This window comes from Carassius gibelio, chromosome A4, assembly GCF_023724105.1.
Source record: "Carassius gibelio isolate Cgi1373 ecotype wild population from Czech Republic chromosome A4, carGib1.2-hapl.c, whole genome shotgun sequence".
NCBI lineage: Eukaryota > Metazoa > Chordata > Actinopteri > Cypriniformes > Cyprinidae > Carassius > Carassius gibelio.
The window spans coordinates 10,184,309-10,255,719 of NC_068374.1; the positions used below are offsets into that span (position 1 = coordinate 10,184,309).

Below are 71,411 nucleotides of genomic sequence, written 5' to 3' on the forward strand. Positions count from 1 at the left end.
ATACATACATACATATATATATATATATATATATATATATATATATATATATATATATATATATATATATACATACATACATACATACATACATATATATATATATATTTGCACCCTGTGTATGTGTGGTTGATTGGATTTTTCTTACAACACCCCTTTCAGATTAGCTAACTTGGGACAGTTTTTATTATTTATTATTACTTATCATGTGAAATTGTTTGGCGCTAGAGAGAACATGACAAATGTTATTTATAGATGGAAAAATAAAATGTGTTTGTCACTGAAATAAAAAAGAACTGTAAAATATAAAACTAAAATAAAAAAGAACTGTAAAATATAAAACTAAGAAGGTAAGTGTCAGCTACAGCCATAGACTCTAAAAAAATATGGACGTAGTGTCCGTGACGTCACCCATAGACTCCGGTTTTAAAAGCTCAAAGTGTGCAGAGAAAAATAAAAAATAAATAAATCAAAGTTTGCAGAGCAGGCCATCGCCATCTTGGCAGCGCGTGACCGCGCGACGGATAATCGAAAATGGGCCAAAAGGCGGGAGCTGATTGCTGAGGCCACGCCCACCTAGCGCGACGGCATTGTCAGCAGCGGCAATCCACCTGTCAATCAAGTGGCCACGCCCTTAATTATGCAGAACTTTAAGTCTTAATATAATTTAAACGGATGAGTTTTTACAAAATTTACCCCCCTCACAGTTGTCATGAAGGGCAAAATTATTAAGACCAAAATCATTTTTTGAACCAGGCTGTAAACGTTTTTTTTTTTGCTGTAAAGTTGGGCATTTTAACATGGGAAGTCTATGGGACTCACTCCCTTTTGCAGCCAGCCTCAAGCGCCCAGTCGATGAATTGCAGTTTTTGTCACTTAATTGGCTTCACGAGAGAGAGCGCGAGGTTGCTGCTCGGCTACAGCAGGCATGACACTGCAACGGTACGTGCATGCGCATTTGCGCGTGTATTCGCGGGCGCGCTCTCTGCTTCGCGGTTAAAAAGTCCGTTGGTCTCTGCAGTCGATCTTTGGGCTTACTGGTAAGTAATTATTATACTGTTAAAAAACATTTAACTGTACAATACAAATTGTAATGAGATACTAAGAGTGTTGGTTTGCTAGTAGACGTTAGAAGCATGACTGAAATGACGTTATGGTATGTTAGCTGACTCTATTAAATAAGCTAATGGAGCTAAAGTTAAGCTAGGTAAAGCGCAAGATGCCATTTTAGGACACTGAAGTTGTATGTTGAACCGACATGTGCAGATTTATTTAGATATGTTTTTTGTACACTGCAAACAGGCATACATTCTGGATTAATTATAATAATAACAATCTAATAAACGTTTAAAGAACTATATATTCTTAGATTATCACCACTTTTTATAGTAACGTTAATCTGAATGTTTTTACACTAGCCTGATTGTTAGATACTTTCTATGGCTATTTTATGGCTTAAGTTATTATTCTGATTTGTGGAGTGATAAAGAGAGATAATAATTATATTATATTCTAAAATACCATTTGTAAAAATCAATGACTATAACATGAAAAAATGAAACAAGAGTTAAACCTGGTTCAGTAAATGCAAGTTAGCATTGCATGTTAGTCTCATCAAATTTTCAGAAAACTCGTAATATAACAAATTATTATCTCAATGCAAGTAACTGTTAATATTTAATTTATTAATTTGGGAAATTTCATTGTGATATCTATTAGTTAAAGTTAAGTTTACTAGTCTTGTTAATTGCTGTAGCAACATGCCATTTATTGGGCACATATAAACAGGTTTTCTTGCAGATCATTTAATATGTGCCATATGCATGTAATAATAAATAATTCATAACTGTAATGGATGCTGCACGTTAAATAAGCCTAAGTAACTAAAAGTAAAATATAGATGCTGATTGTTAATGTTAACTAATAGGCTAATCTACCTTTGTTCTTGTGTCCCCACCTCTGTCTCTCTTTGTACAGATTAGATCCACAGGAAAATTTCTGAAGGGGTGAACTGAAGAAAAAGGTGACATGGACTATTACAAGCATAGCAATTTAAGGAGGAAGGCTAGGAAAAGAGTGGATAATTTAATGCAAAAAATAGTCACTCTGCCATCTGGTAAAGAAGGCGAGAGCATTAACCAGCATCTTGAAAGTCACATTGATGAGCCTGAGCTTAATAGGGAAGGATGTCAACAAGACATGCAAGAACCCCCCGATAGCCTGATTGAAGAGATTGTGCTCAATAGGGAAGGATCTCTTGATATGGAAGACAGCATTGGCTGTAATGGTTCTAGCAGTGTGAAGAGCGACCATGAAATTTTATTGGGCAGCTTAGGTGACTGGGCAGTTAGATTTGGGGTGTCTTTGGTGGCTCTGTCAGCCTTACTGTCAATTCTTAGGATATACTTTCCCTTCCTGCCAAAGGATGGAAGGTCACTGCTTAAAACAAAGACAGACTACAAATTGGAGATGCTTGCTGGTGGCTCATTTCACTATTTTGGTATAGTGAATGTCGTCCAAAGAAAGTTCACCAGGTTATTATCCTCTTTTCCAGAAGGCTATGAATTTCTTTTACAGCTAAATTTTGATGGATTACCTCTTTTTAAAAGCTCATCCATTCAGTTTTGGCCCATTCTGGGTAAATTACCAAGACTCTCCAAAAAGCCTTTTGTGATAGCATTGTTTTGTGGGACGGCAAAGCCCAAAACACTGTCTGACTATCTAAAACATTTAGTTCAAGAGTTGAAAAGCATCAGTACTGGCTTTGTTTGTCAGGGCAAAACATTTCTCTTGAAAGTTTGTTCTGTTATTTGTGACGCACCAGCAAGGGCATTTATCAAAGGTATCAAGTCCCACACTGGATATTATGGCTGTGATAAGTGCTTACAAAGAGGAATATACACAAATCACCGTATGACATTTCCTGAGCTCACTGCTGCATGTAGAACAGATGAATCCTTTAGATTAGAAGCAAATGAAGATCACCACCTTACTCATTGTCCTCTGGTAGATACTGGAGTTGATATGGTTGCTGGTTTTCCCCATGATTACATGCACTTAGTGTGTTTGGGTGTTATGAGGAGACTTCTTGAACTGTGGGTTGGCACTGCTGGCTCTTTGCGCACCAGAATTTCGTCTTTGCAAGCATCCTTAATCTCTGATAAACTTTTGGCATTAGCACATCATATTCCATCTGAATTTGCAAGGAAACCTCGGGCACTCAGTGAGAGACTGAGGTGGAAAGAAACAGAACTGCGCCAATTTTTGCTGTTCACTGGTCCTATAGTTTTGAAAGGTGTCTTGTTGTCTCAAGTGTATGATAACTTCATGCTTCTTTCTGTTGCTATCTATATTTTGGTTAGCCCGCAGTATTGTTTACAATTGAACCACTTGGCTCATCATTTTCTTGTCTCATTTGTGGAGCATTATGGCTTGCTATATGGTAAAGACCAAGTAGTGTACAACATTCATGGGTTAGTGCATCTTGCTGGTGATGTGAAGGTACATGGCCATTTAGATGGTATCTCTGGCTTCCCTTATGAGAATTTATTGGGTGAACTTAAGAGAATGATAAGGAAAGCTCACAATCCTCTACCACAGGTTATACGCAGGTTATCTGAACATGAACAGAGGGGCTGTGATTTTGATTCACCCATTGAGCAGGAACCCTTTTTAAAATCTCCACATCACGATGGGCCAGTACCAGAGGGCCTTTTGGAAAATATCAGTCAGTTCAAGCAGTTGATAGCCGATGGTGTCACTCTAAAAACATCAAGTAAAGATGACTGCATTGTCATTGACGGGAACGTTGTTTCTGTGCAAAACATAGTTAGTCATGAAGACAAAGTGTATGCCATGTACCAGGAGTATAGAGTCAAAGAAGCACTTTACAGTTACCCACTCGACTCAAGGGAACTGGGAATATACATCGTCTCTCATTTGTCTCCTGTGATGCACTGTGTAGAGATGGTTAAGCCTGTGCAAAAGTGTGTGCGGTTGCCCTTGGGAGACAAGTTTGCAGTGTTCCCTCTTCCTCACACAAATTAATCTGAAGCACTTGTCTAGTCTTTGTACAAAGTGTATTATAGTTGATCGTTGTAGCATCCTTTTATTTATAATATCTTTAGAGTTTTACTGGCTAATCAGTTTACTTTTTTATCAGGAGATGTTTCTCATTGTTATTTTTGAATCTACTAATGAAGTGGAAGTAGTCCCTGACATTTGGGTGAAAAATAACACCTGTTTGTGGCCACCGTACAAACGTGAAGAAACTGTAAAAGCAGTGAAATCACAGGAACCACCTGGAGCACGTTGGATTCCCTACAAAGTACGCATCATATTAAGCAAAGGTAGAAAGAAGACAATATTTTACTTACACTTTCTGTATATGAAGAGTTCAGTAATTTCACTTAAATGACAATGAAAATTACCTATTAATTGTCATTTAAGTGAAATTACTGAACTTAAATATATGAGCTTGATAAAAATGATCATTCTAGAAGAAAATTTCAGATGGCATTTAGAGGCTTTTGCATCTGAACTCTTCATAAAGAATTTAGAGGGCTTTTGTTTTCAATTTTTTTTTTTTTAAAGTTACATATGAAGAAGCAAGACTCAAACTGCCAGAGGCTGAACGATTCACAGATTTGACAGATTCAGAAGACTCTCCACTCAAACGTAGACGGAGAAGAATGTAAGTTAAAAAGAGGGAGGAATAGAGCCATAATGGAATTGACTGAGCAAAACTCATTTTACAGCCTTCCATAATTTTTTGTTTCTTATTTAACCTTAAATGCAGGAAGAAGAATGTAGTCCTTGAAGAGGAAGACAGTGAAAGTGAGAGGCAGCAAGCATCCACACTACCCAGCCCTCCCAAAATGGCTTCTGCAAAGAAGCGGCCTTATTCACTCTCCCTGCTTTCACAGTGTAAGAGCGCTAATGTAAATTTTAGTGTCATATTTTCATTGTTGGCGTGGTTTGAATTTTAACACAGATTCTCCTACAGCGTCTCCTACAGCCGTCAACGTAGGATGCTCAGGCAATGAAAGGACTGCTGTCAGTGAATGTGAGTCTAACATTTTTCATGACTAGACTGGAGTAAACAAATGTAAATCAATTCATCTAACAAAATGACATGCCTTGTAATTCACCATCCTGCAAATAAAATACAACCAACCCTTTACACTGAATGTCATTCAAATGCAATTTTGAAACTACCTGAAAACCCAGAGATGTGCCCAAAAATTACAATTGAATGATCAAGATAAATTAATCATAAGATGATGACACCCTGAGCCCCCGCCAAACACGTAGACTGCTATTCTATGGGACACACTGCAATCAGGCCAATACATTTTGAGAGATATTGTCTTTGTGCAAATCAAGTTTTGTTAGAACAGACAGAAACTCAGGCACTGCACTGCTCTGTAAAATTGAAAACACTTCCAAACATGTGTTCCTCAGTGTCATATCCAGAAATTCCTGTTATTTTTCTCTGTAGTGTGCTCCGAAAGAAGGTGCAACATAACACCTACCCCACTGTCAAGAATTAGAGAGGATGTTGATTGTGAGTAGACATACAGAATTGATTGTATCTTTCTCTTACATTCCTTACTTCTGGCAGCTTACTCCTCTTTCTGTTACTATAGCTCTCAGTGGAGGAAACATCACACCATCCCAGGTCAGAACTGACCATTCCGGCATATGTGAGTAAATGTTGCATTCAGTTGAAGTTGACGATATAAACATTCAAAAGCTATTTGCATCAAAAACACTAAGTTGATAATGAAAATGTATGTGAAGAGCCTTCTACAGCTTTACCTGGAATCTACCTGAAAGTTATGTTTTCATGTAAAACCCAGCAGAGTAAATTTTGTTTACCATTCACATGTGAAAGACTGAATTAAGGGATTAATTAACTGTTTGTGTCTAAACTAGTTCAGATATATACTTTATTACAGTAGATGTGACTTGAAGAAATTAACAATTAAATTTGAGATTTTGTTTGGCCCCTTTCACTTATAGCCAGAAATGTTTAGGATAGAAATGAAGAAATCATCTCAGAAATGCTAATCATCTTTACAAAATCTATCTCCAAATATTTGTAAAATAATAATAATATTTATTGTTATATTTCCCCTGTAAAAGCCATACCTGAAGTAGTTTTGGTGTCATATGACAATCAAACAATGTCAGAGAACAATATATCACAAATAAAAGACCTGAAAAAAACTGGGTTCTACTTGTAAATTCAGACTAATAAATTAAATCAAAGTTTCTCCTGAACAGCATGTATGCTATCTTGAATAGCTGGTGGTGTTTGACCACATGGTTCAAAATGAAGTAGACTTGCATGGATAAATCTCCATGACAGATTTGTTCTTAAAACTAAAATGTGCATTTATTCATGATTTCATTGTAGTTATCTACAGACAGAAATGAGCCTTTTGAAAGTGTTGTACATTTTGAAATGTGAACTTTGAGGTTTTGGTCTCTTGTTTGCAGTGATTAATAGAAGAACCACAGCTACACCAACTCATGCCCAAAATGCAGACTTCAGTGAATGTGAGAGAAACTACACTTGCTTGGCCATCCTAAATTTCGTGAGCGTAGCGTTTGCTATTAGACAGTCTTTAAAGCATCCAATGAAAATGTACAGAGCCTTTCCAGAGTTGGACTAATGCAATTACAATGCCATGTTTTTTTTAGAAATAACTTTCCATTAAAGGAAAGTAAGAAATATCTTTGTGTATGCTGTCAATTATAATTCTTAAAAAGAAAGAAAATTGGAATCAGCAGGTCAGACCTTTAAAAAATTATAAGCCAGGAAAAATGCAATCGATGAATCTTCTATTAAAAGACTTAGGAGTTGTATTTTTCCACATCATTAAGTGAAATGAAATTGGCAGGCTAGAAACATAAAGTTATAGTTTTTTTTAATGCATATACTTCAACTAAATAGACTGTATCTTCTGATCACTGTTTTAGCTGTGATACGAACCATCCTGACCAATCAAGAAGTCATCAAAGATCAGATGGGCATTTTGGTGAAGCTAGTTCATCAGTTAAAGGGGACTGCAGAAGAGAGCCCATCTCTACCACCGGAAACCCTTCCGGTTGCAACCCTTCAAGAGCTTCTGGTTTTGGAGGGAAAGCTGCTTGATCAAGAATTCAAGAAAACTCTGGTAATGTATATTGGTACAATACCATTATAAGAGATTATGTATAAGGTAATTCAATCCAATACGATTATCTCTCTCACAAAGAACCATAAATGGTTAACTATCCTTCATTGGAAAAATCTCTTTACTAGAATCCCCATTTGCACTGGCTTCTCTGACTGTGGTTCCATTCAACTGTACATTATAAAACACTGACTATTAAATAAACTCTAAATTAAAATTAAATAGATAAACCAGATAAACAGTGCTCAGTGTTTCCCACAGAATTACAGTATTACTGTGGTGAGGGCTTATTTGTACAATTAGAAAAACAAAATAGGCAACAAAGTGGCTCAATCTAAAATGACTATGATACGATATCAAGAGTCAGTGGGTTTTTTTATGCACTGAAATGTGGTCAGATGTTTGGCTTGGATGCTTCCATTCCAGGTGGAACATATTTTGTCTCTTACAGAGATTGATTCTACTTGAACTGTCTATCTCCTCTGTCATCTAAATCAAATTAGCTACATGTGACACTTAATGCTTGCTGTCTTTTCCCCTTGTTTAACAGACGATTACCTTGGCACAAAGAGGAGGTACAGCCGTTAAGGACACTGTTTGGAGAATGATGGGATACCTCTTGACCAATGAACTTGCCAGACAGATGAATTGGAAAGGAGCCAATGGCAAGGCAGCCTTCAAGAACCTTATTCTAAGAGGGATAATCAATGGTGAGTCGCAGTGGTGTAGGTGTTGTTGCCTCTGTTTTCATTGAGATCTGTGCATTTGTTGGAATTTGCTGCTTACCTCACCCACAAACATGCATACACCTCTGGCCCTGTTTCAGAAAGCAAGTTCTTAACTCTGAGCCTGTATTGTTATACTCTAGATTTCAGAATGTGACTGGTGGGGAAAAGTTTGTCAGAAGTGACGTAATTCAGCTGCATCACTTTACAGCAGGGGTATTCAATTAGAATACAAAGGTCAAGTTAGAGAAATATCCCAAAAGGTCCGGAACATCAAAATGACTAACTTGCATTATCATTCAGAATCAGTACCCATATAGTTGTATCAGCATATGTTTTTAGTCAACAACTGACAATATTTCAGCAATATTCAGTTTTTACATCAAACTGGAGGGATAACAATAAAGAACTACTCCAATAATAAAGCTTTCTCAGACTGTTGTTGGATATAGGTTATCCTGGCCATAAAATGTGTACAAAAACTTAAATATTGCTCAACATTTAGCATGACTTTATTATATAAATTGGCCTTCTAACTCCCCACACCCAATCCAGTGTCCCTGTGTCATATGTACATTTGCACTCACTAAATAAATACTTAACTCTTACTTTACTTTATTTTGCTCAATCCTGTAATTTAGTTTGCCTGAGACCAGCACCAGAGTAATCCTAAAAGTCAGAGTATTATTTTTCAGAGCCCTATTTTTTTCAGCTCACATATTCTCACCCTATCAAGCCTGTCCTGAACGTTGACTGGAAAATGCATATGACATATCTGAGCTTGACAGTGGCATCATATGTATTGTATGTATGTTATATTGACTTTCAGTGTCACATTGCTTTAAAATTATGTGCTAGAATCACTGACTATATATACATTATTACTAATGTCTTGTTTCAACTGATGTCAAAAGTTATAAATTCTTGTCCTCCTGATAATATTTTACTATAACTTACTCAACCAACTATCTCATTATAGAGGCTGTACGAAGAAACCGACTTACAGCAACAACAACAGATCAAGAAACTGAACTGTGGATTAAAAGGTGGCTCCATCTTGCTGGAGACAGAGATGGAGGACGCCGTGCCAGGCAGCGAACTGATAACTGATGTAACCGAGACAGTCTACTTGTTGAGAACAATGCTATAGTTCAGCATACTTTCAGCTACATTAATTGTTGTGACAAATTTAAAGTTTAATTTGTTTTGTTAACTTTGTTCAATGTGGCTTAGTTTTATTCTGTTTTCAGCCATTATAATGGGTGTTTTTTGCATTGGAGCAACCATCAAAAAATATATTTAACGCTAGGCAGAGGTGCTGTCATTTCGTGAACACAAGTTGATTGTGACAGAGGACATTAGACACTATTTTTTCCCAAAACTTACAAGGGGGAATGCAAACGTTGTTCCACAGGAGCTCACGGACTGCAGATGTGCCCACAGGCATTTTTTGTTTATTGGCCCATTCAGAAAATCTAACATTTTCTATTTAGCTAACTGTTCATTCATTTTAATAAATGGAAATGAATAACAAAAGCAGTCATTGTTTGTTACTAGAACTGCTCTATTACAAGGTGGATTGAGTATCAGAAAGAGGTTTGAGTGTTGTGAGATGGTAATGCAAAATAGTTATTGGTCCTTACCTGATTGTGTTCCTGTGTGGACCTGTGTGTCCTGGTCTATACATAATTGATGTCCATTTTCTAGGTTCTGAGCTGATTTCCCCTGACACATGGCTGGTACATAACTGACACACGGCTCATGTAAGTTAAGGGTGTGATTAATTCCTCTGGCCCATACCTGGCCCGCAGCATAGGTGACGGGATGGTATGGCCCTGATCTGGCACACATCTGGCCCTTTAGATGCCTGACATCTGGCACATTTAAGGGGAAGCTGTGATTAAGTCTTTGGGCCCATACCTGGCCCGCATCTGGCCGGTAACATAGGTGAGAATATGGTATGGCTCTGATCTGGCACACATCTGGCACATTGAAGGTGAAGTGATTTATTCCTTTGACCCATGTAAGGTGAACATTATGGTACATTTTATTTGGCCCAGATTTGGTCCACATCACACCAGACATCTGGCCCATATAGGGTGAAACTGTGGCCGAGTTAAGGCAGCCACACTCACCCTGAGTCAACGCCGTAAGTCAAGGCCAAATGTGGGCCATAACAGAATTTCAGATGTGGCCCATATAAGGTGGATTTGTGGCTGAGTTAAGGCAGCCACACTCACCCTGAGTCAACGCCGTCAGTCAAGGCCAAATGTGGGCCATAAGAAAGATGCAAATATGGGCCAAATTTGGGCTGAATATTTATTGCTATCTGGGTTAGGCTATGTGCGCACTAGGCAAGCATATTAAAATGCGCAAAAAAGTTTTTTACTCGTCTGGACATCGCTAAGACTATTAAAATTCAGCACATTAGCGCAAATATATGCTATGATATTAAAAAGTTGATTCGGTTATCCTATAATTGGTCTATTCTGTGCTACACTCATAGCGCTATAGCAGATGCGGCTTTAACATAACACAGACTGGTGCGCAAATAACAGCCTGTAACTGCTATCTACCAAGCAAACATAATTTCACTTGCACGTTTAAGTAATAGACAGTAAATTAGAATAAACGCATAAAAATAGATAATAAACACAAAGACACATAAAAACTTACGTGTGACAGCCTAGCTGGTCAGATAAATCTCCGTTGACAGCTTGGTTTGATGATAATTTTTATTATTTTTTTGGCGCTTTTGAATGAAGTCCGTAGTACGGATGTGGACCGTATCTGCAAGACGACAGTCAAGCGAGACCCAACGTTCACTTGGCACTTTTGGCGCTGTCGTAAAACGGACCTAAAACGGAGCGCAAACGGACCAGTGCTGTAACGGACCTTATAGCATCACAAAATGTTGCTGTATAGTTTTTAAACACTGATAATATTGCTCAGCTTAAAGACAATGCATTTATCTCATGCTCTAGATAATAAAATAAAAAAAAAAAAAATATGCAGACAGCTTGAAACGGTTTATTCCACGGAGTTCTTCACACAGTTTGAGATAAGTATTTCGGATGTGGTCCACATCAGGTAGTCTCTGACAGTCTATGGTCAAAACAGTGTTGGCTCAAATCCGTTTTGCAGATAGGGGCCAGAGCAGTTTTTAGCCCTTTTTTAAATGCAGTCGGCTCAGATATGTATCACAGATTCGGGCCACACCAGTGTAGCCTATGTGAAAACAGTATCGGCTCAGATTCATATTGCAGATCTGGACCAAATCAGAGTCAGACACAGCTAATGTCTTTCGGTTACCAATGGGAAAAGTGATCTGGGCCAGATCTGTAAAATGATATAAATACTGAACTGATGGCAGTTAGAATGTTTAAGCTGAAACCTCTATCTGGCACGGATCTGGTTCACAATCAGAAAACGTCTCTAAGATAGAAACGGAGGCAAGGGGCTTAAAACGGATCCGGGCCAAATGTAATTGCTATCTGGGATGTATTAAAACTGTATATATTTGCTTAGCGGTTTTGCAAAATGAGTAAGTTCCACTTTATGTCGTCTTTTTTTTTTTTTTAAGGTGTAACTGTGGAAAGTGCAGTTTATGACACATTTTCAGTTGTTTCACACTTTTTTGTTATGTATATAATTCCACATGTGTTAATTCATAGTTTTGATGCCTTCAGTGTGAATCTACAATTTTCATGAAAATAAAGAAAACTCTTTGAATTCGAAGGTGTGTCCAATCTTTTGGTCTCTCTCTCTCTCTCTCTCTCTCTCTCTCTCTCTCTATATATATATATATATATATATATATATAAAATAGAAAACAGGTATTTTAAATTACACTATAACTGTAAATTAGTATTACACTGTATTTTGATCAAATAAATGCAAACTTTGTGAGCATTAGAACTATAATCTCTCTCTCTCTCTCTCTCTCTCTATATATATATATTGATGAGTAGTATACAGATCTTGATTGAAGATTGAAGATAGAAGAAGCACAAAATCACTTTTACAGACTTCTCCTGGTGGAATGACCTCCCCAACTCAATCTGAGCAGCTCAGTCCTTCGCCATCTTCAAGATTCGGCTTAAAACCCATCTCTGTCTTTAACACTCACTATTCTAATTCTATTCTTTAAAAAAGTGCCCCATTTAGACTTAAACGCTATTAATTTACTTGTTTTCTCCAAATAAATAAATAACACTTACTGTTCTATTCTTTTTGCATTCTATCTATTTTCCTTTTATTTATTATACAATTAACAAAAGCAAAAAGGCATCTAACACTAGCTTTCTCTATTCTATCTGTTTTCTTTTTATTATATAATTTTAAAAAAACTTGCTACGTGAACTGCGTTTAAGCTAACTGAGACTTGTTATAGCACTTATATATCATTGCTGTTTTGTTACATTTGATTGCTTCCATTGTCCTCATTTGTGAGTCGCTTTGGATAAAAGTGTCTGCTAAACAACTAAATGTAAATGGATATAAATACAAACACATGCATGTATGTATTTAAGAAATAACCTTTTAATATAATGCACTTTAACTAAATAAAGATTAAATTTGATTTATTGCCTGTTATATTCTGAGGAGAAACTGAGATTGAACAAGATGATATTGACATGATAATTCAGTTGATTAAACAGTTAAATATTTTTGCTGTCTTTTCGATTGCTCCAGTACTGTATTACATTTGTTTTTAAATTAAAATTATATGTTTTTAGAAAAAAAAAGACTTTTATTTTGCTCTGGCGGTGTGACGTCATAAGGCTGCGCGCTCTCACGCGTCTGTGATTCGGCTGAAGAAAGGTGTGTGATTTTAATAGTTTAAAGTGTTTCAATCGACTAAACTCATTTAGAGTCGTATATTATTACACTGTGAAAACAAGTCTTAACCCGTGTCACATTGTTATGCTTTAACTAGTGTTATTAATGATGGTTAATGCTTGTAAAGTGTTCCCGAACAGAAGTAAGAGTGCGTCTCATTTCGCTCCCTATATAGTGAATCAGTTCATTTTAAACAAGACCTCGGTTACTGGTTAGTAGTGTTGGAGAAAACCGTAATGAATCAATTGAATCGCAAAATGATTCAGTGATTCGACCGAATCATCGCGTGCTGACGTCATCTGCTGTTTAAAACAGAGTAAATGCGATGAAAACAAACACAAACCTGTTTAATGATAACTTTTACTAACCAACTGAAAATGTTTTCCTGAAAGTGAAATCTATTACATATAATCTACACATCATTCAATACTAAATATACATCTTAATACACATGTAAACCAAATTCTGTCCTTTTATTAATTTGATTGCTAATGTTGTTTTTAATGTCATACATTTAAAGTCCATTAACTCTGACTCCCTTAGCAGTGTGCTGACTACTGAACTAGAGCTGATTATTTGTGTTAATTATTCTCATCTTAATCACAGATAAACTGAGGTCCATGTGAAACTTTTATAAAGATGGAGTTTATTAAAGAGGAAAGAGAAGACGTGAAGATTGAAGACACATTCAGAGTCAAACATGAAGAGACTGAGGAACAAACAGGTTAGTTTTTATTCTCAAAGCTGAACTCAGTTGATCATTATTAAAATGTCCAGCTCTACAGAACACATTAAACTCTAGTGTTGATATTTCCAGTTATTAATAAAAGTAGTCTTAATAGAAGGCTATTATATTATTAACAAAAAAAAAAAACTATTTCTGTGAAAGCAACAGTTAGTTTCCTAATTGTGAAAAATTATGTGATGGTGAATCGCTCCATCAAGATCAAGATAAGTGGAGATTTGTTGTTGTTTTTTGGCTTGTGACTTGATCTTTTGAATGTAATACAAAACTGCTATTACAAAACTGAACTTAGTTGAGAGGACACTGTGTTTCTAATGTTTTAGACCTAAATGTCTGTAAGAAACCAGTTCTGCTGGGTCTAAGTCTTGTGGTCCTCTAACATGATTTTTGATGAGATGTTTGATAACTGCCAGCTTAAAGATACAACTGCAATCAAAATTATTAGAGACTAATATTGTAGAAATGCAAGCTTTTCTAAGGATCTAGAATTTCATAAAATTGCATCTATAACAGTTTACTTGCATATAGGGCTGTGCGATATGAAAAAAAAAAAACCTATCATGATTTTATTTATCAATTTTGCGATTTCAATTTTAATCACTATTTTGACACACACAGACATGCTTTACAGTCATTAATGCAATCAGTATAAATTTGAAACATATTTCCAAAAGAAAACCAATGAGAGCTTTATCAAAAAGTTGTAACATGTCTCTAGAACAGACTCGAGTCAAAATAATCACTAAGTAAAGATGTCAAAGAAAATCTAGACATATGGCAAAATATTATAATAAAGAAATAAAATAAAACCCGTGTTCAGGGAGATGTTTTTTTTTTTTTTTTTTGCCATGCATCGGTCATAAATGTCACTGTAGTGGTGCCTCAGGTGTTATATCTTTTACCTTTACCTTTGTTTGATTTAAAAATCACCTGCTGTAGCAGACTGACAAAAAGTGTTTCATTCATCCAATTAAAACATTTTAGGGTAAAGATACACATCTATTTTTTTTTTACTTGAGACAATAAGTTATTTATTTTTCATTGGCTCAAGTAAAAAAATATAGATGTGAATCATTACCCCAATTTTTTTTTTTTAATTGGATGAATGAAACACTTTGCATCTTTGTTTTATTCGCACAAACATTATTTGATTTTAACATTTTGGAAAATGTATTTATGTAGCATACTTTTATTTAGTCTCACTGGTAAAGACCTTTTTTTTTGTTTAAAAGCAAATTTAAAAACTAAAATACTGAATGCTGATTAAGAAACATGTTATTGAATGTGTGTTGTTTGGATTGTAGAACTATGCAGTTATTGCCTTTAATGTCACATGGTTACACTTAATCTTTTAATTTAAGGCCAGTTCTTTGTAGTTTCAACCCAATTCAAAAACAAAAGCTAAATGTTGATGTCTGTACCATCTGTGTTTGTATTCAATGTAGGCTACTATACTGTGCAGTTACTGCTGTTAATTTCAGATGATTACAGTTATTGTTTTCAATAGCCAAAAGCAAGGTTGGCCTATTAAATACCAAATATCTTGTTTATGCACACTTTCCTTCTTTCTTGTTTGTTGCTTAAAAGATTAAAAAAAAATCGGAAATCGGTATCGGAATTGGCCATTTTGCTTGTAAAAAATCGGTATCGGAATCGGCCATGAAAAATCATGATCGGTGCATCCCTAATAGGGAACAGATTTGAGAAACTATCAAAAATGCGGGGCGTGGTCACATTAGAAGATAATGAAGGCAGACGTGAAAATGGATTACTTTAACACAGAATATTTGTTTTCGGTGGCACTTGTTTAGTTTAAAAGCAGACATGTCAAGCTTTCTATAGATATCTCTGTCACGTCTCTTCGTTGAGTATTCACGTTACAGTTACAGTTCATTTTAATGACACGTGTCTAAATGAAGATCAGCGCAGACAAAGGCTGCAGACAGCACACCTTGTTTGTTATCTTTATTTTATAAATGCACAAAGTTCTGTTGTTATTATGTCTGTATTCAAAAAAATGTTTGACCCTTTACAGATTTAATTGATCTATTGATCTTATCTGTACGATCAAAACTGAAAGTGTAATTTAAGTTCTTTTCGTGGTTATCAGGAGAAAATGCCTCATAACGCGTATCTGTGTTAATCGACTCCAGAGGGTTAAACTCAACCTTGTGAAGACAGAATGAGTTGTGGTCTTTGCCAACCCAGCACTTCATCACAACTTCTCTATACACAGGGTTCCCACCCTTCTTGAAAGTATTTGAAAGTGCTTGAATTTCAGACATATGGATTTAAGGCCTGGAAAGTACTTTAAAACTAACATAGGTCCTTGAAAGTGCTTGAATTAAATTTGAAATCAGTTTTGTTTGTGCTATTTTTAAAATTGTCCAATATGTGCTTCTGTCAAAAACAGAACTAAACAGGGGAGGTTATCTGTTTAATCTCTGACGCGATCGTGCGCAGCACCACAAAGTTGATTCTGTGCTTGCTTGATCTAATATTTTTTTTTTTTTTTTAGGGCCGGGACTTTAACGCGTTAATTGAGATGAATTAATTAGACAAAAAATAACGCATTAACTATGATTAATTAATTACAGAAAAAAATTCCCGCATTTTTAATAACTTATTTTTGCACCGCGGAACGTTTCTCACTAGATGAGTTTCGGCGGACCGACATAGTTGCCATGTCCGCTTATAATACGCGACTTTGTGCTTTTTTTTTTTTTTTTTTTGTAAGTCGCATTAAAACAGCACGGGTTGCGGGTTGCGTTTTTTTGGGCTTATTAAAGAATATATGGTTGCTTGTTAGGAAAGTCTGACAAGCAACTTCGTTTTCTTTACATCTATGGTGTACATTGATACTGATACATTGATTAACACTGTCTGCTTACAGATATAGCCAAATCAGTGCAATCATATATAAGTGCTGTGGCGTAACATTCGTCAAAACATTCCGCTGAATCCGCCCCCTTATCCCCTCATTGGAGTAAAATCACTTTCAACGTGCGGGCGGCGCGCTCTATGATCTACAGAAAACATGTATTTCAGTTTCTACAAACAATGCCTCCAACGAAGTGGAGAATTTTATTTTATTAAGCTAAATATGTTACAGCTCCCCTTAATGCTCTTGTCTTTCCCTTCTTGTCTTTTTGTCCTTTTCCTTCTCTCCAATCCAATTCAGCCTCACAGGTGATCGGAGATGAGGAAAGTGCATTCTCTCCGCTTTGTTGCAGTTCCCTGATTTTTTTTTATTTATCCTTTTTTTCCTAATCAGTTTATCCTTTTCTAATAAAGCAGTGGTTTTAGTTTAATATGTTGCAGGCTCATTTATTGTTAATAAATTATGATGCGGAAAATAAATAATCAAATAATATTGGGCTTGTTTTTGAAGATCCATTTGCTTTGCTTATTTGTCTCGCGAGAGTTGGCAACTGTGCGGACCGATTATACTGGAGCACCAACTAGCGTTCGCATATCACCGCAGCACATGGAGCCTCAAGTATCACCTCAACGCAAAACATATAGCAGCTAGCGTGGACTTTACACTTTATGTTGAACTATGTATTATTTTGTTGGTGCAACAGTTTATATTGAACTCTTTATTGTTTTGGCCAAGGTTATTGAGAGTTGGACTTAGTATGTTATGGCCTCTGAAGCAACAGAGAGATGTTTTCTAATAGTCAGGGTTTCCAATGTTCTGAATGTAATTGACAGTATTGTGTTTTACTTAAAAAAACTCTTTACAGAAGGTTCCAGCACCAATAAGCTTCCTGAATTTCTGAAATGTACTATTTCTAAATATGCTATTGCTACACTTCATGGCAAAAATTGCACTGGTCTGCTAGACTTGGTTGAACAAAAATAAACAATATTTTGTTGCTTATGTAATCAGTCATTATTCAATGGTACACTATAAATCCATGTGAAAAAAAAATACTTCTCACTGTTCTCAGGTCAAATATTTATATGCGATTAAAATGCGATTAATTTAGATTAATTAATTACAAAGCCTCTAATTAATTAGATTATTTTTTTTAATCGAGTCCCGGCCCTAGTTTTTTTAAATGTTGTAAATTTAAGTAGCAAATGAGAATAGCTAAAAAAAATCAATGCATATATATTTTGAGACAATAGGTCTTCTTTATGATTTTCAGTTTTGTTTATGATAATTAAAGCAACTGTTTTTAAATAACGAAAGAATATGTCAATTTATGGTATTTGGTGTAAAATGCGCCCCCGCTGTAGCGACTAAAGGCTCCATGATTAACGTGATAATTAATAGACTGCTGATTTTTCCATTTGCTGACATGATATGGTTAGATTCAGTTGCTTAATACCATATTATGTTGGGTGTCCTTGGAGATAATCACCACGTTTAGAATGAAACCATTATATTTAAAAACATGATATTAATAATGTGTACGCGCCGCGCGCTTCACATGGATGATTATATATCTATAGCATGTGGGCGTGGTCGCGTAAGAGTTGGTGAAGGGAGACGTGAAAGACTGGACATCGTGTTGGTTTCATATGGATTACTTTATTACTTAATATTTGTTGTCAATAAGACTTGCTTAGTTTAAAAGTATTTCTCTAGAAATATCTCTCATATCTCCTTGTGGAGTATTTGTTGAGTTTCAGTTCATTTTAATGATGCATTTCTAAATGAAGATCACGCAGACCAAGGCTGCAGACAGCACACTATGTTTGTTTTCTTTATTTTATAAATGCACAAAGTTTTCTTATTATGTGTGTATACAAATAAAAGTAGACCCTTTACAGATTCCATTGATGTATTGCTCTTACCTGTACGATCAAAACTGAAAGTGCAATTTAAGTTCTTTTTGGCAATATACCACAAAACGCTTAAATGCATAGACTGAACAAAAAAATATTTTTATTTTTAAAATGTGCAGAAAATAGTACAAACTCTGCTAAAGTGATTGTTTTGAACAAGTATTAACTTAAACATTAAATAAATAAATAAATGAATGAATTTTTAGGGTTAGTTCTCCCAAAAATTATTTGGGACATTGACATTACATTTAGCTGACGCTTTTATCCAAAGCGACTTACAATTGCTGTATATATGTCAGAGGTCACACGCCTCTGGAGCCCGGGTCTCTCACACCAAAGGCATGTGTCTTATCCACTGTGCCAACACCACCCCATTATGTCATTAATAACTCACCCTCATGTCGTTCCAAACCAGTAAGACCTCCTTTTATCTTCTGAACACAGTTTAAGATATTTTAGATTTAGTCCTAAAGCTCTCAGTCCCTCTATTGAAGCTGTGTGTACGGTCTACTGTCCATGTCCAGAAAGGTTAGAAAAACATCATCAAAGTAGTCCATGTGACATCAGAGGGTCCGTTAGAATATTTTGAAGCATCGAAAATACATTTTGGTCCAAAAATAGCACAAACTATGACTTTATTCAGCATTGTATTCTCTTCCGTGTCTGTTGTGAGAGAGTTCAAAACAAAGCAGTTTGTGATATCCGGTTTGTGAACGAATCATTCGATGTAACCGGATCTTCTTGAAACAGTTCACCAAATCGAACTGAATCGTTTTAAACAGTTCGCGTCTCCAATACGCATTAATCCACAAATTACTTAAGCTGTTAACTTTTTTAATGTGGCTGATACTCCCTTTGAGTTAAAGCAAACCAATATCCCGGAGTAATGAAGAGAGTGAAGAGAGAACTGAAGATGAACACCGAGCCTAGCCAGATAATGAACGAAAGATTGATTCGTTCTCTAGTCAAAATCCGGTTGCATCGGTTTTCAGATCACCAGTATTGATTGGAAGTTCGGTTCTTTTCCGCGAACTGGTTCTTCCGGACAGTTCGATTCAATAAACCGGTTGAAGAAAACGGTTCACCGGTTCTTTTGCGCTCAAAGTAATGACGTCATTTGCGATGATTGCCCTTGATTCAAGCCTTCGGTTTACCTGGGCTGTGTGTCGGTCTGCTTCACGCTGAATCACACATGCGCAGTATCATCAGCTCTTCGGTTCACGAATCGGACGCGCCTGACAGAAACGGTTCTTGACTCGACAACGAGTCAGTCTATTGTTCGTTATCTGGCTCGGCTCGGTGTTCATCTTCAGTTCTCTCTTCACAGCAGTTCAGTCAGTGTACTGTTTGAGTACATGAATTACTCGGAGATATTGGTTTGTTTGAACTCAGAGGGAGTGTCAGCCACATTAAAAAAGTTAACAGCTTAAGTCATTTGTGGATTAATACTTATTGGAGACGTGAACCGGTTTAAACGATTAAATTTGATTTGGTGAACTGGTTCAATCTAATCATTAGTTCACGAACCGGACATCACTGGACAGTAAACACAGTTTCAACGGAGGGACTGAGAGCTCTCGGACTAAATCTAAAATATCTTAAACTGTGCAGAAGATGAACAGAGGTGTCACGGGTTTGGAATGACATGAGGGTGAGTCATTAATGACATAATTTTCATTTTTGGGTGAACTAAACCTTTAAGTATTACCTATGGGGCTGTGTGGGCCTTTTACCCCATGCTGGGGTGCCTCTTCCCCCATGTGTGGGGTAAAAGGCCCCTCTTGCCACCACATACATTTATAGGATTTTTAAACAAAACAACTTGAATTAATAATTTTTTACACTAAATCAGTTGCTCCGATAATAGTCAATACAAAAATATTTTTGTATTTATTATTTTGTATGTATTATTTTGTAATATAACATATTTTAGGTGCAGTGAATAGCGCAGTTTTTCTTAAGGTGTGTCTTTAGCCCCGTTGTACCCTACCTCCTGCGTTCCTGTAATGTGTGTCCTGCTCCTGTATATGGCATATAATTTTCGTTTCTAACCACGAGATTTGCGTCCAGCGGGAACCCAGTTCCAAAGTCTAGTGCATTAACCTATGGAGAAGCAGTGATAATCAGGCTATCAGTCTCAATGCCGGGAAAGTGCAAATTCAATGGGATTTACAATAAAAAGGGATTTACAAAATAATTTTAACACGTCTCCAGAGGCATAGATTATGCAGGGGACATGTCCCCCCACTTTATATCACAGAAATTTGTCCTCTGCACTTTTTCGGTCAAGTGTGTTCGAATAGAGGTTTTCAAGAGCTGGTGTGAATAAATATAGATTTAAACTCAGAGACAGGACCGTCTGCGCATGACATGATATTTCATTCAGACCCAGAAGGCGAGATGAACATCAAGGAGCGCTAAACTCTCATGAAGTGTGTTTCATTCACACTCGAAGACGGAGGGTGCTCTTGCTCAGAAAGTCATACCAGGAAACTCCTAATATGGACAAAAGCATCCAGCTATTGCTGTATGAAAACAGTTGTTTTCACAGAAAAACAGACACTTTTGGAAACACGAACACAATTGCCACAATATATGTTTTTTCAAGTCAGCAGGTGATAAATAAAGTATATGAACAATGCAGTACTAATTGCATTTATTACAGTATATAATCTCTTCTGTTCACCAGGCCTGCATTTATTTGATCCAAAGTACAGTAAAACTACAATTTAGAAAAATTTTACTAGCCTGTTTAAAATAACTTTTCTATTTGAATATATTTCTAAATGTAATTTGAGATTTTAAAGTTGAATTTTTAGCATCAGTACTCCAGTCACATGATCCTTCAGAAATAATTCTGGCATTCTGATTTGCTGCTAAAAACATAAATGCTGAATTTTGGATCCTTCTATTCATCAAAGAATACTGAAAAATGTACTCATCTGTTTTAAAATATTGATCATCAGCAAATCATCATATTAGACTGATTTCTGAAGGATGAGACATTGAAGACTGGAGTAATGATGCTCAAAATTCAATTTACAATAAGTTCAAATAGAAAAAAGTTATTTTAAATAGTAACAATATTTCACAATTGCTTTTGCTGTACTTTGGATCAAATAAATGCAGCCTTGTTGAGCAGAAGAGACTTCTTTCAAAACATTAAAAATGTTATTAAAAAACTGTAGACTGGTAGGCTATATTGATTACAGAAATGTTACATTGTAATGTTTTATATTATATTGCAATGTTATGTATGTGTGTGTGTGTGTATATATATATATATATATATATATATATATATATATATATATATATATATATATATATATATATGTGTTTGTGTATAAATGTATATGTGTGTGTGTGTGTGTGTGTGTGTGTGATTTCTGTCCCCCTCACTTCTGAAAAGATGGCTATGCCCCTGCACGTCTCTATTGATGAATGTGCAAATGTTAACAGGTTTTACTGTTATTAAAACATTTAACAACTTTTTATTTAAAAAAAGCTGAGACAAATTATTTCTTAATTTAAAAACTCTTTAAAAACCAGTGTAATGCATTTTTTTTTATCAATATTTCAGAAACTGCATTTGAATATTACAAGTATTGAATTTAATGGATTTCAAGTCCTTTAAACACGACTGTCTAAAACGGTTTAATTTTATAAAACCTACACATTCAAAACATCATTATTACTCTGACATTTCTTTATGTAAATATTAAGTTCAAGTGAAATGGTAAGTACAGTAAGGACTTTCTTGATGTGCTGGGGTTGTGAATTTCAAAGGTGATTGATAAAAAAAAAATGGTGCTTTAAAAAGTCCTTGAAAGTCCTTGAATCTGGTGTTCATGAAAGAGTGGGAACCCTGTATACAGCTAGGATCGTCCACCATTGCTCCTTCTAGGACAGACAAGAACCTTAGAGTTGTGACTGATGATCAGCTAAGCTTCACAGATCATATTACTACAACGGCTGGGTCCTGCAGATTTGCTTTATACAACATTAGGAAGATTAGACCCTTCTTATCAGAGCCACACAGCTCTTGTTCTCTCCAGACTGGACTATTGTATTTCTTTCTTAGCAGGCCTTCCGGCATGTACTATTGAGACTCTGCAACTGATCCAGGATGGTGCGGCAAAAGTAGTCTTCAATGAGCTTTTTTAAGGCTTGTTACAGCACTTGAATACTGTTACCTTTATATAGGTCTGAATTGCTTCTATTTGCTATTTTCATTTGTATGTTTTTTTAATGTAATGTAAATGTAACTATCTTCTAAACTAAAAAGAAAAATGTGTGATCTTTGGCGTATGCGACACCATGAACTAAATTACTCTAATTTAAAAACAAAATTACTAGGGTTGTGAAATACTCCAAAACTAATCTAACAACAAGAACACCAATCTAATCCAAAATCAAAGCAAACAGCAATGTAATAAATCAGATCAGAATTTATCTGAAATAAAAACCTTTTGTAACATTATATGCAATACCATTAAAAGGCTTGTCAATATAATTTTTATTTTTATTTTTTTATTGGGGTCGGGGGTTATTGTAGAAATTAATACTTCTATTTAGCAAGGATGCTTTAAATTGACAGACATTTATAATGCTACAAGAGATTTATATTTCAGATAAATTCTGATCTTCTGAACTGATTTGCTGCTTATGATTATTATCATTATTATTATAATTGAAACAGCTGAATATATTTTTTTCAGGTGTCTTTGATGAATAGAACATCAAAGACACCTGAACAAATTATATTCAGCTGTTTCAATAATAATGATAATAATTATGTCTTTTGGAGCAGCAAATCAGTATATTAGAATGAAATGATTTCTGAAAGATCATGTGACTGGAGTAATGATGCTAAAAATTCAGCCTTCACAGGAATAAATTACATTTTAAAATATATTAAAATAAAAAAGTTTTTTAAAATAAATAGTTACTGTTTTTTGCTGTACTTTGGATCAAATACATGCAGGCTTGATGAGCAGAAGATACTTCTTTAAAGACAATGTTACTGTTCAAACATGTTTGAGTGGTAGTGTATATTGTGAATAAAATGAATTTATGAAAACATCTAATCACTTAACTTGATTTTGTCTCTTATCCTTGTTACACACTTACGAAAGGAGATGTTATGCAGAATGATGTGTCCTTCCGTTAATTTTCATATAGTAATTAAATGGTTTCTCTGTCATCTCATTTTGTCAAATATATCTATTTGTATAAATTAATTATATAATAATTGTATTTACATAATATTATTTCCCAAAGCTGAAATGATTAGACTATCTTTTATTTATTTATGTAAAACAGTATTTTAACTGTCTAAGATAAATCTAAGACATATAAACTAGGGCCGGGACTTTAACGCATTAATTGAGATTAATTAATTACACAAAAAATAACGCGTTAACTAAGATTAATTAATTACAGAAAAAAAATTCCAGATTATACTGGAGCACCAACTAGCGTTCGCATATGACTGCAGCACATCGAGCCCATAGACAGTAAAAGAAAGATCGAGCCTCAAGTATCACCTCAACTCAAAACAAATAGCAGCTAGCGTGGACTTTACACTTTATGTTGAACTGTGTATTATTTTGTTGGTGCAACTGGCACTTTATGTTGAACTCTTTATTGTTTTGGCCAAGGTTATTGAGAGTTGGACTTAGTATGTTATGGCCTTTGAAGCAACAGAGAGATGTTTTCTAATAGTCAGGGTTTCCAATGTTCTGAATGTAATTGACAGTATTGTGTATTACTTAAAAAAACACTTTAAAGAAGGTTCCAGCACCTATTTCACGAGTTTCTGAAATGTACTATTTCTAAATGTTTTCCAAATATGCTATTGCTACACTTAATGGCAAAAATTGCATTGGTCTGCTAGACTTTGTTGAACAAAAATAAACAATATTTTGTTGCTTAAGCTTATGTATTCAGTCATTATTCAATGGTATACTATAAATCCATGTGAAAAAAATTACTTCTCACTGTTCTCAGGTCAAATATTAATATGCGATTAAAATGCGATTAATTTCGATTAATTAATTACAAAGCCTCTAATTAATTAGATTAATTTTTTTAATCGAGTCCCGGCCCTAATATAAACTAATCTAACACATAAGCACACACACACTCACACATTCACACAAGTTGCAGGTAGATCGAAAGTTAGGGAAAGATGAGTTTAAGAGAATGGAAATGTGGAATCCCAAGTTTACAGCAATACGTTAAATTGCATAGACATGAACAGCCATCAATCACTTAATTAACCCTCGCATTGAGTTCCTCTATGAGGTTAAAATTATATTAGATACACCAGTACAAATGTCTGAAAGTACATTGCCTGTGCAAAGGTGTCCCTTTGTTGTCGTTGAAAGGGGGTTTCCGATGTCGCTGATTGGCTGGAAGTTCAGTAATCGCTGAAGTGACGTCTTGGGAAGCCCGTGGTTGGGCGTTGGCTGAAGATGCAGAGTTGTGTGGCTGGTTGAAGTTGAACTCGGTTACAAAACTTAACTCAGAACACAAAACTCTCAAATGGAAAAGAAAAGAAGTAAAGTTTGACGAGACTAGGTGGTGTTTCTTCTCATCGTGGCTAAGTAGCATCAGGCGTGCAGGCCGAAGCACGCTGGAACCGCGCTCAAAGAACAATGATGACAAACATCATGGCTAAAAGCTAGAGCTAAGAAGCAAAAGCTAAAAGCAAACTAAAAGCAGGCATGACTAATAGCAGAAGCTAAACGCATAGCTAAAAACTAAATGCAAGATTTTATGGTGTCCTAAGTATTTAAACTGGCCTGTTGGCCACACCTTAAATGTTGTCTTGACCAATCAGATATTGTCTTGGCTCGGGGGTATCATAAATCATATGTTATCTTATCAAGCACATGGTCCAAATTTTCCCGCTCTTGCAGGGTCTAATTTTGGACATGATTCCTAACAAGAATATGATACATTTGACAAATAACTGATGGTCATGACTGTTTCAAGCAAGCAGATTCAATCACACACATACCAAACAGGATTATGAATCTTTAAGCACAGCCCTGATCGACTCTTTAATCGTCTGGTTCGAGTCAGATCGGCTACAATCGTTAGAATAATTGACTATCAAAATAATTGTTTGTTGCAGCCCTAATTTTTAAGTACTTAAAGCAGAACCAATAAGGGAGCTCTTGATAATTGTTGTGACACAGCTCTTGTAAATTAACATTACTTTTTGTTTGGTGTCTATCTGTTAGAAGCCAAGTAATCTCATATTACATTAAGTTATCGACCTTGCAGATGCCATAATCACACACAAACACTCACTCTCTTTTTTTTATGGTGGGCGTTTACACAGTTGGTTAGAGCAGAGCTGATTGGGGAGAACGGAGGTGCGCTCACTCTATTGGTTAGTAAGACCGTCACTCAAGGGTGACAGCTCTGGAACAGAGTAATATCATGTCCACATCGCAGGCTTAACGATTAGCAAAATCACAATGTCTCAGATCGCGACTGTGATTTGATTAATTGGTGAAGTGAGGATCATCATAAGACCTTTGTGATGTTAAATTGTGAAGATTTTGAGTTTTCATCAAGGGGTGTCTCTCTGGCGGCCTCACAAATTTTGTTGTTTTGTTGTGAAACAGCAAGTTGCTGTAACTCAGGCAAGCAATGTCTAATCTGCCCCAAGCTTCACATGTTTGACAAGAGTCCTGTCCTGAACACATCAACATAACCCGTATTCGGTTATAGCTATAGCGCCACCTACTGGCAACAAGAAGTGACATGGTTAACACTGTTTAGGAACATATTAAAAAGTGTCAGCAAGTGCTAAATAGGTTGGCAACATGCTAGAAACATAATAAAACATGCTAGCAACACTTAGCTAAGTGCTAAAGCATGCTACTAATGCAGTGATAAAGAAAGTTGCTGTATCTAAGGCAAGCAATGTCCAATCTGCCCTAAGCTTCACATATTTGACAAGAGTCCTGTCCTGAACACATCATCATGCCCAAATTCAGTTATAGTCATAGCGCCACCTGCTGGTAACAGGAAGTGACATGGTTTACATTTATGGACTTCTAGCAACATAATAAAAAGCATCAACAAGTGTGTAATAGGCTGGCAACATTTTAGAAGTATGCTAAAAGCTAGCAACACTTAACTAAGTGTTAAAACATGCTATTAATGCAGTGAAACTAGAACATTACTATAACTTGTCCATACAATGTCCAATCTGCCTCAAACGTTTGATTAGAGTCCTGGCCTGAAAACATCTAAAGGCTAATATTAAATTATAGCGCCACCTGCTGGCAACAGGAAATGTTGTTATTTTAAATAACCTAATCCTCAGGTCGTTTGACTGAATGCTTGGTGATTAAATATGCTTTAAGTATTCAAGTGTGCAGACAGTTTATTATTTGAGATTTTCAGTCTTGTTTGTCTGGCACCTTGGTGATCGTGAGTGCGGTGTAACTCCTCCTATATAACTTAAAATTATAACATAAACTTATAACATGTATAACATAAAATTTCTGATCTGCCCTAAACTTCACGTTTGATAAGATTCCTGGGCCTGTACTCATAAAGATTCTAAGAATCCTCTCAGAAAACTCTTAATTTAGTTTAAAACCTTTTACGTTGGAGTCTTAGCTTAAGAGCGATTAGGGATCGATCTGAGAGCAACTCTGAGTAAGGAAAAGACAAAAACTTTCATCTTAGTGAGAACGCGGGGTTGACCCCGTTGCTATGTATGATACAATCTTTTGAAGACTGTGATTGGTTGGTTGTCCAACCAATGAAAAAGATTGATTTTAAGTATAGGGTCTATTCTAATTCTCACTTTGAATTTACATGCGTAATTTATCCTATTTGACCGTTCTCTCTCTCTCACACACACACACACACACACATTATATGTGTGTATATCCTTTTTTTATTTACCATGCTTTTAATTTCCTATAAGATATTTGATTGGCGCAGAATGATAAAAATTGCTCGACTCTTTCCAATTACAGTGATTGCTGTCCTATTTAAGTGGCGGTTTGAATGTTGGTTTTAATGTATCAAACATGGAATCAAAACCAAGAAGGGCGAGAAAACCAAACTGGACAGAGGAACAGTGTTTACTGTTAGCCCAGTTAGTGGATGAACACAAGGCCATTCTTAAAGGAAAATTCGGACCAGGTGTCACAGCAAGGGACACGAAGCAGACATGGGAGCGTATAGCACAAACTATTAACGGTTCATTCCCTCTGCTTGTGCGCACCTATAAATTTGCTATAGTGTTGCACGGTGCACCGATGCTTCAAAAGTATCGTCATACGTCACGATACCTAAATTTATTAGTATTGATACTTCAAAGAATGACTGAGTTCCAGATTTGAAAGAGACGTATTTCATGTTGGTGAAATGCACGCTTCCAGTGCCTCCCTATGGACGTCTGTGTTTTCTTTTCACGCAAGCAGCAAAAAAGCACTACAGCGAGATGTCTGCATTAATGGCTTTACAAAACTGATTTGACTTTACTAAAATGTGTGCATAATCACATTAAATAGTTTAGATAAGTTGTTCAGATGAACAAAGCACAAGATTTTTTTGCATAATTAACATTTTAATTGTTTGGTCAGACAGTTCATATATAATATTCACATTAATCGGGGCTTAAACATGGAGTTATGTTCTGTATGCTAAATATGAAAACGAAAAAAGCGTATCTGCACAGCACCTATAACTTGCTTTGTATCTGCTGATTGCTGATCGAGATTTACATGCTTGGCTCACTCATTTCATTCATAAACGAGATGTATCAGATCATTCAGCTCGTTCACGAATGAGAAGGTCCCTCGATCTCGTTCAGTGAAGGGCAGATTCGTTCACTACATTCAACAAATCACATGCTCTGTCACATCTTGAGTAACTCTTTGACAGTATGAAGCAGTTCACAGAGCTGTCCACGAGCTGCGCATGCGCTGCTGTGGAGGGAGGAACTTTTACTGTCTATGGGAACTTCAGTGAACAAGAAAGTCTAGTAGCAACGTATCTTCCGTGATGTCCCCGATACGCGGGTCCGGGTGGGTAAAGAAATGTTACTTTATTTGTGGGCTGGGGCGGGCCAAATAATTTCATAAAAGCGGGACCCGCATCACTAGACTGCATCTGCGAGCACAAGTGGTACTGTGGCCGCCGGTCCACGACTGGTACAAAAAGATGACGCTCAATAAAGATGATGCTCAATAAAGCTCACTGGCTGAGTTTTCTCCTCTGAAAGAAAAGGTTGCATAACTGACAGAATAAGTTACAATATCTAGATAATGCTGCTACATTTTATTAGCTTTTTTTTTTTTTTTACTTGAATGCCATTGCTTAAATTGATATTATTTATCTTTTGACATTTAAACTTCTGAGTTCAGAAACATTGTTTAATATAATCGCTGTTCATATTTTTATTCAAAGTTCAGAATCAAGATAAATTTATTACTCTAATGTTTCTTATGATAACTGCGTTAATGCTGCTAAATGTATTATTTCTTTACCTTGAATGTCATTGCTTTATTTATTTATTTATATTTTTATATTTTGTTCAAATGTTTAATATATCTGCTGTTCATAAGTTCATTTATTAGTGAGTTATATGATTAGAATTTTGTCCCGGTTTTAAAATAAAGCACAGCAATGATATTTGAGAGTGTATTTTCCCTTTTCAGGAAAAGTATCGAAAAAGTATCGAAATCGCAATTCTTGACTAGGTATCGGTATCGAAACAATAATTTTGGTATCCTGACAACACTAGTCTTCTATATTCATAAATGCAGTTTTTTTAGCCTGCAAGGAGGGAATGTCCAGTGGAAACTAAATGAACTGCGACACAATAAGATGTTCTGAAAGTGCTGTAATTGTTTGTGTGATCACTCTGCTTGCAGAAGGTTGTGACAGACCCAAATCATCACTATTGAATTGTTGCATTTTCCCAGTTGACAAATATTGTAATGTAGTGATTACTTTAATTTCTGGCGCTATGACATTTCTGCGCTGTGTCAGAGATGTTAGCACGTCTCTAATAAGATCAGTCACAAACATGATCCCTGCACGATCTCATCTATAGCGTCTTATTAACTCACTGTCATCCATTGTCTGCAACACATTTCTTCTGCCTCTTCTTCTTTCTGCCATTTTCTCCTCTGCTAAAGAAACTCTTAAGCATCTTAAAAGTCCTCTTCTGTGCTCCTAACAAGTTTGACCTTAAGATCCCTTCTGAATTACTTTTCTCTTTACTAGGATTTTTTCTTTAATTTTAAGAGTAAACGCCCACATTTCTAAGAATTTTCTTAGAATTTTGTCACTAGGAGCTACTTTTTGCATTAAGATTCTTTATGAATACGGGCCCTGGTCTCAACTGATCTTTAGGCCAATATTTATTTAGTCTTAGCGCCACCTCTCGGCAACAGGAATTTACTTCTTTTACACTAACTTAAACATGCAATGTCTAATCTGACCAAAACTTTGCATGTTTGGAAAGAGTCTTGGCCTGAACACATGTACATTTACTGTTGGCAGCAGGAAATGTGGCTCAAATATTTACCATTTTATAAGCATATGGCCCAATGTTCGCTGTTCTCCCATGGCAACGGGTGGTGCTGAGCCCGGGTGCGAGGGCCCTTTCATCGCTTCTTGCTGCTTTAATTGATATTTTATCTGTATTTAATGTTCTACCGTTAGTGTTACCTGTCTGCACCGAGCGTCTTAGAGTAATGCAATTAAATTCTCTGTATGTATGTACTGTACATGTGGAAGAATTGACAATAAAGCAGACTTGACATGACTTACGTTGTCTATACATTAATTTGGAGATTCAATGTGAAGTTGACAATATATACAATAATTTATTTTCTGAAAATATGCAATTAATATTTTTTTTAATGATTGACAGCATTAGTCTAAATGTTTAGATGTCTGTTGTTTTGTGTAATTAAACTAGTATTTGTCTCTTTTTACCTCAGACCTGATGGCACTGAAAGAGGAGAGTCAAGGACTGAATGAAACGGAAGAGAAAGATAAAAATGAGAAACATCATGATTTCAAAACTGAAGAAAAATCAATTAGTTGTTCACAGACTGAAAAGACTCAGAAATTACAAACTAAAACCCTTAATTACAACATAATTCACATTGGAGAGAAACCTTACACCTGCAAAATGTGTGGAAAGTGTTTTACACATAAAAATAACCTTAATGTCCACATGAGAATTCACACTGGAGAGAAACCTTACACCTGCAAAGTGTGTGGAAAGTGTTTTACTCTGAAAAATCACCTTAATGTCCACAAGAGAATTCACAGTGAAGAGAAACCATTCATATGCCCTCATTGTGGAAAGAGATTTAAACAGAAAAATACCCTTAATGTCCACATGAGAATTCACACTGGAGAGAAACCTTACACCTGTGAGCTGTGTGGAAAGTGTTTTACACATAAAAATACCCTTAATGTCCACAAGAGAATTCACACTGGAGAGAGACCTTACACCTGCAAATTGTGTGGAAAGTGTTTTGCACATAAACGTACCCTTAATGTCCACATGAATATTCACACTGGAAAGAAACCTTACACCTGTAAAGTGTGTGGAAAGTGTTTTACACAGAAATATCAGCTTAATGTCCACAAGAGAATTCACAGTGAAGAGAAACCATTCATATGCCCTCAGTGTGGAAAGAGATTTAAACAGAAAAATAGCCTTAATGTCCACAAGAGAATTCACACTGGAGAGAAACCTCACACCTGTGAGCTGTGTGAGAAGAGTTTCACACGATTTGGAGAGCTTAAGATTCACAAGAGAATTCACACTGGAGAGAAACCATTCTTATGCCCTCAGTGTGGAAAGAGATTTACACAGAAATATACCCTTAATGTCCACATGAGAATTCACACTGGACAGAAACCTTACACTTGCAAAGTGTGTGGAAAGTGTTTTACTCTGAAAAGTCACCTTAATGCCCACAAGAGAATTCACACTGGAGAGAAACCATTCATATGCCCTCAGTGTGGGAAGAGATTTAAACAGAAAAATACCCTTAATGTCCACATGAGAATTCACACTGGAGAGAAACCTTACACCTGCAAATTGTGTGGAAAGTGTTTTACACATAAAAATACCCTTAATGGCCACATGAGAATTCACACTGGAGAGAAACCTTACACCTGCAAAATTTGTGGAGAGTGTTTTACACAGAAAAATCACCTTAATGTCCACATGAGTATTCACACTGGAGAGAAACCTTTTATCTGCAAACTCTGTGGAAAGAATTTCTCACATAACATATACCTAAAGAATCACATGAGGATTCACAACTAGAGAGAATCCGTTCGCATGTGGTCAGTGTGGATAGAGTTTCAGATATAAAGAAAGCCTTAATAATCACATTAAGTTTCATTCAAGAGAGAACAGTTTTAAATGTCATCAGTGTGAAATGAGTTTCACAGAGAGGAAACATCTTAAGAATCATGTTAAAATTCACGTCTGAGAAAAGCCTTTACTGTGCCATCTCTGTGGAAAGAGAACTTTGCTCAACTGGAGGACACCTCGAGAAACACTTGAGAATTCGGCTGGTCTCCATGTTTGGAAACCTATAGTCCCAGTCAAAATCAGTCAGTCCAGTATGGGATGACAATAGCAAAGAAAATACTATTTTGAAGATGTGAAAAAGTTTGTACACAAATTTGAGATGTGGCTAACAGAGTTTAGCAGTGTGCTACATATGGAGAAATTCTGATGTGAAATTGCTGGTAAACTGAAGAGATTCTTACAGATATGGAAACCCTTTTAAATATCTTGAAGGTGATAACTGATTATTAATTTCAACACTCTAGACAAGGGATAGGCAATGATGGTTCTGGGTACCACTGTCCTGCAGATTTTAGGTCCAACCCTAATCAAACACACCTGAACAAGCTAATTAAAGTCTACAAAGTTACAAGGGCTACAGGCAGGTGTTGGTTTTTTCAAGGTTTGAGGTAAACTCTGTAGGACATCGTCACTCCAGGACCACATTGCCTATCCCTGATCTGGACATATTCTCTGTGTGGTGTGAAAGAGTATGTCTAGTAAGGTTATCAAGCAGCTATTGAATAATTGGATAATATTTTGTACTGGAATTTTATTTTATATAGCCCCCCTCCCAATTTTAGAAAACTTTTGAGGCATCATAAAGAAGAAGATGTGACAAAGAAGACCTAAAAGACATCCAAACAATTTGACCAATAACATGCAGGTATTGTTCATAATTGACTGATTGTGGGGCTGCGCGTGAGAAGTTGAGAACTACAAGGAACGATCAAAGCGGTGCAAACGTGTTTGTTCGGTCGATTGACTTGAATCATTGCTGCACACCAATCAAAAAAAGACACCAAAGTAGGATCGAGAGACCAAATCGAAAGCATTAGGAGCTGTCTGCTCTGCTCTCTATAGCTCATGAATGTCACACAACCTGGATATTTTAGGCAATATTAAAATCCTGGCCGGGACGTGTCCCATATGAACGGCGCATGTGGCCACTCTATTGAGTATAGACTGCTTACCTGTGCTCCCACTTTCCAGTGATCACTCCGGTGTATTCTCCAAGTTCCTGTTTTCCTTGTCATCCAGTTGTCATCGTGTGTATAAGTGCTCCATGTGTGGTTGTAGCTCCATGTAGCTTTGCTTTTCTGTTGAATCTCCATCTTACTATCACTCTCTGTTGTCTAAAGTGATCAAATATAAACCTAATTCCCACCATATATTATCTATCAAACTAATCTGACCATTCGCTTTTAACTTTACATTGCAAATGCTTTGCCCATACACCACGTTAGCATTCGTTAGCTTGTCATTCACATTTCCACTCGCGCTTAAAAAGTGCTGGCTAATGCTAAACATAAATACAGTAAGTTAATCACTAATGTTGTTAGAATTTTCCCCGGTCGGAGATCACTAAAAATAACATTAAACTGTTAACCTGAACCCCGACGCGGGCGTCCTCAATGCCCCTCAACTCACAGGTGTCAGTGTTTATGAACAGATTAAATGAAACGGGAAAAATTGAATCTTGACAAACTATTTATCATTATAAAGATCTAAGCCTCAAGCATCGATGACAGATCGCTGTTTTTGAATGGAAAGCTTATAAAGACTGTATTTGCTACATTTGTGTAAGCAGTACACATCAAAACATGCACAATGGAAACGCTGTACATACCAGATTCGTCGTAATAACGAGTCAGAAAAACATCCACAGCTGTAAATAACAGTTTAGTTAGAAAGGTAGGGGTCCACTGAACGACATCTCATGGAGCACGTTTAGTCCAATGAAGCAATAACGTTGTAATATGCATCATAATTCCTTTGTTTACATTTCAGTTCTTCAGCATCAGAACTGTTTGCGTCCGTTATGGAATAACTCACGGACGGAAACTGAATCTTGGTAGTAAAAACACGGCATGGTTTTGCAGCGTACAGTGTCACAAACAGAATGAGATGATCCACCAGAAAAAAATAATGAATGAAAGATAGGCGAAAGATAGTTTATTTGAATTTTGGCGCTGTCTCATGGCGGCTCGTGACGCGCTCTGATTTGAGCCCAAATCAGCTCGCTATTACTGTATGATCACAGCTATCAAAGTGAACGCGTCTATGAATAGAGAGAGAGTGGATTATTTACTTTATGGCACATTTGTGTTATTACCATCTGTATAAGTGGCCATCAGCACATCAGCCCTTATTTTCATTGTAATTCATTGTAAATGCTGCATTTCTAGCAATCTCAGGATGTTCTGTAATTGGCAAATAAAGGTAAATCTTTTTTATTATTATTATTCTTACTCAAGTTATTCTTACTGTATTTTTTAGTGCTCAAATAAATCACTTATATGATGTCTAAGTTTCTGTCTAGTGTTTTATAATTGAAAAAAAAAACTATGCAGTGGTATGTTTAATGACTAAATAGTTTGTAGAAGCCTTCAATACTATCGGTAAATATTTTTATATTTGGGGGGTGGGGGGTCTAGACATAGTCTCATAAAAATATCTAATTTTTCATGCTATCTTATTCAGATTTGAAATCTAAACTCATGAGACATGTGATTTTCAACCCATTACTTTTCTAGATTGCTCCAGGACTCTTTAATGTATTTTCATATCAAATAAAAAAATAAAGTGTGGTAAAAAAAATTCAAGGCACTTCAGTGTCTATAGACGGTTTCATCGAACGCATGCGCGTTACCATGGTCACGCATGTGAACCTAAGTTAATTTCCGGTCTGTGTTTGTTTATCGATCAGACTCACTATATATATAACAATTATAATATATTATTACTATTATATTATAATTATATATTATTATATTGCCATTATTTATGGGTCAGTGGCTTGGTTAGTAATATGGCACCGACTACAAACGCAGTTAAAGTTAAGGTGATGAGTAGATCGAAGTTGAGCTCAGCTTGTTGTGCTGTGGGATGCAATCTGACATCTGGAACAAACGCCTTGACAAAAATAAAAATGTTTCGGTTTCCTAAAGACAAGACGAGACGGCAAGAATGGATTACCGCTGTGCGAAGAGAGGCTTGGCTGCCAAGCAAGAATTCAAGGATCTGTAACACGCACTTCGTTACAGGTAACAAACTCATGATAGAGAGACAGATATTTTTCAAACATAAGAGCCACAATGGTTTTCCATCAATGCTGTACAAAAAACACAAGTATTTACCAGCCGCCTTTGGCTTGCTCCCTGGGGACATAACACATACAATAATACGTATGCTTTTCTAATAAAGCTTTAAATGAATTACTAAATTAAGGCTTTTACAACATTTTCATTGACGAATTTACTACACTATCACTGATACTATTTTATTTGTAAAGCTGCTTTGTAACAATGTGAATTGTGAGAAGTGCTACAAATAAATTTGATATATCTCATTTCATTGTAATAGTAGGATACTAATACATTTAATCATTTTTAAGCAATATCATATAATAATTTCTGTACACAAAAATGTGCATGTAACCAGAAAATTGATGGATTATGCAAAGGATGTATGATGCTCAGCAAGGTGCAATACTGTCAACACTAACTGTTCCTGTCACTTGTTTTATTTTAGGTGCACCATCAGTGGACCCATGCCATCCTGATTATGTTCCATCAATATTCACATACAAAAACACCACTGATGGTTCACGGAAGTTGGAGCGATACCAGAGGAGTCAGAGGAGATCATCTGTGGTTGAGCCCATGGATTCAACTTCCTTAGAGGTCACACAGACTGACCCTGAAGAAGGATGCACTGCTGTGGGTACAGATCTGTCAATGGCAGATACTGACCAGCTACAGAATGAAAACATTGAATTAAAAAGAAAAATGGCTTCACTGGAGAAGAAACTGGAATCTCAAGAAAAACAAATACAAAATCATATGTTCGTCAGTCTGTCTGATTTTATTTTAAATGATGACAAGCACACTCATTTTTACACAGGTCTACCATCTACTTCTGTGTTTTTCACCCTCCTCACTTACCTGACAGCAATATGGAATGCATCATCAACAATACTTACCCTTCCCGAGCAGTTTCTTGTGGTCCTGATGAAGCTTCGTCTAGGCTTAACTCATCAAGACCTAGTTTTTCGATTTAAAAATGAGTTGTGGAATTGTCTCAAACATCTTTCATGAATGGCTCGGTGTGATGGCTAAAGAATTACAATGCCTTGTCCGGTGGCCATCCAGAAAAGAAATCAGAAGAAATCTTCCCACCCTCTTCAAGACTACAGGTTTCAATAAAGTTAGATGTATAATAGACTGTACTGAAGTGTTCACTGAGAGGCCAACTAGTTTGCAAGCATGAGCAATCACATACTCCCACTACAAATCACATAATACTGTGAAGTTCCTTGTTGGTATTAGTCCAACAGGGACTATTACATTTTTGTCAAAAGTCTGGGGTGGTCGTGCTAGCGACAAAGTTATAACTAAAAATTCTGGATTGATTAACCTTCTTGAACAAGGAGACCATGTAATGGCTGATAGAGGCTTCAATTTTCCTGAATATTTTGCAAACAAATGTGTCCGTTTTCATGTACCAGCATCTACAAAAGGAAGAAAACAATTGAGAGGATTAGAGGTGACACACTCTAGAAAAATGTCACGAGTGAGAATCCATGTGGAAAGGGCCATAGGAAAATTGAAGTCATTCAGAATTCTGCGGAACACCCTGCCAGTCAGTATGGTCAAACGGAGAAATGATAACAGTCTTTGCACAATAGATAGAATAATAATTGTTTGTGCAGCACTTTCAAATTTGGGGAAACCACTTGTACCAAAATAAAGCAAGACTGAACCACAACTTCATTTGATACGAGATCACTTTTTTTATTACATATTTTAAAATGTCAAAAACATGCATTATAATATTTCTAATGTTGCACTTGTATCACAGTGTTTCACATGGATTGTAAATAAAAAATGAAATTATATACTACTTAGTAATGAACACTAACAAACACTGATTAACTGATTTATTGACTGATGAATAAAGTACTATAGAATAAGATTTCTGCTGTTTTTAATTTATTTATATAATGTAAAAAGTGAAAGATTTTCTTTTTTTTTTTTCAGAAAACACCCTTTTTCTTGCTAGACTGATTTTAGATCAGCACTACTGAGCTGCTTTTGAAACCATATTCATGTAACTGTCACTCAACTGCAGTCTTCCCTCTACAAATTCATCCACAAGTTTTGGCAGCATGTGTTTAAAGTAAAAGCTACGTAGCCTTTGCATTTATCTATTGACAAATCCCTTATCATAAGGCACATCAAGCACCAGGTGCTGTATTGGGGTCCAAATAGCAAGACAGGAGGTTTTCAGCCCAAGACAGTGCATCCTTAACTGTACCTGCCTATAGTAACCGCTGGGGCCTTTTGGGTTCAAAATGTACTGCCCACCCTCCACTCTGATTTCTTGGTTTGTTGTAGTGAGTGCATCAAGAAGGGATGTGCAAGCACTGAGTGTTATGGGGCATTTTATTTCTATCAGCTTGTTATCAGTGATACCATCAGGGCTTGCTGCCAGCCATGGGTCTCCAGGACATACCACCAACCCTCTGTCCATCAATATGCAGCCCCTCTCCCTAATCTGCTCCTTTGCAAGTCCCTCACTTTCTTTCCCATACCTTGTGGCCACACTTCTCTGGAACTTTGAGTAGAGGTGTTCAAACTTCACCGGGGTCAGTTGTCTCACGCTGAGGCACTTTGCTGGCTGTGCTTGCTGTTATGCGCAGCTTGCGTGCATCATGCCAGAGTGGTTCTATGCTCTGTTTTCTTGTGTTTCTCTCTAGTTCAACCACTTGATCTGGGTTCAGTTTAATGAAGGCATCATAAAATATTGTGCACTTAGGACAGCTCAGAGCACTACCATGTTCACTGTGGAGCTGAGCTAAGCTACTACACACACTGAATTCCTCTCCCTGAGCACCCTGCTCTCCCTGACTGCTGGTGAAATCCTGACTACCTGACTTAGAGGCTGTGTCTGTCTCACTGTTGTCACACATGACAGAAAAGAGAGCGCAGTCTGGCACAACTTCCTAAAAGAAATGGTGAAAAGATCTTACCTACACTGCCATATATATCGTACTGAATCTTTTACATTAGACCAACTGGTTGATTTGTTAGATATATATGAAATATAACTTACTTTCAGGGCTTTAAAAAGCTTTTTTGGTGACCCATCTGGATTTAGAGGTGGAAGGCAGAGGGGAGATGGGTGGTTGATCTTTTTGCCAGGTTTCAAGAAATCACACTGTGCTACTGGTTGTGGATCAGCCTAAAAGAATATTTGAAATTAACATTGTACATAAATTTAGGGGTGTAACGGTTCACAAAATTCACGGTTCGGTTCGATACGATGATGTCACGGTTCGGTTCGGTACGTTTTAGATTATAGCAAAATGTAAAAACATTTCAACTTTTCAGAATGCCGCAAGCGCACCGCGGGTCATGTGACAAGAACTAACCAATCAGCTTAATCCTTTACCGTAACAACGTTGAAAGCTCAGCCAAGATGAAGGAACAGCTGATCATAGCTGTATATGGATTGCAATTTTGAAATAAATTTAGTAGCAGAGCTACTGCAAGCGATTTTTAGAGCTGCAAATCCATTTATCCTTTGCTGAAATTTCCGCGTCTCATGGAGAGAGCACTTCATTGTTGCTTAGCAAAGGCAGACGCCTCATGAGCGCTTCTGCCCGAGCGCTTTGGAAAGGATATGTGTTCACATATCGCGTTTTTAGGCGCGATATGTGAACGGCCCCGAAGGCTCGTTGCAAAATGTCAGAAATGCATTTAACAGACCAGAAATAGAAGATCCTCCAATAACCAACAGGTCTGGTGTTTGGTTGCACTTTGGATTCCCTGTAAGCTATAATGGTGTACCGGTGTCTAAATTCTGCGGGAATAGTTTGTTGCGTGTATGTTTCTCCTTTTTTTCGTCTTTTCCCAGATACTGACACAATAAGGTGATGTCGGCGTAAACCAGTTGACATGTTTCAAGTATTCCCGCGGTTTTTTTTTTTTTTTTTTTTTTATTCCCGCTGGTGTACCCTATTGTCATGTAGCAGATGCGACATACCGTTGTTTTTTTCTATCCACCACTCTCTTGCCATCACCATTATAGCTTAAAGGGAATCCAAAGTGCACCCAAACACCAGACCTGTTGGTTATTGGAGGATCTTCTATTTCTGGTCTGTTAAACGCATTGGCCATTTTGCAACGAGCCTTCAGCGCGTACTGAGTGAGCGAGCGCCGGACTGAGTATCCTAACATAAACAATTAACTATAAGTTGGTGTTTTTTTCTTCTTCGGGAGTGTCAGGAGCGTTGCCTGTTACGTCGTTTGGGTTATTGGGCTACCTTGTTGAACGCATATCATTATATTTCTCTTTTTTTTTTTTCAAACATAATTAATTAGTCCAATGAACCGTTCGGTATACATAATGCGTACCGCGTACCAAACCGAAAGCCTCGTACCGAACGGTACAATACGAATACGCGTATCGTTACACCCCTAATAAACATACTTTATAAAAATAATTATTAAGGAAAATAGCCATGATATATGTAATGTTGTGCAAAATACCAATAATTATTTAATTTATTAAATATAATCATTGCAAAAAAAGCTCCCCTTCTTAGTCACCCGTGACCAAACACTTGGTTTTGAAGTGACAGATGGGCCACTCTGGAATCCATCCTGGACACACTGCTCCACAGCAACTAAAATCATACCCACATGACTACACACCTCTCCATTGCTGCACAGATCCAGATAGACATTTTATTTAAATGGGTTATCTAAATGCTACTGTAAAACGTAACGTTAGCTGTATTGTTTAGTTAGACAACCATACTTACCCTGTCATGCAGGTACAATGCCCACTCTGGACTTCGCTAGACTTCCTCACAACGATCCAGGCGGAGTAGCTCTTTGAAAGCGTCTGACCCGCTTCAATTTCCCCGTAAACATCACAGGTATTTCCATTCGTATAGGTTAGAATCCGTTTAACTTTTCCGGAATGAAAATGGTTATACGCATCCAAGCTGCGATATGCCTTGAACGCCTCCCTTGTATATACACATTCCTTCTCGACTAGGTATTCAAAGATGTGTACCTGACTGACCTCCGGTAAATCAGATAGGTCTGCAGAAAAACATTCTTGCCTCAAAATTTTTTAGAACGGGTCTGGTAGTGTAACTTTGTCGCATTTAAGTTTGTCAAATAATGGTTCTTTTCATCTACTGGTAACCCCAAATAATAATGACTAGACATAGTTTTACCTACTTGCTACCTAATTTAATTGCTATATATTTAGCTTATTATTAGAAATCTACTCTAGATGGAGTTTGCTGTTGTTTTTGTTATTTGCGGAACTCTACCGGAAGTTAAGTTAGGTCCACAAAGCCGCGCATGCGCAGTAACGTTTGTTTATGTTGTTGCCGTTGAAACCGTCTATAACTTTTAATATTTTTGAGCATTATCAAAGCCCAGAGGGTTTTCTTTCCAAAGACACCAAAATTATGTGTGTAACACACTGAAGTAGGAAACTTACAATTTTAAGTTAGGTAGAGCACTTTCAGCCCATAATGGAGTGTTAAAGAGGTGTCTGAACTTGCAAGCACGATGTCAGACACTGTAATATGCTCTGGTCCCCTCCCTGCTTACCGTGGTGATGAGATACACAGCAGTGTAAGGGAAAATTCCCAGTAGTGAGAGAAAAAAAGTCAAAACAACATTTTATACCGTATTTTTCGGACTATAAGTCGCACCTGAGTATAAGTCGCATTAGTCCAAAAATGAGGAAAAAAACAAATATAAATATAAGGACTATAAGTCTCATTTATTAAGAACCAAGAACCAAAAGAAAACATTACCGTCTACAGATGCGAGAGGGCGCTCTATGTTCTCAGTTTACAATAGACTACAGGAGCACTGAGCAACATAAAGTGCCCTTTCATGGCTGAAGATGGTAATGATGTTTTCCCTTGGTTCATTTCTCTCGGTTCATGTCAAATTAATTTCAATAAATAAGTCGCACCCGACTATAAGTCACAGGACTAGCCAAACTATTTATAGTCCGGAAAATACGGAATATATATGTATATATATATATATATATATATATATATATATATATATATATAGATTGATTGTGTGCGTGTGTAATGATGAGACAGAGACGTTCGGATACATGTGCAGAACTTTGATGAGAATGGTCAGACAGTCAATGATCAGTAACGGAAAACACAAGGAAGGAAGGAAAACACAAGGAAAACGCTCGGAAATGTCAGACTGGCTAAACAAGACTTCGCAGTGAGTGAGAGTGAGTGTGCTGCTTATATGTATGTGTGTAAATGAGGTGCAGGTGTGGCAAGGAAATTGGCTGATGAATGAGGTGCATGTGTGGCAGGGTGATTGTGATGCAGTGATTTACGGGTAATGTAGTTTGGGTGTGGTGCAACAGTATGAGAGGTGCTAGTGTCCAAGTGACATCTGGTGGTTGATGGGTGGAATGGTCTTGAGTGGAGTGCCCTCTACTAAAGCTCATGGGCACTCCATCTAATGTTCGTGACATAGCCCCCCCCCCAAAGGAGCGGCTTCCAGACGCTCAAAACAATCTAAGAGGGCGGTGGAGCGGAAGCGGCACAGGGGGAGGGATGGAGGGCCAGGTCCATGAGGAAGTGCAGTGGTCGGGGACCGGGGCAGAGCAGGCGGAAATGGAGCCCTTCCTGGGCCTAACTCGGGAAAACAGGAGCCCCTCCTGGGCCTGACATAGGAAACAGGGGCCCACCGTGGGTTTAACTCGGGACAGGGCTTACCTCGGGAACAGGAGCCTGCCATGGGCCTAACTCGGGAACAAGGGTCCACCAAAGCAGAGCAGGTGGCGTGGGAGCCCACCAGAATAGAGCAGGTGGAGCTGGAGCCCACCAGGGAGGAGTAGAGGACCACCACAGCCGAGAAGATGGGACAGAAGCCCACCAGGGCAAAGCAGAGGACCACCACAGCTGAGAAGACGGGACAGAAGCCCACCAGGGCGTTGCAGAGGACCACCACAGCCGAGCAGACGACACAGAAGCCCACCAGGGCGGTGCAGAGGACCACCACAGTGGAGTCGATGGCACAGGAGAGTAAGTCTCCTCTGGTAGGACTGAAACAGAGAACATTAACAGGTTAATAGCGGCCTCCGTGGCCGTGATGAGATGGTAGCCGGCCTCCGTGGCCATGACAGGACAGACAGAGAGTTGGTGTATGGTCTCCGTAGCCCTGACCGGAATGAATGACAGCTCATTGACGGCCTCCCTGGTCGTGACAGGATAAGACGAGAGCTCTGAGATGTGACGAGGCTCTGGGAGTTCGGCTGAGGTGTGACGAGGCTCTGGTAGATCTGTGGTGACTTGACTGGGTTCATGAAGATCAACTATGACTTGACTTAGTTCACGGAGGTAAATGGTGACTTGACTTTGCTCATGAAGATCATTGATGACTTGACTTTGCTCATGAAAATCGTTGGTGACTTGACTTGGTTCCTGAGGATCAACTGTGACTTGACTTAGTTCACGGAGGTTAATGGTGACTTGACTTTGCTCATGAAGATCATTGGTGACCTGAATTTAATCATGAAGATCATTGGTGACTTGACTTTGCTCATGAAGATCACTGGTGACTTGACTTGGTTCCTGAGGATCAACTGTGACTTGACTTGTTTCCTGAGGATCAACTGTGACTTGACTTAGTTCACGGAGGTAAAGGGTGACTTGACTTTGCTCATGAAGATCATTGGTGACTTGACTTTGCTCATGAAGATCATTGGTGACTTGACTTGGTTCCTGAGGATCAAATGTGATCATGAAGTTTAACTGTTGTTTTACTTGACCTTTTGGGTGTTAGAGGTGACTTGACCTGTCTCTGGATGGTCAACGGGTACCTGACTAGACACCGGAAAATCAACAGGGACCTGATCAACAGTGACCTGACTTGACTCTGGAAAGTCGACGGGGACCTGATCAACGGTGACCTGACTAGGTTCTGTGAAATCAACGGGGACCTGATCAACGGGGACCTGATTAACGGTGACCTGACTAAGTTCTGTGAAATCAATGGGGACCTGATCAACAGGGACCTGACTAGGTTCTGTGAAATCAACAGGGACCTGATCAACGGTGACCTGACTAAGTTCTGTGAAATCAACGGGGACCTGATCAACGGTGACCTGACTAGGTTCCTGAGGATCAAATGTGACTTGTCTTGGCTCATGAAGTTTAACTGTTGTTTTACTTGACTCTTGGGTGTTAGAGGTGACTTGACCTGTCTCTGGACGGTCAGGGGTGACTTGACCCATCTCTGAATGGTCAACGGGTACCTGACTAGACACCGGAAAATCAACAGGGACCTGATCAACAGTGACCTGACTTGACTCTGGAAAGTCGACGGGGGCCTGATCAACGGTGACCTGGCTAGGTTCTGGGAAATCAACGGGGACCTGATCAACGGTGACCTTACTTGACTCTGGAAAGTCGACGGTGACTAGCCCTGGCTCTGGAGGGTCATCGGTGACTAGCCCTGGCTCTGGAGGGACAACGGTGACTGGCCCTGGCTCTGGAGGGTCATCGGTGACTAGCCCTGGCTCTGGAGGGTCCACGAACACCTGACTCAACTCTGGAGGGTCCACGAGCACTTGACTCGACTCTGGAAAGTCCACGGGCACTGCCTGTAGAGACGTGAAATGCCTCGGCTTCGGGCACCGCGTCTGGAACGGCCTCGGGCACCGCCTCGGTACCGGCCTCGGGCACCGCCTCGGGAATGATCTCCGCGCTTTGAGGAACGGTAGACGCCCGTCTCCTCCTCCTCCACCCTCTATGGTGGCGAGTCGGTGGCACTGTGGCGGCCATCTGGTGCTGTTGCTCTGAGCTGGCGGCCATCTTGTGCTGTGGCGCTGGGCTGGCGGCCATATTGTGCAGCGGCGCTGGGATGGCAGCCATCTTGTGCAGTGGTTTTGGGGCTTTAAAGTCCTCTGCCTCTCCCACAGTGAAAGGAGAACCACATAACAAGAGCGAAAAGTCTATTATATCCCTTAAGCTGCAATTAAACTCCCCTCTAGGTAACCATGATTTTACTGGTTCATTGAGTCCAAAACGGAATAAATCCTTAAACAAGACTTCATCGTCTAGAGGAACTCGATATACCAATTCACAGAACTGTTGAACATAGTCCTTAATAGATCGATCTCCTTGCTTTAGATTTAACAGCAGGTCAACTGGATCTGTGGTTAGGCTGGATTGGTGATATGCCGACATTGAAACAGGAACCGATACCTCAGTGACAAGGGGATACTGGGCTGCTGGATCCTGGTATGGCGAAGTCTTCTGTAATGATGAGACAGAGACGTTCGGATCCATGTGCAGAACTTTAATGATGAGAATGATCAGTAACGGCGTCAGGTATGTAGGGATAATCAGAATCGATAACAGAAACAAGCAGATGTCGGGGGCAGGCAGCAGAGAATCAGAGTCGGTATAAACAATCCAAAGGTCAGGTACAGAAGGAAAACACAAGGAAAACGCTCGGAAATGTCAGACTGGCTAAACAAGACTTTGCAGTGAGTGAGCTGCTTATATGTGTGTGTAAATGTTAAAAAAACATAAACATAAAAGTTATTCAGCCAATAAAGTGTAGGCCTGTGTATTTCAAAATTGTGAATAGTACTATATAAATTACAAAGGTTTAATTGGCATTTTTATTTCAAACGACTTTACACTTTACAAATTACTTTACACCAAAAAGTAATGCATTACTGTTAAAAGTAACTTTAGTTACTTTTTTAAAGACCTTTCTTTAATGTTCCCATTAATGGGCTTTTATGCATTATGGTCTATACAAACACAAAGTAAAACAGAAAGTAATTTTTAAACACTATTTTGATTTAGTCAGACCAGCACAAACTGAATATTGTTTATCATAAGGATTTCTGAAATAAAAAACAAAACACCTGAATAATATATTCAGGATCAAATACTAAAGTGTGTATATATATATATATATATATATATATATATATATATATGCTGTTTAAAAATGAAATCTATGTTATCATGCTAAGGGGCTAACTGAAAGCCAGTGACTCCACAGTAGAGACAGACTGCATGTTTTCAACAATGTTTCACCTGTATGAGAAAAACATACAGAGAATCACTTAAGACACTTTGCTGTAGACCCATTCCACATAATAATATTCATTAAAACTGTATGTTAACACGTAGGAGCTGGCTGCATGAATCCGTGAGTAGGCTACAGTTTACAAATCCATGGGAACGGAATGCGAAAGTGTGCGCGCAGATTATGAATTTGTGGGTACAGATTCAAAAACTGAGGGTATGGTTTACAAAATCTGAGCACACGGATTGGAAATTCGTGGGCTAGGATAGTATGGTGTAAGATCACTTTCAAAAAGATGTATGCACAACTTTAAGCATTCATATTCGTATTTTTAAACATTTGTGCGTAAATTAACTTAGTCACGCAAAATTACGTTTTCATACACGTGAGTCAATAAAATTACATTTGTGTTTTTATGTGAGTGTGACTCTAGAAGCTATGACTGTAAACATTCACGAGTACAACTCTGATTCCTACGACTACGAATTCTTCACTATGAACACAAATTCAAGTTTGTGGGTACGAGTAAAGAACAGTTGAAATGACGTCACTGCCGTCCCAGGGCAGGTAATCGAACCTCGATTCCATCTAACGCGCATGCGTCAAAGGTGAAAGATGGCTAACAACAGACCTGAGGCTGCCAACCTAGGCTCAGCATCACAGGTAAAATAAATAACGTGTTTATTCAACATTTTTTATACGATTTTACTATTTTGATAGCACTTTATAATGATATACATTTCTGCAACTCATAGACGTTATTGCTTTTGCTTGCAACCTATTTACTCGCTGTTAACTAGTGCTAGACGACGTTAGCGTTGATGAAGTGCTCTGTGTTAAAGTAACGTTATAGTTAGTGATGTTAGAACTAAACTGCTCTGTTATCATATGTTTAGCAATGTCGACCAAATCAGTAATGAACAGACGAAGTAATTGCTTTAGCTTGCAAAATAATGATAACGTTAACTTAGTTACGCCTATTAGTTTGCAAACATACTTCAGTTGTAATGTTTTGAATGTCTATTTAGCCTAACGTTACATAATGTTGAATTGGTACGGCTAAGGTAACGGTACCATGTATTGCATCTAATATGTATTTTGGCATTTACAGGGACCACTGGCTACTCAGTTACTGCAGCGTCTGGAATCAAGGATCACTGACACGTTAAGTCAACCATACTTTAATTTGGACTACTTCCAGTACGTTGTAAATCAGGAAGCCTTTATTCTGACATCTGCATCTAGCATTTTAAACATCCCAGCTGAAATTGTGGAGTGTCTTTTATCCCTTCAAAGAATGATCCACGCAGCTCTTTCCCAAGAGAGTCCTTGTGTTTTTATTAGAGAAGGAGGACGCGGCCGACCAAAATTTTGTTTTTCTGAGGAGCTGCTGTCCCGGCTCATTGACATGCCCTTACCAGTGTCTTGTATCGCCAACCTGCTGGGTGTCAGCCAAAGTACAATTTTCCGGCGTATGCATGAACTCAGGTTGTCCACAAGACTTACATACAGCAGTTTATCTGACAGTGAACTGGATGATGCTGTCATCTCCATAAAAACCAGGATCCCAAACGCAGGATACAGAATGGTTAAAGGTTGTCTCCAATCAAATGGACATAGAGTTCAGTGGAATCGCATCAAGGAGTCCATGCACAGAGTTGACGCTCCAGGAATTTTGGAAAGAATGACACAGCTGGGTTGCATCGTCAGGAGGACATACTTCGTACAGCGGCCTTTGTCATTAGTGCACGTGGACACTAACCATAAGCTCATAAGGTAAGATATTCATTTATTTATGTACTTTATTATGGGTGTTGAGTTAATGCAGCTCTTTTCATTGACTGCTCATTGTCATCTCATCCTTTTAATTTCAAGGTACAACATCGTCATATTTGGAGCAATAGATGGTTACTCAAGAAAGGTGCATCACTTTTTTTTTTTTTACTGCTTTTATTATAGTGCTTTATTCTTCCTGTATATGTTTGTGTTCATGTATTCACTGTTGATAGACTGCATATGGGTCCGTCCGTATTATTATTATTATTATTTTTTTTTTTTTCATTTTTGAATCCAAAACGTATAATGACAAAACCAAATTCAAATAACTGTCTGATTTTGTTTTTGCAAATTCATTTTTTCGTTTCTCCATTGAATTAAGACATTAAGAAAAACAAGACAGTTGGGTCAGATGAAAAGTAAAAATATCAAAATAAAGGACAACAGTAGTTGATTACATGCAGTTTAATATTGTGCATTTATCCATGTGCACAGCAAAAGTCACGTTTAATGAGCAAATTTTTGGTGCATTACATTTGGTAATATACTTTAACCTAAGTCATTATTGTGTGTGCAGTAGGCAATGTGAGTATATTTAAACGTTTGCAGATTCACTATATGAAACTCTGTTGTCTGTATAGATACTGTATCTGGAACCAGCAACAAATAACTGCTCAAACACTGCCCTTTCATTTTTCCTCAAGGCAGTGGAAAACTTTGGCTGGCCTTCCAGGTAAATAGTGATATCTTGTGCTACTGTTTCTATGCTCTTGTTGATCATTTCAGTAATGTTCAATGGAATATTCTGTTGTGATAAATGATAATTATAACTGAGCATTTCCCCTATTCATTTTCCAGGGTCAGGGGAGATGAAGGCGTTGAAAATGTCGCAATTGCTGAAACCATGTTCAGTGTTAAAGGCACCGGAAGAGGGAGCTTCATCGCTGGGCGAAGCGTACACAACCAAAGGTTAAAATGATAATTTACATAATCTACAGTATATTCATAGTGAGAATGTTAAATCATTGTTGGAAAGTATTTTAAGTAAGACTATGTGAATGATTACTTTTGAGTTGAATAAGGCCTGTTATTTCTTATTTAGGATTGAACGCCTATGGCGAGATGTCTGGACCTCTGTCACTCATCTTTACTATGAAGTTCTTCACAGTCTAGAAGAAGATGGCCTGTTGGATTTGTCAGATGCTGTCCATCTGTTTTGTGCCCATTATGTGTTCCTTCCGCGTCTGGCAGAGACCCTTCACACATTCACTGAAGGCTGGGACAACCATCCCTTACGATCTGAAGGTGGACTCACCCCTAACCAACTCTGGGTTATGGGTCACATGCAGAACCCTTGTGACGCAGATGAAGATTTGCAGGTTTGTTGAAGCTATCTCTCAAAGTGCAGTTAAAAAATGCAGTTCAAATGTTTTCAACCTGAAAGTGTCGATTTAGACTTATATAAAAAGCTGAAATTTAAAGTTTTTGAATGGTGTCAATAACTCTTGAAGAAAGTTATTGAATAATAATATAGAAGTATGTAAGAGTAGTGTGTTGCTTCACTTAAGCACACAATTAGACAGTCAACTGAGCTTAATTTTGATTTTCATTTCCTTTAGTCACTGCACTAGGCCTTTGTATGTCAATGTGTGCTTGGCAGTGTTTTCAAATATTTCTAAATGTTGTTTCATACAAAATAACATTATTTTCAGAACACGGAGCTGTTTGGAACTGACTGGGAGATGTTTGATGGTGTGCCTGAAGAACCTTATGGAGTTGAAGTCCCAGAAATTGAGTGCCCGCTGACTCCAGCTAGTATGGAAACTGTACAGTCCATGATCGATCCCTCTGCATCGTCAGAATCATTTGGCAGAGACATTTATATATCAATGGTTCAGTGCATTGAAAGTCTATGTGTGACACAAAGAATCACCTAAGATATAAGCAGTCCTTACAAAAGATTTAATGGAATGAAGTTGAACATTTGCAAACAGACTGCCAGTTACAAAAGGCTTGCTGTGATATTACTTCATTTTATCACGGGAGTAACAGTGAGGTAAAAAACTAACTCCTCATTCATTTTGGTTTTAAAGTGAACCATTAATAACAGCAAAACAATGGTTTTGTAACAATGAATAAAGTTATTCACAGAAACAAGAAAATGGCAAATAAAATGGCAATAAAACAAAACAATTCAATGCCTATTTTGACTTATGCAGTTACTTGTTACACCCTGTCAAAAGTTTGCCCATGGCATATTGCTAATGTCATAATGTTTTTGAATTCACTGAATGTTTTCAGGTGTGCTGAGGGAAATGTGACTGTACGACTGCAGGCGCTGACAATAGGAAAACAAACAGTGTGCTGTGTGTCACAGTCATGGTGGAATTTCACATTTATGACAAAGTCCTTCTTTTCACTAGGCAGAAGGGGCTTGTGTCCCTGTCCGGTGAGCCACTGCATGATTCGTCCAACAGTCAAACTTTCTGGAGCAATACTGTTGTTGCTTGGGCCATCTTGTTCTTAAAAAAAAAAGAGATTAAATGTAAGTCTGGATAACTAAAGGAAGGCAGCATCTTTTTAATAGTTTTTCAACTTAATACAATTAGTTAATACAATCCCTCAATTAAATCAGATTAACATGTTAAGCATGGCCCCTTTTTGGGTTGGGAGCAGGGGGTGTTAAAAGCCCTGGCTGTCTGTAAAATTTCATGAAGCAGTGTTATTCTAGAGGTCATAATATTAAATTTCACATTTTACATCAAGATTCTGCAAAAGATATATTAAGGCTTGTGAATTTATTGGAGTATGTAAATTCATAGCTAGCCATTTCCACTGTGCTGTATAAAAATTACTGCAGGACAGCAGAAGAAAAGCTTACTACTTCTATATTATTCAATATTGGCTAAAACACACCAGAATCCTCAATTTCCTGAAGGTAGTCCTGGAAAAAGTTCATGATATTTGTTTCCATGCGGTGTTTGGCAGAACCAATCTCACTGAAGACAGGGCGGCTGTTCTCCAAAATGAAGACTGCATCTACCTTTAAGAAGAAAATACATTTCAGTCTGCATTCAACATAGTAATTCTTGCAGAAAAAAATAAATGCTTAATTAAAAGCAACCAGAAACCCATGTCGAGCTACTAGGACGTGTTGTTACAATCCCTATGAAGAATCTGCACTTTTTTTGGAACGAATCCCCACATCCTTGAGGAGCCTGGTTGTTAAAATGACTACAAACTCTCCACATCCAACCTCAGCAGGAAGCACCCGAGTATGCCAGCCGTACAGTTCTGCCTCGGCTGCTAGTTCTGTGTACTTCTGGCTTTTCCATTCATATGCTTCCCCAACGGCAACCTCCCATGGTACTGTAAGCCCCAATATGTACAGGGACTTCTCTAAGTTGACCACAAAATCAGGTCTGGCCTAAGAGTGTCTGAGACAAGAATGTACCTTATCATCTTCCCCTGTAACAAACAGTGGTTGGCAAAGGTCTTGATGGGTATTCATGATCTTTGGTAGTTCATAGAGCTGCAGGCCTTTTCTGAGCTGGTCGAGCATCGGGATGAGTCTCATGGTGGAGTGAAGTATAACAGCTCTAATAGACAATATAAAAGTGTTTCATCAGGAGATTCTACTTTTGTGGTAAAACTGTTTACTGTAGGAAAAAATATATAATTGTTAAATTATAATTTGGTGACATTTAAAAGTGGTTTCACAACATAGCTTTGCAAGAAAAAAATCCAAATCAAGTCACAAATTGTTGTACAATACTCCCTTGCCATAATGAAAACCAAAAATGTTAATATACCTTATTATGCTGTCCCTTTTATCCACAGACACGATTCCAGTGTATCCGCAGGTCACAATGTCACCAATCAGGTCGCTGATGTTGTCATCATTGGCGGTGTTTATCTGAAAGTCGATTGGTGTTAAGTGAAAGTTGTTCTCATTGCATAATTGTGCTCTACGGTCAAACAAACAACTCACTAGATTTGTGCAATCCATGTCATAATGAAGTTAATACTATTATTGACCGTGATAAAATTGGACTTACCTTTACAATTAGCTGTGACAGTTCCAAATCTGTGACATCACTGGCAGACACTTGAATGCTGTCAGAGTCACCAGAGCAGAGATAACTGAAGCACCATTCACGCAGGAAGTTAGGGCAAGGTCCGCCTTGTGCCAGACTAGCTGCCATGACTTCTCCTGCAGTCCTAATAAATGGAATAATTAAACAATTGCATATAAACTAAAGTAGTACTGCAATTAATACGCTTAAAGACAACATGCAAAAAGAACTTAATTACACACCTGAAGTAATTACAGTCCAAACTGTTAAGGCAGTAAACGGGATTCTTCCCTTTCTTATCTGGACCTTCAACAAAGAGTCTTTTTTCTATTTCTACCAGCATTTCTGGAAAACAACAAATACATGAAATACAAAAGGTCTCTTCAAATGTTCATTTTTTCATCCAATCAGCATTTGAGCCCATTGCACCACCAAAGGCCCCCTGTTGACATATATGTGTCTGATTTAACAAATATGGACATACACCTGTACCTGTGAGGAATTCTTTGGTAAGGGCACCATTATCAATGCCTGCCTCGGCAAAGAATGTGACCTTAAGTCTACATTTGGGTGAGGTCTTCTTCTGCCGTTGCCACTGTTGCATGCCTCTGTTGTAGAGATCAGTTCGCGACACACAGATGGAAAATGTGTTTGTCTCATCAACTTGAGAACCGATCCAGTTCAAGATATCCTCAGAACTGAAAAAAATAAATAAAAACAGACATTGAACATTTGAATCACAACTAAATCTATGAGTGGTTTTATGATTTCATAGGTGGTTGCTACTGTCTCTCAGGGTGGCCGTTAGGCCTGGTACAATACTCGCACATCCTCCTATACTGGTGACGTTCTCAGGAGTGAGGTGAGGCTTCAATGCAAGTCCAAACGGGTAAAATATCACAAACATACCATGTTTCTGAATTACTAGATTTCTTTATGACCACACATAACATCACTTTTCAACAGGAAAAAGCTAATTGATACTGCAGTATCTCTTTAAAGGTTTATTGTTCAGATAACATCATTCACCACCATAATTCCCTAATATACAATTTTACCTTTGAAAGGTACTGATTGGATCACTTGACTCATGGCCATCATCATCTGAAGTTCTGCACACAAAGTAAACAGATTGTCCTGAATTAACAATAAACAATTACATTTAAAATGTAAAAATTTGGCAGGAACTCTCCTTACATCTAATTTATTGTCAAATCAACATTCAACATAAAAAAGTAGCACTGAAACCAACATTACCGTAATCCGCAACTGGCTGCATGGAACTCAATGATTTCAGGATGAAATGCATTTCCGCACACAGGACACTCAGCTGTCTAACAAATGAATTTACAATGCATGTGAATAAAGCATCACACTACTCCTGAAATATAAGAAAACATATCGAAGCTAAAGAAACTTAAACAACACTTGTAGAGCCTAAATTTATAGCACCAGCAAAGTGACATGTATAACACCATGACCTGCAATTGGTGCAAAGAAAATACCTTGGAAAAGACCAATTACAAGTTACAATGCTGTTTTTACATATATTTGTGAGTGCTGATAAATGGCATTTGTAAATTAAACTTAAAAATAACAGCAAAAAGTATCTTACCTTGCTTTTCTCGTAGCAAAGGGCAGCTGAGCATTCATCTTCATCTTCTTCCTTGCAGCTTTCCTGGGGATGAAACACAATAACAACACTTTTCAGCGCAGTACACAATAAAAACATGTAATTTTTCAATCCAATAAATCCTGAAATAATGCCTAAAAGACCAAGCTTTAACATACTTCTTCAGCAGAATCGCACAAATCTACAAGTTGTTTTTTGCATTCCTTTATGTGTCCTGGAAGAATCTGAAGCGGAACCATTTTCTTGCAGGTTGTACACTGAGCTTTGGGCATCTTCTCAAATTCCTTTGCTTCTGGTGGTAAAGGAATTGTATCCAGTTCTTCTTGTAAAGGAGCAATGTACATTGTGTATTTTCCATTCCCGCTCACTGCTTTTAGCTGCTGGCCGGTATATCCATTTAAATCTGGAGGAATAACAGCCAATCTCCGCTGCCCACCCCCACCTAAAATTGAACAGTTGTAGATACTAAATATAGCCAATCTGGATATACAGCAATTACTCATCTAGGGAGTACATTGAAACACAATTTGAAACCATGGACATTAATACAGTGTATATGCCTACATACCTGTGGACTTGTGCAGCAACCAGCCTCCACAGATATTTGCCAGTCTTGGATATGCGCTCAAAAGCAAATCTGAAAACTAAAATGACAGAAGCAGGATTAAAACTGTATTAAAATGATTTTTATTTGGTCATACTAATATTTATTACATCAAGCATTAATATGAATTGTAAGATGGGTGTTTTTAATCTTTAGATATTACTTTAGGCAAGGAAGTTAATTAAAGATTACATACCTCTGAATGTGTGATGTTTTCATTAAGGGTTAATGAACGTTTTCCAAGGCCAGCCAGTACAAGCTGCAGTTCCTCTTCTCCATTTGGTGTTTTTTCACGTTGCTTTTCAAGAAGAAAAAAGTTCACCAAAAAGCTCTTCCCAGGTTGTGTTGGTGTATATGGTGCAAAACGCTTTTTGCCTCTTGCCTCCTTTCGGAAAAATCCAGGAAAAGACCTAAACATATAAGATGGCAAACTATTATTCTCATATGTTATCATCCATCAACACAGAACAACCTAACTTAAAATATATCTACATTCTCAATGACTGATTATGTTATGTATATTTTGCTTACATTAGAATCGGGGCCTAGTTTGTCTAAAAGTACCTACACTGGGTGTGCAATTACAAAATGAATGCAGACAAACGACCCATGTATCCTACCGAGCCATTTCTTGTTTCACAGACTGTCCAGAGTCATTGCGCTGAGGCCTCACTGTCGGCACTGACTGTGCTCCCTGTCCAACAGCAGCTTCACCTGTACTGCCCTGACTGACTGGCATGACATTTGCCAGTGCACTGTTTCTCAACAGCAACACCAGGTTTTGAGCTGTGCTTAAGATGTCTGTTAATTGGCCCTGAGTAATAAGAAAGACAATAACTAAATGCCAAATGTTATAGCCATAGGTATTTTTTAGTATTACACAGAACACCTGCAAAACACATTAATCATAGTAGGGCTTGTCAACGCCCGGGTCTTGGTCCACATTCAGACCAAAAAGCAAGCTCGTCCGAACCCGTGCAGTCCATACCTCCTGCGGCTGGTCTCAAGCAACTGACTGTCTGGCTAATAGAATGCATGAATGTACTGATGACCTTGAATGACTGGTTTTGAACAAATGTTGCATTGCTTATCAATAAGTTAATTAAACGTTATTTTATTACCCTCAATCGTTCAGGTCCTCTGGTCGTGAATAAAAAGCAGATACTGAATCACTGAGTCAAAAGTTTGTATTAGCACATTATGCTCATTGACATTCCAATGACTTGCTGGTTGACGTTAACTCATATATCTGGCTCAGTTGTCATTACTGATTTGGTCGACATTGCTAAACATATGATAACAGAGCAGTTTAGTTCTAACATCACTAACTATAACGTTACTTTAACACAGAGCACTTCATCAACGCTAACGTCGTCTAGCACTAGTTAACAGCGAGTAAATAGGTTGCAAGCAAAAGCAATAACGTCTATGAGTTGCAGAAATGTATATCATTATAAAGTGCTATCAAAATAGTAAAATCGTATAAAAAATGTTGAATAAACACGTTATTTATTTTACCTGTGATGCTGAGCCTAGGTTGGCAGCCTCAGGTCTGTTGTTAGCCATCTTTCACCTTTGACGCATGCGCGTTAGATGGAATCGAGGTTCGATTACCTGCCCTGGGACGGCAGTGACGTCATTTCAACTGTTCTTTACTCGTACCCACAAACTTGAATTTGTGTTCATAGTGAAGAATTCGTAGTCGTAGGAATCAGAGTTGTACTCGTGAATGTTTACAGTCATAGCTTCTAGAGTCACACTCACATAAAAACACAAATGTAATTTTATTGACTCACGTGTATGAAAACGTAATTTTGCGTGACTAAGTTAATTTACGCACAAATGTTTAAAAATACGAATATGAATGCTTAAAGTTGTGCATACATCTTTTTGAAAGTGATCTTACACCATAGGATAGGACATTCAAACCAGAAAGACACAGCTTACATTTGACTAAAAGGTTTTTGTCTTTATGCTCAACTAAAGAGAAATAATGAGCATATTTCCACTTTGAGAAACTCGTTTTGCTCTCACCTTGATTCGCCATGACTGCCGCACATACTTGAATAAACGGAAACATGTCCACAGTGCGTCTTCGAGTTTACAGTGGTTGGCATCCACCAATCCTACAATGCGTCGCTGCCACAAACAGGTTTGGCTGCACTTCAGTCAAAATTTATTATTTTTTTAAAAGTAACGGACAATGCACCATATGGCAATGGCAACAGAGTTAATTAATTTAAAAAGTAATGTGTTACAGTATTAGTTACTGTCAAAAGTAACTGCGTTACAGTAACGAGTTACTAATAATGCGTTACTGCCCAACACTGCTCGTAACTGCGGGTGACTGCAGACACCCGCTCATTTTGGATCAACCAGCACATCACTGACTCCTTCAACATCATTGAAATGTTGCCTAGTAGTCATATTGACAGTTAAATTGCAGATTCTAGCTGACCCTCTGATGTCACATGGACTACTTTGATGATGTTTTTCTTACCTTTCTGGACATGGACAGTATACCGTACACACAGTTTCAATGGAGGGACTGAGAGCTCTCGGACTAAATCTAAAATATCTTAAACTGTGTTCTGAAGATAAACGGAGGTTTTACGGGTTTGGAACAAAATGAGGGGTTATTAATGACACAATTTTGCTATTTGGGTGAACTAACCCTTTAAGACCAAGGGTTAACGTGGCCTTATAATGGCATTTCAAGGTTGCTAATATTGTGTTATGAGTCTCTTAAAACAGGTTTACATCATGGACTGTAAAAAAATATGGATGTAGTGTCGGTGACGTCACCCATAGACTCTTCAATAGCGTTTTGAAGCCTAAAGTATGCAGAGCGGGCAGTCGCCATCTTGGCAGCGTGTCATCGCGCGACTCTCCCGGATAATGGAAATGGGCAAAAAGGCGGGAGCTGATTGCTGAAGCTACCCCCACCTAGCGCGACGGCATTGTCAGCAGCGGCAATCCACCTGTCACTCAAGTGGCCATATCCTTAATTATGCAGAACTTTAAGGCTTAATATAATTTAAACGGATGAGTTATAAAAAAATTCATCCCCCTCACAGTTGTCATAAAGGGCAAAATTAGCAGTATAGACCAAAATCATTTTTTGAACCAGGCTGTAAACATGTTTTTTTCTGCTGTAAAGTTGGGCATTTTAACATGGGGAGTCTATGGGACTGACTCCCTTTTGCAGCCAGCCTCAAGCAGCCAGTCGATGAATTGCAGTTTTAGTTACTTCCTTATTGGCTTCACGAGAGAGAGAGAGAGAGAGAGGTTGCCGCTCGGTTTACATGCATGCAAGGTGAAAAAAAAACACTTTAATTTTCAAAAAAAAAAATAATTTGACCTAATTTCTAGATGATTCGTAAATGACTTGTGCGAAGCAGTTCAAGGAATCAGTCTCTCTAAACCTCTCATTTCCATGAGCACTGCTGTGATTGGTCAGATGGCACAGTCCTTTGTGATTAGTCCAGAGTCGTAGAGATTGCCATGATCAAATGAAAACCTTGGAGACGTGTCAAAACAAAGTAAAAATAGTATTGATTGTACCTCAGCAATTCGAGCTAGAGTCTGATGATGAAATGGTTGAATTGGCTCAACCAGAGACTGATTCACAAGCACGACTGGAGCAGGACGTTTCTCAGTGGTAAGTGTCAAGTGTTAACAAGTTTGTGTTATTTAAATGATGTGATAAAACAAATTCACTCTTAAAGCGTCTTCTCAACATGATGTTTACCACACTGAAATTTTAGTGTGTTTGTGAGCAGTCAAGTTGGCTTCGCAGACATTATGCAAATGTGTTACTTTGTGACATGAAACCATAACAGAAAAATATTTGAATTACTGATGACTGGTTTAGGCGATTGCAAGCAGAGGACAACTTTATCTATCATGCACAGTCAACTTCACATCTTTACAGATAGTTTATGTTCACATACAGCTACATGACACACTGCATGAAAGGTAATATTCATGCAATATTCATCCAAATATGAAAAACTGACGTTTGTTTCATTGCTTTCAGCTTGAAATGGGAAATATAATAAACAAGGAAACCAAAACGAAATAATGGATCAAATTTATGTTGTCTAAATTTTTCTTTATTTGTTGTAGTAGGTCTAACTATTTCCCACGGTGGCGTCCTGCTTGCTTTGCGCATGCGCTGTGGATAGTTTCAAAGGAGTAGGTCGCCCAACACACGACGGGTATCTCACGAAGCACAAAGTTCCTTCATGTTTTCTCAGCACTATATCATAGAAAATACGAGGTTTTAGAAGTAAAAGGCGGGGCAACATTTAAAATATTTCAAAGTTAAAGTTCATGCAAACAGATTTTAATAGAAGTTTCAGTCAAATATTTATGTTTTATGCCTATAACAAAACCCAATGTTAAAACAGAGCGCAAACAATTATATCTGGAACATTATGCACTGTAGACTAACCAATATGCGCTCACTTCCGTGTATTCATCGCGGGGATAAAGAACACGTTTTTTTTAAACAATCACAGGCATAGTTACAGTATGTCCAATAATAATACAACACGCTCTAATAAAAATCAGAGATGGTTTAAATGTCCTTTGAAATCACGCTAACCACTTGTTTTGGTATGTGGGGCATTTTAAGTAGATCATTAATTAAAACATTCATATTAGCAGATTATTTTATTATTAATGAGATCAACAAAAGCAATCAAAACGATATATAGCCTATCTATCTATCTATCTATCTATATATATATATATATATATATATATATATATATATATATATATATATATATAGAGGTTAAATAATATCGTATTTCGGATTTGGTTTTAGGACAGCTTGATTTAAGGATTTGATCCACTTCAAATGTTGACTACTGTATACACACACACACACACACACACACAAAGAAAACAAGTATTTAGAATATAAATATTTAGAATATATAAAGAAAGTGTTTTTTTTTTATGAAAATAAAGTAGCCTAGATAGAAAACGAACAGAGAGCAGGTAGATGGTCAAGAGTTCTCTTTATTTAAATGCAAAAATGTAAACAAATATGTACAGAATTATTTGAAGTTATATATTTACATTATTTTTACAGTTACATTGTGTGACATAGGTAAGTAGTAGTTTTCAGATGTGAATGGGTGGGGGGTATTTTCTTGACGTCATCAAACCAAAGTCACAGTAAGCGTATAGACTATAGAGTGATGTATCATTCCTGAATCCTGATATGAATCAGTCTTTGAAAGACCTATTATTATAGACAATTCTGTGACAAATTATTAAACACAGACACTTGAATTCATTCCTGAAAGAATCTGAATCTTGAACGAATAGATTGAATAAAAGGCTTCTTTATTAACACAGTGACTTACCGACACCTGGTGGAGATATTATTTTCATAAGTATCATAAAGTAGGCCTATCATTTCATTTTGTCATTGCATATTTCTGTGTTAAAAATGTTGTATTAAACATTAATCTCATTTCATTATACAGCTGTAATTGCTATGTAAAGGCATGTACAGCCGCCTGATCAGCATTATACTGTAAACAGGCCTAATACATCTAAAATCAACTTCAGACGCAGCTATCTCTGAAGGCTTAATTAATACTGATTTAATTATTTCATTTATTCCAATTTAACATTATCATTTAAGAATTTAACATTAAGGATGACATAAATACAAACCCGATTCCAAAAAAGTTGGGACACTGTACAAATTGTGAGTGAAAAAGGAATGGAATAATTTACAAATCTGATAAACTTATATTTTATTCACAGTAGAATATTGATAATATATCAAATGTTGAAAGTCAGACATTTTGAAATGTCATGCCCTATATTGGCTCACTTTGGTTTCATGAGAGCTACACATTCCAAAAAAGTTGGGAAAGGAAGCAATAAAAGGCCAGTAAAAGTTAAATGGACCAATTTGCAACTTATTAGGTCAATTGGCAACATGATTGGGTATAAAAAGAGCCTCTCAGTGTCTCTCAGAAGTCAAGATGGGCAGAGGATCACCAATTCCCCCAACGCTGCGGTGAAAAATAGTGGTGCAATATCAGAAAGGAGTTTCTCAGAGAAAAATTGCAAAGAGTTTGAAGTTATCATCATCTACAGTGCATGATATCATCCAAAGGTTCAGAGAATCTGGAACAATCTCTGTGTGTAAGGGTCAAGGCCAGAAAACCCTACTGGATGACCGTGATCTTCGGGCCCTTAGACGGCTCTGCATCACATACAGGAATACTACTGTAATGGAAATCACAACATGCGCTCAGAAATATTTCCAGAAAACATTGTTGGTGAACACAATCCACCGTGCCATTCACCGCAGCCGGCTAAAGGTCTATTGGTCAAAAAAGAAGCCATATCTAAACATGATCCAGAAGTGCAGGTGTTTTCTCTGGGCCAAAGCTCATTTACAAGGACAACCCAAGTTGTTATCAGCGCTCAGTTCAGAAGCCTGCATCTCTGATGGTATGGGGTCGCATGAGTGCGTGTGGCATGGACAGCTTACACATCTGGAAAGGCACCATCAATGCTGAAAGGTTTTATCCAAGTTCTAGAACAACATATGCTCCCATCCAGACGTCGTCTCTTTCAGGGAAGACCTTGCATTTTCTAACATGACAATGCCAGACCACATACTGCATCATTTACAACATCATGGCTGCGTAGAAGAAGGATCCGGGTACTGAAATGGCCAGCCTGCAGTCCAGATCTTTTTTGTCGCATCATAAAGAGGAAGACCTAATTGAGCAACTAAAAGCCTGTATTAGACAAGAATTGGACAATATTCATATTCCTAAACTTGACCAACTTGTCTCCTCAGTCCCCAGACGTTTGCAGACTGTTATAAAAAGAAGAGGGGATGTCAACTTATTTTTCCCTTAAATTGATAACCTTTTCTCAGTTTAAACATTTGATATGCATTCTATGTTGTATTCTGAATTTTTTTTTTTTTAATTTGAAACTTCCACATCATTGCATTCTGTTTTTATTCACAATGTCACAATTTTTTTGGAATCGGGTTTTATATTTAGGCCTAATAAGACATTCTGTTTAAATGGTTAATAAAAATGATTTGTGATAGAAAATGACACTGATAGAATAATTTCTGGTGAGTGCAGGTTTGAAGTAAATGAATTTCATTTTTCAGATTTCAAAATTAAATAAAAAAAGATTGGGATGAAACCCTGATTTTATGCTGATTCTTCACAAAAACGACAGTAGTCTTTAGGCTATTCATTTATTTTATGTGAGAATTAAGAATAAAAAAATTAGGTTTAGACAACACAAGGAATAAATTAATTTGTTTTATTTGTACAGATTGCAATGTAACTGTAAAATAATGTAAATATTTAACTTCGTAGTTCTGTGCATACAGTATTTGTTAACATGTGCACTAGAACTGTTTGTAAGTGTGTATTGCTACTAGAACTTAAATTTCAGAGTACATCTGTGCAATAAAGGTGTTCTATTCTATAAATTCAGTATAATAAAAGGGTGTAATATATTTAACTGATACAGTAATTGTCAGGTAGAATACTATTACAAACATTATTACAGTATGTCAACCATTGCCTTTTTAATTACATTGTTACCTTTCAAATTGTTATATTGTAAACCTAAATATGTATAACATGCAGTGCATGCATCTTCAAGAAACATCTAAAAACACATCTCTTTCAACTTTGATATATATATATATATATAGAGAGAGAGAGAGAGAGATAGATAGATAGATAGATAGTATTTAATAATTAATGATCTACTTAAAATGCCCCACATACCAAAACAAGTGGTTAGCGTGATTTCAAAGGACATTTAAACCATCTCTGATTTTTATTAGAGCGTGTTGTATTATTATTGGACATACTGTAACTATGCCTGTGATTGTTTAAAAAAAACGTGTTCTTTATCCCCGCGATGAATACACGGAAGTGAGCGCATATTGGTTAGTCTACAGTGCATAATGTTCCAGATATAATTGTTTGCGCTCTGTTTTAACATTGGGTTTTGTTATAGGCATAAAACATAAATATTTGACTGAAACTTCTATTAAAATCTGTTTGCATGACCTTGCTCTTTTACTTCTAAAACCTCGTATTTTCTATACGTGTTGGGCGACCTACTCCTTTGAAACTATCCACAGCGCATGCGCAAAGCAAGCAGGACGCCACCGTGGGAAATAGTTAGACCTACTACAACATATACAACATATAAAGAAAAATTGAGACAACGTAAATTTGATCCATTATTTTGTTTTGGTTTCCTTGTTTATTATATTTCCCGTTTTGAGCTGAAAGCAAAGAAACAAACGTCAGTTTTTCATATTTGGTTCATACAGAAAAACAGAAAAACAAAATATTGATTTGTTATTTCGTTTATGGTTTGCCAGATTAAATGGAATAATTGAATAATCGGATGATACACGGACCGTTGAGACCTATACTGTTTATTATTGTATGTAACTTGTTTGCAGCACAACATTTGTTTTAATATTTATTATTCTTATACTTTAATACAATATAATTTGTATAGTTATTTAATATGTGTGTGCAGACACCATAAAATTTATTTGACAAGAAATATAAAAATAAAAAAATAGTTTAGAATTTATTTTTGGATATGTCATTGAATTCACAACTAAGAGATAAACTAAATAGTACTGTACTGAGTACTACACTGAGTAATACAATGAATGGAGGTTAAATAAAAAAATAATAACGTAAAAAAAAGTTATCGTAAAAAAAAAAAGATAAGTTATTGTAAATCATTTGTGTATGGACTTAATACTGACGATATATAAAAAGGACAATTAGGTGCTATAGTGTCCTTTAAGTGAACTGATTTTGTGTGATGTACGCCTGACATTTACACCCTGTTGCACTTCTGGGTCTTGAAATTATCTGCAGTGCTATTCCTGTGGGAACTCTTCAATTTCTACACCTCCCAGACCATCAACTGGCATTTTCCATTGCTTGGCCAAATTATGCAATACAAAGCATGCTGCTATCACATTTGTGCTTTCTCGCTCCACTGCCATTCTTAACAAAGCACATTTGGGGTGTATTCAAAACGTGTACTTTATCTGAAATATTAGCCTGTCTAAACTGACATAATAATCAATGAAACAAATTCAAATGCGGTGCTGCGACCACCTCTTTTTTAATACCCCAATACTACTTTCCACTGTTATTCTTGTTTTGGTATGTGCAGAATTGAATTGATTGAGAACAAAACATGGATACCACCAGTGTGGAGAATAACCAGCAAGCAATTTTCAGTTTTTAAATACGTCTAATAGCTGTCCAAACACAGCCCAGATGTCTAGGCTAGAGGCTAAATTTGGGCTGTCAGTGAAAATTTTATAGATGTCTGATCATAGCCCAAGAATAGACTAGTCATCAATTGGACTCCTATTAATAACTGCATATACATCTAATAGACAACTAAATGGCAGTACACCCAAACAAAATAACTATACAGCTTTTAATAAGAAAACAACTTAAGACAATAAAAAATGATACGAATCCAAAATAATTCATGACAAAATAAAATGATATAAATACAACACACTTAAATATAAATATGATTAGAAAAAAAAATGGATTAAAGAAAAAAAAAAATATTTTAAATACTTGCTTGCATTGCATTGCATTAACAGTACTTGCATTTTAATGCCTTTTATTTCCGGGGCTTACATTATTAGGTCCTGAAATTTAACACAGTTGTTCATTTAAGCTGTGAATATTTCAGTTCAAAATATTCCACACATCTTTTCATAATAAAAATATTAGTAATTCATATTCACCTTCCAGAATTAACTTCCAAATATTCAATCAGTTAAAAAAAAACGATGTATAATATTCAACAGGCAAATTTCTGTACATTTTATTTCACTTTCTAAATTTGCTTCCACAAATTCAGTGGTTACAATTCGGCAGATAATTCGCCCTTTCACATCCGGGAACTGCAGGAATATCAGTAGAGCACTGATGCATGATCTCCATCTGCTGTCAGTCGCTCACCTGCAGGTGGTGCACGCAGCTGTTGATTACGACCAAAGCAGCAGGTCGATGAAGTAATTCAGTTACAAAAACTGACCTGCAGAAATGAAGAAAGCGCTAAGTGTAAGGTTTTGATTATAGGGTCATGTGGAAAACCTGATTGTGTGTATGTTTAATTCACATCTTCACTGTTACCCGTAGCCTATGTAAGCATCGTTCTCTACCACAAAGGGGATTATAATAGTGTTTTACCCAACGCTAAAGTACAGAACTAACATTACATCTAAGGAAGACATATATTGCTTTCGGTTGTTTGGTTTCCATAACTTTGTGTCATGGCTTGTGTGATGTTGTGCTGTAATACTGTGGATTCCCTCAGGCCACACTCGAGGATTGCCCAATGACGAGGGAATGAGCATATATGTGTTCCTGTGGCTCAAGTGGTAGAGCATTGCGTTAGCAGCGCAAGGTTGTGGGTTCGATTCCCAGGGAAAACGTTAGGTAAAAAATGTTAGCCTGAATGCACTGTAAGTCGCTTTGGATAAAAGCATCTGCTAAATGCATAAATCTAATTTAATTTAATATGCAATGTTGAAAGCAAAATACATCCAGAAGGCAGTTATGCAACAGCAGAAGACCCCATTGGGTACCACTCATCTACACTACAAATAGGAAAAAAAGGCTAAAATTTGCACGAGCTCACCAAAATTGGACAGTTGAAGACTGAAAAATGTTGCCTGGTCTGAAGAGTCTCTGATGATTTCTGTTGAGACATTCAGATGGTAGAGTCAGAATTTGGCGTAAACAGAATGAGAACATGGATCCATCATGCCTTGTTACCACTAGGCGGGCTGCTGGTGGTGGTGTAATGGTGTGGGGGATGTTTTCTTGGCAAACTTTAGGCCCCTTAGTGCCAATTGGGCATCGTTTACAGTTTTTTTCAGTCGCTAACAAGCATTTGTCCAAGCAGTTGTCACATTTTCAAAACTCTAAACACAATTAGCACAGCATCTGTCTATTGTGGCCATACCATTCACACATTTCATGTCGTTTTCACACAATATGGATTCATTGAACACATTTCCACAATGCTTACATTTTCTGAACAGACAAGCTATACCTCCCTACAAAATTATGGATCGTTTTGGTAGTATTTACAAATGTTAACACACAACATCCCACAATAGCAAAAACAATGTTCCAAACCTTAGATACAGTATAAAAACCTCTGCTTCTGCAATGATATCAGTTCAAAAACAATATATCTTAGCTGATTTATTTTGTGTAAAATTGGGCCAACCACAACTGATTCCAATCTGGCTTAGACTCAATGGCAGGGGTTATTTTTTTCTATTACACTGACACTTATACAATAAAAGGAGGACTTTGAAGAGTGGTATTTTTGGAAACAGAAAAGACAAACACTGTAATGTATGGACGAGGAAGAGTAAGAGCAAGGGGCCCAGGGAGAAGAGCAGGCCCAGTGAGAGATGCAGTGAGAGGAGCAGGAGCAGTGAGAGGAGCAGGAGTAGTAAGAGGAGCAGTGAGAGGAGCAGGAGCAGTGAGAGATGCAGTGAGAGGAGCAGGAGCAGTGAGAGGTGCAAGAGCAGTGAGAGGAGCAGGAGCAGTGAGAGGAGCAGTAAGAGGAGCAGTGAGAGGAGCAGGAGCAGTGAGAAGAGCAGTGAGAGGTGCAAGAGCAGTGAGATGAGCAGGAGCAGTGAGAGGAGCAGGAGCAGTGAAAGATGCAGTGAGAGGTGCAAGAGCAGTGAGATGAGCAGGAGCAGTGAGAGGAGCAGGAGCAGTGAGAAGAGCAGTGAGAGGTGCAAGAGCAGTGAGAGGAGCAGGAGCAGTGAGAGGAGCAGGAGCAGTGAGAGGAGCAGGAGCAGTGAGAAGAGCAGTGAGAGGTGCAAGAGCAGTGAGATGAGCAGGAGCAGTGAGAGGAGCAGTGAGAGGAGCAGGAGCAGTGAGAGGAGCAGTGAGAGGAGCAGGAGCAGTGAGAGGAGCAGTGAGAGGAGCAGGAGCAGTGAGAGGAGCAGTGAGAGGAGCAGGAGCAGTGAGAGGTGCAGGAGCAGTGAGAGGAGCAGTGAGAGGAGCAGGAGCAGGAGCAGTGAGAAGAGCAGTGAGAGGTGCAAGAGCAGTGAGATGAGCAGGAGCAGTGAGAGAAGCAGGAGCAGTGAGAGAAGCAGGAGCAGGAGCAGTGAGAGGAGCAGTGAGAGAAGCAGGAGCAGTGAGAGGAGCAGGAGCAGTGAGAGGAGCAGGAGCAGTGAGAGGAGCAGGAGCAGTGAGAAGAGCAGTGAGAGGTGCAAGAGCAGTGAGATGAGCAGGAGCAGTGAGAGGAGCAGTAAGAGGAGCAGTGAGAGAAGCAGGAGCAGTGAGAAGAGCAGCGAGAGGTGCAAGAGCAGTGAGATGAGCAGGAGCAGTGAGAGGAGCAGGAGCAGTGAGAAGAGCAGTGAGAGGTGCAAGAGCAGTGAGATGAGCAGGAGCAGTGAGAGGAGCAGGAGCAGTGAGAAGAGCAGTGAGAGGTGCAAGAGCAGTGAGATGAGCAGGAGCAGTGAGAAGAGCAGTGAGAGGTGCAAGAGCAGTGAGATGAGCAGGAGCAGTGAGAGGAGCAGTGAGAGGAGCAGGAGCAGTGAGAGGAGCAGTGAGAGGAGCAGGAGCAGTGAGAGGAGCAGTGAGAGGAGCAGGAGCAGTGAGAGGTGCAGGAGCAGTGAGAGGAGCAGTGAGAGGAGCAGGAGCAGTGAGAAGAGCAGTGAGAGGTGCAAGAGCAGTGAGATGAGCAGGAGCAGTGAGAGAAGCAGGAGCAGGAGCAGTGAGAGGAGCAGTGAGAGAAGCAGGAGCAGTGAGAGGAGCAGGAGCAGGAGCAGTGAGAGGAGCAGGAGCAGTGAGAGGAGCAGGAGCAGTGAGAGGAGCAGGAGCAGTGAGAAGAGCAGTGAGAGGTGCAAGAGCAGTGAGATGAGCAGGAGCAGTGAGAGGAGCAGTAAGAGGAGCAGTGAGAGAAGCAGGAGCAGTGAGAAGAGCAGCGAGAGGTGCAAGAGCAGTGAGATGAGCAGGAGCAGTGAGAGGAGCAGGAGCAGTGAGAAGAGCAGTGAGAGGAGCAGTGAGAGATTTTTTTCATTTTACCCCCCCCCCCCCCCCCCTTTTTTTTGCTGTTGTTGTTTTTTTGTTCAGAATGCTCTTATGTGTTTTATGGATATTTTGTTTACTGTAAGCAATACTGTCAAACCTTTTCTGTTCTATCATACCGTGTTTCTACTGTACCTCCTGCAGTAAACAGTAAAGGAAAAAAATAGCTTTTTACTGGAATGCTTGAATGTGAACATTACTGTACATTTGGACATACAGTTCCTAACCAAGAAATTTAGTGTAAAACAGTGAATTGCATGTTCTTCATGCAAATACCTGTAAAACTGAAACATAAAAGTCTATGCAGTTTTTGTAATGTCAACAATAGCCAGTATTTTGAAACCTGGTGTACTTTGATTGACTGCATGTACCTTTTGAGGTGAAAACAAGTGTTATTCTTTGACAGAATAATTTAATTTTGAGTCAGATTTCCAGTGTTTTGGTAAAGTTGGTGTGTGCAGAGAAAGATGTGTTCTATTTTGAAATGAAGATTTAGTATATATTTAACAAAATGTGTTTTTGAGAAGGAAATTATCCATTTGGCCAATTGTGTTTTGTAGGTGTGAGTCTGTGTTAAGAGTTTAGAAAAAGTATCTGAAGTATGGTTAAGCGCTTGTTAGCGATTGAAAAAAACTGTAAATGCCACGGCCTACCTGAGCATTGTTTCTGACCATGTCCATGCCTTTATAACCACCATGTACCCATCCTCTGATGGCTACTTCCAGCAGGATAATGCACCATGTCACGAAGCTCAAGTCATTTCAAATTGGTTTCTTGAACATGACAATGAGTTCACTGTACTAAAATGGCCCCCACAGTCGCCAGATCTCAACCCAATAGAGCATCTTTGGGATGTGGTGGAATGGGAGCTTCGTGCCCTGGATGTGCATCCCACAAATCTCCATCAACTGCAAGATGCGATCGTATCAATATGGGCCAACATTTTCAAAGAATGCTTTCAGCACCTTGTTGAATCAATGCCACATAGAATTAGGGCAGTTCTGAAGACAAAAGGGGGTCAAACACGGTCCGTGTACGTTTTGATAGTTTGTTTTCCAATTTGAAATGAAATAAGCAGAAACGAGAAAACGGCCCCTTTATTCGTTTTTCGTTTTTTTGAAAAAAAGAAAAACGAGATTTCGGCTTTATTTTTCGTTTTTTAGTTCAGAGACATAAAACGAATAAATGACTTCAAAATTCGTTTTCCACATGTGGGCGGTCCTAAGACGCCCCCTTCCGCCGATTGGTCAAGCAAATCTGAGCATGTTACGTCATCAGTTGTCGCTCAGGTCTGTTCGGCAAAATAATAGTCCTCTAACGTTACTATGGCTACCGATTCTTAAACTGTGCAGGGCAGGTCCTCTTGGGCTTTCTTCTGTGCAACTTTACGCGTTTCACAGAAATCTTTACATCAGAAATATTAAATATTAGTCTGCCACCAGCCCGTTTTAATTAGCGGTGCAGAGTTAAATCTGTGTGGTGAAGCTGCGCTAGACAGCGCCGAGCGGGAGAGGATCAATGACCAGTGTTCGGTCAGCAGTCAGAACTTGGGTACCGATGATGGGGAAATACATTTTTACTGAAAATGACCCGCGAGTATGATTGACAGGACGATAGCGGAGACAATTAAAAGCGCAATATAACGTCTGTATAAATATATATATATATATATAAGCGACTTTGTCTTTGTTTTTAATAAAATAATTGTGAACCACAAACCGAGCATTCGTTTTAAAGGGCGATTTCCAAATATATTTTATTTATTTGTTATAATATGGGTATTTTATGTCACCCGTCTTATCTTAGTTTGATTATAGTAGGCTATACGCGATGTAAAAATATTTTTTTTTTATTATTGTACTATTTTACTGTTGTTTTTTAATTAACAATATATCATAACAACTTAAAAAGATCAAAATCTACAGAAGAGATTAACATATAACATTGGTGTTGTCATAAATTAACTAATCAGTGGGAAAATTTCCTCACTGGCACAACCCTATTCTTAATGTTGGCTACATGTTACAGATTTAATGTTGAGCACATAATGTTAAAGGCTTCTTAAATACCATCACATTCAGTTGAAGAGTCAAGAAGGATGTGTTAATTTATTCAATCTTTCATTAGTTGGTGACCCAGTGTGATTATAATAGCATAAATAAAAAAACACTTAATAGGCTGTGTATGCCAATAGACAAAACACATCTGCTTTTCCTCTAGATCACTTTACAGTGTGATGGAGATAAACTTTTCTCAAAGCGTGTTGTATGTCACCACAGCTTTATTGGCACCCTTCTATATGTGTTGTATACTGTAAAAGACAATTATCCTGCAAAATGATGAGGTTTGGTAAAAAAAAAAAAAAAAAAAAAAAAAAACATTGCGAGCAAATGTCGAATTGTGTATTGAAATTTAAATCAACAACGTAAGAGGCTTCAGGCTGTCTGATGAACTCTGTATGAACAAACACCCAGCTTTGCAGTAGGTGGCACAGAAACAGCATCTGACCTGGCTTTAGATGTACTTTACACACTGTCTATTGCAGCTCAAAGGAGGCACTGTGAATTTACATTGCAATTTCATTCTAAGAGGCTATTAAATGTGAAGTGACAACATTAAACACTACTTTTAATATATATATAAAAAGGCTCACAATAAGCAGATTACATAATTATACCATGAAAAAAAAAAAAAAATATATATATATATATATATATATATATATGTGTGTGTGTGTGTGTGTGTGTGTGTGTGTGTGTAAAAGCAAGAAGTCCAGTCCTGGCTGTATAATCAAACAATAAAACGAGAAACAATGAATGCCATCAAGAAAATTTTTTATTCCACAGGAACTTGATCCAGTTCACTTGTTAAAGGATACTCCACTTTAAAATAAATTCTGTCATCATATACTCACTTTCATGTTTTTTTCAATCATTTATGAATTTCTTTCTTAAGCATGAATTTGAACAAGATCAATTAGTATTATCAAAGTATTTCGGAACTCTTCTTGTTGGAAATTGACAACACGTTCATTTACATTTATTCATTTAGCTGACGCTTTTATTCAAAGCGACTTACAATTGCTATATATGTCAGAGGTCGCACGCCTCTGGAGCAACTAGGGGTTAAGTGTCTTGCTCAGGGACACATTGGTGTCTCACAGTGGATTCAAACCCGGGTCTCTCACACCAACACCACCCCCTCATCGTTCAAAAAGAGATGCAATGTCAGGACACTGCATAGAGAACTGCCTCTCTACAGCAACCTGGTCCTCTGTTGCCTGAAATGGATACTGCCCAAAAGTTGAAACTGGTGTCAATGAAGATCTTGCTTCACGGTCATACCAGCCTGCAGCCTCCACTGCATTTGGCAAAAGATCCACAGATTCTCTCTTTTGGCATCCTCCATGAGCCAAAACATTAGGAACCCCCCTTTCTAATAATAATAATAATAATAATTAGACAAAAGAACATGTATCTTATCAACATAATTTCAGTAATTTGATAAGGAAAGGGACTTTTAACAGATGATAGAAGGTAATTTACAAAATCGGAGGCATTCTTGACTCTGACACAGTCATGGCCTGTGGCATTTACATTGGCAGTCGATTGATTCAGTTACATATGCCTGTACTCTGTAAGATTTACTGCGATAATTAACAGGGGCTATCATGAAATAATATTTGCCAAAAGTGTTACATTTTCCTGAATGTGCTGTAGAATAATTTACATCCAAAGATTTTCAACATTACAATTTTTAGAGGAAACATTCTTGAACTAAAAATAGCAAAAGGGAGACAGACACATTAACTGTCATAAATGGTTAATGAAAAGGGTCAACTCCAGATACTGTACATCTAATTGGGTGTCAACTCTGTCAATTTTTTCTGTCATAAAATGTTGTGGTTACCATTGTGCTGAAGAGTATTGCTGTCAATTGCGATTTTCACTTTGATTGAACTCATGAGCAGGTGCACATGTGTCGAATGTGTCCATCCTGAGCAAGCATTAATGGAAATTGTATGTTAAGTCAATGTAACTCAATTAGGTTATAACAGCTTTTCCCTGTTTTATGTTTCAACGAACTGATTGAAGTAGGTCACAATGAAGACATTAGAATTTCTAAGTAGAATCAGGTAGAAATACCTCCTTAAAGCAACCAGATTTAAGATCCACTGCTCTAGAGGTCCAAGATTGTATGTAATAAACTAACTTCCTTAACTGTTTGTAGCTGTTGTGCTAGTCTAATTGTTTTCCTTTTTTTCCTTTTAAATAAACAGAATCACACAATTGAAAGAATATGGCCTGAAATAAATAACAGAGTGAATTATCCAGTGAAAGGGGCACTGATGCAATTAGTGAACCAGGAGGAACTGGACATGGAAGATGACCTGAAACGTTATCGCGTGTCATCTTGTCAGGATGCTACAGTTGGTCTTGACCGTGTGGTGCAGTCCTGGAATGCTCACCGGATTCCAGGTAAAACAAAGTTTAAGTGTGAATTATGTAATAGGCATGTGCAAGTATCAACATTTCATATCACAGTAATTACTTAAGGTTCAAGTTTTTTAATAGTATTGCAATAAAGAACAGGTTTTAAAAAATTGTCTTTGTTAATGACAAGTTTCAATTTTTGTGATGTATATTAAAATATCATGCAAGTATAAGTTTCAGATTTAAGAAACAAAATTAATCTAAATAAGCTTAATACTAATTTAAATAACTCTAATGCAAACATTAAATGAAAACAACACTTTGTAAAAAATATAAAATTTTGGTTGCTTGCCCATTTATGATCAATCACATCAGCCACAAGCTAATACATTTCAGCAAAGAATTTATTATCAAAGCAAGGGAATATTCTAAAATGCTTACAGTTTTTTTTTTCAACTGCTTACACACAAATTATTACTTGTCACACAATTTCTAAAACCAATTTCTAAAGACACTCAGACACCAGAACCACACACTAAATCTGCAAAACCATACACAAATGTTTGGCCTTTTACTCAGTTTTCAATTTCGTTAAACACTTTTTGCAAAACATGACACACAATTTTCTATACAACACACACAAATCTGACAGGAACTTTCTTTATTTCCTTTTATAAACACAACCAATCAAAATGCCACACTAATTCATCCGTGCATCACACTAACT

At 37.6% G+C, this 71,411-nt stretch overlaps 5 protein-coding genes across 12 annotated transcripts; 4 read left to right on the forward strand and 1 right to left on the reverse strand.

The window, feature by feature from the left end:
- The first annotated feature begins 162 nt into the window (after nt 1-162).
- Nucleotides 163-9,533, forward strand: LOC127969427 (uncharacterized). 6 transcript variants are annotated; one of them, XM_052571374.1, is made up of 12 exons: nt 163-1,040; nt 1,978-2,023; nt 4,163-4,349; nt 4,594-4,693; nt 4,799-4,926; nt 5,006-5,065; nt 5,501-5,566; nt 5,649-5,705; nt 6,505-6,564; nt 6,988-7,184; nt 7,735-7,894; nt 8,889-9,530. In XM_052571374.1, exons 3-12 carry the CDS (start codon nt 4,166-4,168, stop codon nt 9,017-9,019), a joined length of 1,143 nt encoding a protein of 380 aa, XP_052427334.1. In that variant the 5' UTR covers nt 163-1,040; nt 1,978-2,023; nt 4,163-4,165; the 3' UTR covers nt 9,020-9,530. The 6 variants fall into 6 exon arrangements, with proteins under 6 accessions (XP_052427334.1, XP_052427350.1, XP_052427342.1 ...); XM_052571382.1 differs by lacking the exon at nt 163-1,040 and having other exon boundaries at nt 1,564-2,023; nt 5,018-5,065; nt 8,889-9,533; XM_052571358.1 differs by lacking the exon at nt 163-1,040 and having other exon boundaries at nt 1,565-2,023.
- A 3,560-nt stretch (nt 9,534-13,093) lies between these two features.
- On the forward strand, nt 13,094-32,450 carry LOC127969302 (gastrula zinc finger protein XlCGF26.1-like). Its single transcript, XM_052571165.1, has 2 exons — nt 13,094-13,475; nt 30,290-32,450. The coding sequence occupies exons 1-2, from the start codon at nt 13,391-13,393 to the stop codon at nt 31,636-31,638; spliced, it is 1,434 nt and encodes a 477-aa protein (XP_052427125.1). The 5' UTR covers nt 13,094-13,390; the 3' UTR covers nt 31,639-32,450.
- A 2,272-nt stretch (nt 32,451-34,722) lies between these two features.
- On the forward strand, nt 34,723-36,864 carry LOC127969623 (peroxynitrite isomerase THAP4-like). The gene is made up of 2 exons (XM_052571673.1): nt 34,723-34,934; nt 35,422-36,864. The coding sequence occupies exons 1-2, from the start codon at nt 34,736-34,738 to the stop codon at nt 35,985-35,987; spliced, it is 765 nt and encodes a 254-aa protein (XP_052427633.1). The 5' UTR covers nt 34,723-34,735; the 3' UTR covers nt 35,988-36,864.
- An 8,429-nt stretch (nt 36,865-45,293) lies between these two features.
- On the forward strand, nt 45,294-48,983 carry LOC127969290 (uncharacterized). Of its 2 annotated transcripts, none has more exons than XM_052571150.1 (7): nt 45,294-45,677; nt 46,126-46,790; nt 46,890-46,935; nt 47,495-47,523; nt 47,649-47,759; nt 47,893-48,169; nt 48,503-48,983. In XM_052571150.1, the coding sequence occupies exons 1-7, from the start codon at nt 45,630-45,632 to the stop codon at nt 48,725-48,727; spliced, it is 1,401 nt and encodes a 466-aa protein (XP_052427110.1). In that variant the 5' UTR covers nt 45,294-45,629; the 3' UTR covers nt 48,728-48,983. The 2 variants fall into 2 exon arrangements, with proteins under 2 accessions (XP_052427110.1, XP_052427105.1); XM_052571145.1 differs by having other exon boundaries at nt 45,297-45,677; nt 47,432-47,523.
- LOC127969156 (uncharacterized) lies at nt 48,732-54,592 on the reverse strand. Of its 2 annotated transcripts, XM_052570929.1 has the most exons (14): nt 53,724-54,591; nt 53,300-53,513; nt 53,068-53,143; nt 52,658-52,941; nt 52,482-52,544; nt 52,124-52,200; nt 51,925-51,978; nt 51,359-51,564; nt 51,109-51,211; nt 50,849-51,011; nt 50,603-50,706; nt 50,245-50,389; nt 49,707-49,833; nt 48,732-49,312 (listed from the first exon to the last, which is right to left on the reverse strand). In XM_052570929.1, exons 1-14 carry the CDS (start codon nt 53,840-53,842, stop codon nt 49,017-49,019), a joined length of 2,031 nt encoding a protein of 676 aa, XP_052426889.1. In that variant the 5' UTR covers nt 53,843-54,591; the 3' UTR covers nt 48,732-49,016. The 2 variants fall into 2 exon arrangements, with proteins under 2 accessions (XP_052426889.1, XP_052426894.1); XM_052570934.1 differs by lacking the exon at nt 51,925-51,978 and having other exon boundaries at nt 51,359-51,474; nt 53,724-54,592.
- Nucleotides 54,593-71,411: the final 16,819 nt, after the last annotated feature.

Excerpts from the sequence above, each read along its gene's own strand:
- LOC127969290 (XM_052571145.1), top strand. The coding sequence starts at position 45,630 with ATGGCTAACAACAGACCTGAGGCTGCCAACCTAGGCTCAGCATCACAG. Across the intron at positions 47,760-47,892 it reads CGAAGCGTACACAACCAAAG|GATTGAACGCCTATGGCGAG; the intron begins GTTAAAATGATA and ends TTTCTTATTTAG. Across the intron at positions 48,170-48,502 it reads ACGCAGATGAAGATTTGCAG|AACACGGAGCTGTTTGGAAC; the intron begins GTTTGTTGAAGC and ends CATTATTTTCAG.
- LOC127969623 (XM_052571673.1), top strand. The coding sequence starts at position 34,736 with ATGAGTAGATCGAAGTTGAGCTCAGCTTGTTGTGCTGTGGGATGCAAT. Across the intron at positions 34,935-35,421 it reads TAACACGCACTTCGTTACAG|GTGCACCATCAGTGGACCCA; the intron begins GTAACAAACTCA and ends GTTTTATTTTAG.
- LOC127969302 (XM_052571165.1), top strand. The coding sequence starts at position 13,391 with ATGGAGTTTATTAAAGAGGAAAGAGAAGACGTGAAGATTGAAGACACA. Across the intron at positions 13,476-30,289 it reads AGAGACTGAGGAACAAACAG|ACCTGATGGCACTGAAAGAG; the intron begins GTTAGTTTTTAT and ends TTTTTACCTCAG.
- LOC127969427 (XM_052571374.1), top strand. The coding sequence starts at position 4,166 with ATGTTTCTCATTGTTATTTTTGAATCTACTAATGAAGTGGAAGTAGTC. Across the intron at positions 4,694-4,798 it reads AAACGTAGACGGAGAAGAAT|GAAGAAGAATGTAGTCCTTG; the intron begins GTAAGTTAAAAA and ends CCTTAAATGCAG. Across the intron at positions 5,567-5,648 it reads AATTAGAGAGGATGTTGATT|CTCTCAGTGGAGGAAACATC; the intron begins GTGAGTAGACAT and ends CTGTTACTATAG.
- LOC127969156 (XM_052570929.1), bottom strand. The coding sequence starts at position 53,842 with ATGCCAGTCAGTCAGGGCAGTACAGGTGAAGCTGCTGTTGGACAGGGA. Across the intron at positions 53,144-53,299 it reads AAAACATCACACATTCAGAG|TTTTCAGATTTGCTTTTGAG; the intron begins GTATGTAATCTT and ends CTGTCATTTTAG. Across the intron at positions 52,545-52,657 it reads TGTGCGATTCTGCTGAAGAA|GAAAGCTGCAAGGAAGAAGA; the intron begins GTATGTTAAAGC and ends TTTCATCCCCAG.